Genomic DNA, 72089 nt, shown 5'->3' on the forward strand with positions numbered 1-72089 from the left:
GTGCAAGTGCAAACATCATAGTGAACAAGCCCACCTACAAGGGTAAGGGAAAGGGTAAGATGAACTATGGTGGAAAGCCTAAGAAAACCACTAACTTCAAGAAGAAACCTGAGAAGGATGATAAGGTCAGAGCATGTTATGTGTGTGGCAAAGAAGGGCATCTTGCGAAGAATTGCCGCTACCGCAAGGACCGAGATGATGACAAGCCTAAGAAGAAGGTGAACGTCACCATAGGCAACGGCGATGAGGCCGGTGGATCTCGGTATGGTAAATTTCCAGTTGTATTTTCGGCAATTCAATTTACAGATTGGTGGGTTGATACTGGTGCGAATATACATGTATGCTCTGACATATCCTTGTTTACTTCTTGCCATGGAGAGCGGACTTCCTCCGTCTTGATGGGAAACGGATCTGCTGCGTTTGTTCTTGGTGTTTGTACGGTCGAACTGAAACTGAGTTCAGAGAAGATTGTCCACTTGAAGAACGTGCATCACGCTCCGTCAATAAACAGAAACCTAATTAGTGGATCCTTGTTCTGTCGAGATGGTTTTAAGTTAGTGTTTGAATCCAATAAAGTTGTAATTTCTAAATTCGGGAACTTTGTTAGTAAAGGCTATGAGAGCGGAGGCTTGTTCCGCTTAAATACTGTTGATCCAAATTTCCATTTGAATATTGCATCCATGAATAAAATTTGTGAGTCCAATGTGTGGCACTCTCGTTTTTGTCATATCAATTTTGACACCATTGCTAGAATGTCCAGATTAGAGTTTATTCCGAAATTGGAAGTAGTCAAAGGATCAAAGTGCCAATCATGTGTGTAAGCAAAACAACCTCGAAAACCTTTCAAGGGTTTAGAGGAGAAGAGAGACTTGGCACCATTAGATCTTATTCATTCAGATCTATGCGAGATGAATAGATTGTTGACTAGAGGAGGCAAGAGATATTTCATGACCTTAATAGATGATGCTACACGTTACTGCTATGTTTACTTGCTGAAAACAAAAGATGAAGCTTTTCACTACTTTAAAATTTTTAAGGCTGAGGTTGACAACCAAATTGAGAGAAAGATCAAGCGTTTACGTGATGATCGTGGAGGAGAATATATCTCCAATGAGTTCTCTTAATTCTGTGCTGAACATGGTATAATCCATGAGATCACACCACCATATTCACCTCAACCAAATGGGGTGGCTGAGAGGAAAAATCGAACACTTACAGACTTGGTAAATGCCATGTTAGAGAGTTTTGGTATGTCCTATAAATGGTGGGGGAAGCTATTTTAACAGCAAACTTTGTCCTTAATTGAGTTATGATAAAGAATAAAGACATCACTCCTTATGAGGGATGGAAGGGGCGAAAGCCTAATGTCAATTTTCTGCGCACGTGGGGTTGTTTGGCGAAAGTCAATATACCAGCGCCGAAAAAGAGAAAGCTTGGACCCAAGACAGTTGATTGTGTGTTTTTGGGTTACGCACAAAACAACATGGCTTATAGATTTTTAGTTGTGAAATTAAATTCTCCTGATGTGAGCGCTTACACAATCATGGAGTCACGTGATGCTTCATTCTTTGAGGAAGTTTATCCAATGAGATCAGCAAGCAATAGTGAAACTCAAATTTACAATCAATCTGAAACAATTGCTCCACCTGAACCAAATAGTGAACCGGTTTCATTCGACGAAGATAATGATAAAGTCGATGATGCTCCACGCAGAAGTAAGAGACAAAGGGTTGCGAATCCTTTGGTGATGACTTTATTGTTTATCTTGTGGATGACGTGCCAAAAATACTTCCAGAGGCTTATGCATCTCCTGATGTAGAGTATTGGAAAGAGACAGTCCATAGTGAGATGGACTCCATTATGTCCAATGGGACTTGGGAGATCACTGATTGTCCAAGCGGATGCAAAACAGTTGGATGCAAGTGGATCTTTAAAAAGAAAATGAGGCCTGATGGTACTATTGAAAAGTACAAGGTAAGACTTGTGGCCAAGGGTTATACACAAAAGGAAGGAGAGGATTTCTTTGATACTTACTCTCCAGTAGCCCAGATTGCAACAATTAGAGCACTGCTTGCATTAGCAGCTTCCTATGGTTTATATGCCCATCAAATGAATGTAAAAACAACTTTTTTTATGGAGAGTTGGAGGAAGAAATATATATGGAGCAACCGGATGGCTTTGTTGTCTCTGGAGAGGAGAACAAAGTGTGCAGATTAATAAAATCCTTATATGGCCTAAAGCAAGCACCTAAACAGTGGCACGAAAAATTCGACACCACTTTAACATCTGCAGGATTCAGCGTGAACGAAGCAGATAAGTGTATGTACTACCATTATGGTGGGGGTGAAGGTGTTATATTGTGATTGTATGTCGATGACATACTTATATTTGGGACCAGCACTGCTGTCGTTGATGAGATCAAGTCTTTCCTATCTCGGTGTTTTGATATGAAAGACTTAGGTCCAGCAGATGTAATTCTGAATATTAAGTTAATTAAAAAGGATAACGGGATTACATTGAGTCAATTCCATTATACAAAGAAGGTCCTTAGCCTCTTTGGCTTTGCAGACTGTACGATTACTCCAACTCCCTACGACGCAAAGTGTGAAACTTCGAAAATTCGAAGGACAGGGAAGAGATCAATTGAGATATTCTCAAATAATTGGATCCCTTATGTATTTAGCTGGTGCGACCAGACCAGACATCTCCTATGCTGTGAGTAAACTGAGCCGGTTCACATCAAACCCAGGAGATGATCATTGGAAAGCACTCGAGCGAGTGTGTCGTTATCTGAGAGGTACTTCAGATTATGGAATTCACTATTCGAGATACCCACCTGTGTTAGAGGGGTATTGTGATTCCAATTGGATCTCAGATGCGGACGAGATCAAAGCTACTAGTGGCTATATATTCACTCTAGCGGGTGCTACAGTTGCGTGGAGGTCCTGCAAACAAACAGTCTTGACAAAATCAATGGCTGAAGCAGAACTTGTAGCACTAGAGACTGCCACTAATGAGGCTGAATAGCTTAGAGAGCTGCTTATGGACTTGCCTTTGCTTGAGAAGCCGGTACCACCCATCCTAATGTATTGCGATAACCAATCATATTAAGCGGAGGCTTAAAACTGTCAGAAAAATTAGAAACTCCGGAGTTATAGCTGTGAGCTATGTGAAAACTGAAAATAATCTGGCAGACCCTTTCACAAAGGGATTATCACGGAATGTGGTTTCTGTGATGTCTAAGGACATGGGTATGAGGCCCATTTGAGTATGTTACACCACAATGGTAACCTATCCTATGTCATCGGAGATCACGTGAAGTAGAAGATAGGAAAAACAAATTGATGATGCAACTCAAAGAGTACATTAAAATAATAAAAATGTACCCATCTCCAAATGACAACTATAGTACTCTTTACTGCTTGGAAGGATGACATTAAGCCTTAATGTTCCCCATTGAAAAGATATCAGCCAGCAGGATATTCTTGAAGGGGAACACCTACGTGAGTCTAACTGTAGGTCGCAGTTCTTGAGACAGGGTGCTCTCATTGAAAACTCACTAAAAGATATGGGAGCAGACCATTAACGCTTCGGTTAGGCGAGGTTGTTTTGGCAGCCCAGTATCAGTTGTGATTTCAGGTGAAATCTGACCACGTATGACTGAGATTTCAAGGCCTAGTCCATTCTTCAGTTGTGGGAAGATGAATCTTGTTATTCTAGGTATTAGTTCAACCAGTACGGGACTCATACCGAAAGATTGATATATTAACGATGATACAACACAGTGATACTTTTGTCCTTCATTTCTTACTTTGGAATTGGTGGGGGATTGTTGGAATTTGGTCCATTTATGGCCCATTTAGGAGACTTCCAAATCAACATGTGGCTGGTTGGTATTGTCTCATACTGCTAGTACAAGCAAGCGAACACCAATTTAAATATTGGAGCAATTTCCATGCGTTGAATGGAGCAGCCAAAAGATAGAGTGTGTAAGGCTTTGCTAAACACACACCAATGAACGCACGCACGTGCGCGCGTATCCACGTCTTTTTGCGTGTATATCCGCGTGACTTGTGACTTACGACGTTCGGTTGTGTGGCTGTAATTCAGCCAATATTTTGCCACTTGTGTCTCTCACATTTGAACCGTTGTGCACTAATTAGGTGCTAATCAATGCCTAGTTAATGCTATAGTTCCTAGTAAATTGTCATGATCATCCTGAATGTGTTTTAATGTCGTTTATGGGCGTCATCAAAGAGATAACAGCTCCTTGAGGGCAGCCGCGCCTATATGAGAGGACTGGAAACATTCAGGTCATACACTCTCAATTTTTCCTGCCATTTTCCACTTCCTGTTGTGCTGTGTCGTCGAGCTGCTAGATCTCGCCGGCCCTCCCCTTGGCATGCACTGAGGAGAAGGGTGAGCGGTATCTCCTATCCCTTGCTGTCGTGAAGCCTGCACGAGGGACGACAATAAGGTTTCTGGGCAGCGCAACTGTGCGACCGCTCGAGGCCGATCGACTATGTTTCTGCACTGCATTGTCTCTTCATGAGGACGGAGCACTGCTTGGTAAGAGTAATCGAATTTAACATGAGTATGTTTCGGTTCGATTTGCTCTTTCAGTTTTCAATTCTGTTTGAGATAGCAGTAGCGTTTTTATTTATATTTTGCCTCAAATTAAAATCTGGCATCTTTAAACACATATTTCCAACAGATTTCAAAGGGGGAAAAGAGAATCCGGTGGACTTCACAATAGAAATGGTTGAACCCAAGTCTTGTTTAGTGGGTAAATCCGACATAGGTTGTTTATGGCATCGCCGACTAACTCATGTTGGGATGAGGAATTTGACCAAACTTGAAAAGGGCGGGCATATATATTCTAGGACTAACAAAGGTTGTCTTTGAGAAAGATAGGTTGTGTAGCGCAAGCTAGAAAGCATGGTGGTGCTCCACACCCCGCGAAGAATGTCAAGACTTCGACAAGACCATTGAAGCTTCTACACATGGATTTATTTGGACCAATTGACTACATAAGCATTGGTGGTAATAAATACGGTCTTATCATTGTTGATGATTTTTCACGTTTCAATTGGGTATTCTTTTTGCAAGATAAAAGTGAGACCTAGGGAATAGTCAAGAAATTCATTAGCTCAAAATGAATATGAGTTCTAGATCAAGAATGTTAGAAGTGACAATGGTTCGGAGTTCTGAAATACCAATGTTGAAGAATTTCTTAATGAAGAAGGAATCAAGCATGAATTCTTCGCTCCATGCACTCCTCAACAAAATGGTATTGTGGAAAGGAAGAATAGAACTTTGATTGAAGCTGCAAGAACCATGCTTAATGAGTACAAGACCTCGAATAGATTTTGGGCCGAAGCAATCAACACCGCTTATCATGCAATCAATTGTCTCTACCTTCACAACCACTTGGGCAAGACCCTGCATACGAGCTAATCACCGGTAACAAGACTAAGGTGCATTACTTTAGATTTTTTGGAAGTAAGTGTTTCATATTTAACAAAAAAAATCTAAAAGCTCAAAGTTTGCACCAAAGATTGATGAAGGTTTTCTACCTGGTTATGGTACTAACAAACATGGCTATCATGCTTTCAATAAAACCACCAGTTATGGTGAGATCACGGTAGACATAACTTTTGATGAATCCAACGACTCTCAAGTAGAGCAAGTTGATAAAAACCTTGTAGAGGAGGTGGAACCACCAAGTGTATCAATCACTAAAATATTTTGCGCGCGTTGCGTGCCTATCATAACCAAAACTAATAACAGTAAAAAATCAATATACAAAGTATTTGAAAGGAGAAATGGATGCACTGCAGTGTCTTAATAAAAAAACTCTACAGAGTATTTCATGAGACCAATCAGTTAGTCCCTTGTAGCATGGACATTGACTGCATTGCCTCTATGGCCTGTTAGGTTGTGTCTAATCATATATTACAACTACCAACATCACAGCTGGTAGCTTGTAATATTGATCCAAGTAAGCATGCAAAGTACTAAAGTATGGTATGTTCAGGAATAATCTAAAGAGACTTACACAATTTGCAGCTATGAAATTTTAAAAATACATCTAGTCCTTTGATATAGACTCTGAACGGACCAAGTAGAAAGCAAGTGGCTGCATCTGATACACAAAAGGAGCATATCCTTTTCTTACGGTAAGCATCCTTATTTACTTGTTTGTACTGCATGGACAATAACCTTAGTACATAATAGTATTACAATGATCAGACTAAGAGATGCAATTCGTGGATACTTTAATTTTCTACCGAATAGAAAGCTAATGCAAATGAAATTGGACAAATCTTGTTAAATATCTACAAACATGAATGATGCTACTGCAACCAAACATGGTGTATCCTATTCGCGAGGAGGGATAGAACTCGCGAATACTTATCTACCAGACAGAAAGCTGATGTGAATGAAAAGCTGATGTGAATGAAATCGGGAAAATCTAGTGAAACGTATACAAACATGATGCTACTGCAATTAAACATGGTGTATCCCTATTCTTAAGAAATGGAAATAGAGAGCCTTCTATTTCTAAATGCATGGAGAACATAGTCTAAATGAGATCAATTCAATCTTGCCACTTTTTTTAGAGGAGGTCGAGCTTCAATTAGGAGAGAAGGTCAGCGCATCGATGCATCTCACTGCAATACCTGATGCTTTATCAAAATTTTCTAGCTTCGATGCATGCACATTCATGATTCATTGATGCTCCATGGATGAAAGTCTGTTGCAGCCCCATTGTCATACACATGTGTGTGTGAGAGAGAGAGAGAGAGGTAAATAGAGATATATTTATTGCTTATTCTTTATGTGGGTCATACTCGAGCCAACACTAATGTATGCGAGACTTCAACCAAGATGTGAGTGCGACTGATATGACTCAACTTTTCCCCAAACCTTGACATGGGCCGGGCGTGTCCTATGGCTTCTGTTTTCTGCGCTCGCGCCTAGCACTAGCACGCGCTTCGGCCGCATGGACGACGTGGCATTCTGCGGAAGGCTAAGCCAAGGAATGAAATGCGAGCGTGCGAGAGGGAGCTACCAGTCTTTAATTTACCCGATGAGGATGGGCTTAGGTGAAATAAGACCTCGTGAAGTAAGCACCCAAGCTCCGATCGAAGAAAAGCAGCAATGAGCCATCATCATCAACAATATTTGAACCACCAACCTCTCAAGTTCCTCAAAATCAAGGTCAAGTTCATAATGACAATCATGATCATAGCATTGATCAAGGGGAGAGTGCAAGGTGAATAAACTCAAGTTGATGCACCACAAGTTGAAAATGATGATGATGTGGCCTAATTCAACCTCAATCACAAGTGCATCATCTAAGAGTTCATCAAAGCATACAATGGGATCATCCCGTTGACAACATTCTTGGGAATATTCAAAGAGTGGTGTACTCATTCACGTTTTAGCAATTATTTGTGGACATTACTTGTCTCCTTTTTGTGGACATTACTCGTTTGTCTCCTCTTTAGAAACTCTTAAGGTAGAAGAAGCACTTGATGATCCAGATTGGGTAATGGCCATGCAAAAAGAACTGAACAACTTGACAAGAAATGAGGTATGAGAGTTGGTTGAGCGCCCCAAGCAAAATGTGATGGGCACCAAGTGGGTCTTTCGGAACAAACAAGATGAACATGATGCCGTCATAAGAAATAAGGCAAGATTAGTTATACATGGTTCCACCCAAATTGAAGGTTTGGATTTTGGTGAAATCTATGCACCTGTAGCTAGGATTAAGTCAATTCATATATTATTAGCCTATTTTTTAAGTTTGTCTATTCCCCCTCCTACTCTATAAGCATCACCAAGATTCTTTCATTGTTACCGGGGCAGCAGCCGGCTGCCATGGAGGTGCTTGTGCCTTCCCCAGCCTACGTCACATGGTGACCATCGGGGGGGGGGGGGGGGGGGCAGTCGCTCCACCTGGGATTTATCGTCCCTGATCTGGATGAGTATTGTTGTCGTGGTGGTTGTGGTCTATTCAGGCGGCGGACAATGTAAGATTCACTTGCCAACGACACAAGACGGACCAAACAAAAATTTTTGATAGAAACCTTACATGCTTTAGATGTATGCTTAGAATTTAGCCTGTGTGTTGCTACGGACAGAGTTGGTATAAGTATAAGTATCAGATATGTATAATGTCATCTACAGAGGGCTGATTCAACTCGCATACAGCATGGACTAAGGTCCACTTATCAATAACACGAGATAGATCAAATCAAACATTTAGGTGGAAACCTTACTCACTTTAGAAATAGGTATAGATAAGAGATTGAACCAGCCTACCAGGTGAATATATATACATCTAAAGCAAGTAAGGTTCCCACCTAAATTTTTTGCTTAGTTTGCTTAGTGTCATTGAAAGGTGGGTCTTAATCCATCTTGTATTCGAGTTGGATTGCATTTCGCCAATCAAAATCCTAATTGGAATCCAGACAAATCACTCGAAATCATAATCAGAACCCGAACAAATCAATCGTAATTCTAATTGGGTCCCGAATAATCAATGCCTCGCATGAGCACAACACGACCTGTACATGGAATGAAGGAGCATAAAGTTGGTGGAATTACTTTATGGTAGACCTGATCATGGGCCACCCGACCCGATAAACCTGACCCGACCCACCCGAAAAAAAACCCGACCCGACCCGACCAAGTGACGGGTCGGGTACGGGTCGAAATATTTGACCTGAAATTCAAAAAAATCCGATCCAATCCGAAAATTACACACAAAATTACGGGCCAACCCAACCCAACCTGACCACGTCATGGGCCGGGCATGGGCCAATATTTTTTGACCCGAAACCGGAAGTGACCCGACCCGGCAGATGATGATGCCTACTTTATGGAGCATGTTAACGCGCGACGAGTCGTACGGAAGTGCAAGTGTGCGACCGCCTTAAATCATATGCATGGATGAGTACGGAAGCAACATGTTGTATTGTCTGCAAGGAGGGTAATTCATGCAGCAGGCTCGATACAGAAAAAACGTGAGGTGACAGGTGACAAACTGGCAATATTACGATGTTATCATATTTTATTTTATCATGCAGTTTGTTTAAAAAAAATATTTTATCTCGATCTCCATCTTGAATACCGATTGCACCGTTTCTATATGATGAGACGAACAAAACTAGATCCAACTTGCATATATTTTGAAGACGTTTGGACGAGTAGTAACTTATATGTAAATTTGAGTTATGTTATTGAAGAAGTTGCTACAATATATATATATATATATATATATATATATATATATAATAAAGGTTGCCAAAAAATATTTATAAGTTTCCATAAAAAAGTTGCACGGAAACATAATTTTTTATAAACATAAGTTATCATTAGAATATGTCTTATGGCAACACATCAGGTGCAAACCAACCTCTCCGTGCAACCATGCAAACTTCTAATCTGGGCTCTGTGACTCAGATTAGAAGTTTCCACGGTTGCACGAAGTGATTAGTTGGCATCTGATACGTTGCCATGTAATATACATAAGTTGTACACATGAGTTACCACACATATAAAATATAAGTTACTATAAATAAGATCTATTTTACACTTATACATATAACATACATATAAATTGACACAAAACAAAAGTTGTTATGGACTTATTACAGTAAGCTGATCTACACATAAGTTGCTACAGAAAGAGAACAAATCATTATATAAGTTACTATTAGTTCACAAATATCGTGATGAGGACACCACCATGCTGGACACACTCAAGCCGGCCTCATCACTAAGCTACAAGTCGTCGCCAACTTAGACTGCACGTTCGGTTCGGATTCGGCCGACAATCCTGCACTCAAACGGCGATATCTCTCTCATACGGCATCTAAATAAGGTGTTCTCAGATGTGTTGAAAAATTGACGACGAGATACTTCTTTTGGTTCTTGTCCCAGCTCCAGAAGATTCGTGGATCATTCTATGTGTCAACGACAAGGTGCTGTGCCACCTATTTTGGGCGGAGCAGGCTTTTGTATCGTGTCGGGCCTTAAGTCCAAGTTGTGGGCGCCCCCTGGTCGTTCCCAACCCTAGGATATCCCTCTTCTAGTATAAACTTAGTTGCTGCCGCCACTTAAGGTTTGAGTTTTGTTTAGTGCTTATTTTCCATTGAGAAACAATCATCTTCATTGTAACTGTGATGTTGAGTCCTTTTGCTATAAATCAGGGTCATATTCTTGTTCTTCACCACTGTGGCGCTTAGTCCTTTTGTGATCAGAGTTTGAACCCCATCTTGATTTTTGCTTCATACACATCTGCAATTTCAGATTGTGTGTTTACCCATACTTGCTTGTGTTCTTCGATTCGCTGGTAGGAAAAGCCTTCTCGGCGAGGGCAATCAAGTTGTGCTTGATTGATAACCAACAGAGCAGCAGTGTAACGGTTGCAAGATTTCAAATCGTGTCTAATTAGAAGCAGGATCGCCAACGTCGAGTCTCCGCCAATTGAATTTACCATTACCTCTCAGAAGATCGGGCTAGTTTTTACATCATATCGTCAAAATGTATGCAAGTGGAGTCTAGTTTTTATTGGTCTCATCGCGTAAACATAATGTCACAATCGGTTCTCAAAACCGAGGTAATATGAAGAAGATAAACTATTTTTATGGATAAGCATCATTCAATAAGAAACAAGCAAATGCAAGGGAAGGGAGGGAGGATGCGAGGAGCTGGGGGTATGGAGGTGTGGCCACGTACACATCAAGTCTTGATCCGTCATCTAATAAAGAATTACTGTATCGAATAAATGAGAAAACAAGCCAACAACCTGTTGGGCATGCAAGTACGGGAACCGTAGTTGGACGCTCGTGGGCTGCGCCGGGTCGAGCAATGTGGCACGAGCGTGACTGCTCGCATCTTAACATTTTTCTTACTTTATTATGACATTTTTTACTTTCTTGATGATATTATGTAGATTTATGCAAATTTTATATTAAAAACAGTATCGTTTCCTTTTTCTCCGGTACATTTCTCAAGCAAGTGGAAATATGATCCTGCCCTAAAAGAAAAGCAGAAATATTGCCGAGAAAAAGAAACATAAGAGTAACTCCAACAATTTCTCTAATGGATTAGCTAAAAAAAATGAAAAAACTAGAAAAATGGACATCCAACAGCTTAGCCAAACAACTTGGTTATTCATCTTCATAGCCATATCACTCCTCCCGGAAGGCAAAAATGCAAAAGCCAACGATTCGGCATCCTTCCTATTCACGTGGGCCCCACTCCTTCGCCGAGTGCCCCGCCGCCGTGCGCCCCTCTGCGGAGCTCCTGCCGCGTGCCCCTCCGACGAGGCCTCCACCGTGCGCCCCTCCGCACCGCTCAACCCTCCGCAGTACACACCTCCACCAAGCTCGCCGCCGATTCGCGAAGCTCGACGCCGAGCGTGCCGCCGCCGCCTGACCCTCCGCGAAGCTCGACCGCCGCCTACTCCTCGCAGCCGGTCGTGCCCCGCCTGCTCGCCTTCCGGCCGCGCACGCTCGGCTTGTTCGCGGCGCACCCGCTCGCCCTCCGGCCGCTGCGCACCGCCCGCTCGCCGCGCACCCGCTCCTCCCTTCGCCGCCTCCACCCACTCCTCCTTCGGCCGCGCGCCCTTGGCCCACTCGCCCTCCGACCATCGACCTCCGGCCGCGCGTCCTCTAGCCGACCATGGCTGCCCTATCGCCGGGTGGAGAGGAGCCCACGATCGGGATCTCGCCGCCGGGGCGCTACAGCCGTCCCGCTCGTCGTCGCCTCCTCCCGTTGCGGCGTCGAGCTCTCCGTCGGGACCTCGCCGGGGGCGCCTACTCCCCGACATCCGCGGCGGTCGGTATGGGGGAGGGCGCGGCCGGTGGCGGGCTCGGCTCCCGGGCCGGCGGTGAGGGGAGATCCTCCTGCCGCGCGTGCCAGGTTCTCCCGGTAGCCCCCTCCGCGCGCCTCCCAGCGAGCTGAGCAGCGCGGCCGGCGTCCTCCTTGGCGAGGTCCGCCTCCGCAGTAGGCGGTGGGAGGCGTGGCGGTGGCGGCGGGAGGTGCGGGCTGCGCCTGTGACGGGAGGTGAGGCGGCGGTGGTAGGAGGCGCGGGCTGCACCCGCGGCGGTAGGAGTGCGAAGCTGCGGGCAGCGGCGGGAGGCACAGATCAGAGAAGGCAAGGGGAAGGAGAAAGAGAAAAGATAGTGGGACCGCATGTTAGTGTGTGTGGAAGGAAAAAATTGAATAAACAGATAGCTTGTCTGTTGGATTCTAACACAATATAAAGACTCTTGCAAAAAAACACAATACAAAAACTCAATTTTAGCTAAATGAAAATTTAGCTAATGTATTTCGAAGAATCTCTCGGATATGCTCTAAAATGGAAAGGAAGTATGGCGCCAAGTAGTCTCAAACCTCTCGAAAGCACAGAACCCTAGCTTCCCTTTCATCTCCCATCCGAGCTCACTCTGCCACCGCCGGTCCGCCGCTAGGCGCTAGTTCGATTCCCACATCCATGGTGCTCGGCCTGTATCTCTTCGCCGATATCGCCGCCGACGGCGCTCCCCGCCTCGACGCGGCCGCCGGGGAGGAGCTCGTCCGCGTCCAGCGCGCCTCTGCGCTCGCCCTTGGCTCCCGCGCGCCGGAGCCACCCGGGACCCTATTCCTCACAACCAGGAGAGTGATCTGGGTCGGTGAGGGTGGCATGGGCTACGCCGTGGACTTCATCGCCGTCTCGCTCCACGCCGTGTCGCGCGACCCTGAGGCGTACCCATCCCCCTGCATCTACACGCAGGTTAATTTCTCGACCTCCTTGTTAGTTGGTTTCTGATTTGAGCGCTAGTTTGGCTCATGTCTGTTAAGGAAGGTAGATTCCTTGTATTGAAGAAAAGTATAGTAGTTTTGTTAGTATTTTCTATATGGATAATGGGAATGCAAGCTTCAGTTGGGTTTATTGCGCATCTGACTCATTTGAGAGAGATGCTAGCCATGGGCTGGTTAAAAATAAATTCAATTGAGGCAAATATGGAGTTCATAGCTTCAAGATGGCAAAAGTAAATTAAGGTGATATTCACACTATGAGATTTAAAATACTGATCTAAGTTAGTGGGTAGCATGCATATTGGAATCATCTGAGTGGGGATAAGTGTGGATGTGATGCTCTTTGTCTACTAGCTTATCCTACATCAGAAATCATTAGTACTTAATTGAAACATCTTCTTGGCAGTTACAGTTGATTGATGACTGATTGGTGAGCACAATTGCTTCAGTCCTGATTTGGTGTTGTTGTTCAGTATGGTTGATAGATGTAATGTTTAGTTTCATTTGTTTCAGTATGGTTGATTTGATGTAATGTTTAGCATGCAGATTGGAATCATGCTTCAGTCCTGATTACCGGTTTCTGGTACTGTCTATCTGTATCAAATGTCTGAGTTTGTTAGTTGTTTCATTCTTTTGGCAAGATTTAAGAAGTATTACCAGGCATATTGTTTGGCATTATATTCAATAAGAATGATATAAAATTTAATCTTCCTATGTAAATGTGTTGGTGTGGGTGTTTGCAACTATTTTTCATCTTAACCACATCTAATTTTGTAGATTAGGCATATTGGCCTAGGTTATTTGCAGCATAAACAAATGTGCTTGATATTTTCTAAAATGCCCCATTATCTAGTATAGTTGTTGTGACAATTATTGTTTGTTCTAAATCCTGTCACACCTACAAGGAAACAATATTTTTCTGTGCTCCTATCGGCAGTTCAATAGACAACTCTATGCACTATCATTTTATAATTGTACATTTTTTTTGTATACTGCCCATGTTATAATTTTTGCAAGGACAATTGATTAAGAAAACAACAACAACAATAACAAGGCCTTTTGTCCCAAGCGAGTTGGGGTATGCTAGAGATGAAACCCAAAAGACACAAAGGTCATGGTTCAGGCACGTTGATAGCTAGTCTCTAAGCGCTCCTATCCAAAGCTAGCTCCTCAGAGATATTCCAATCTTTAAGGTCTCTCTTAACTGACTCGTCCCAAGTCAGCTTAGCTCTACCTCTATCCCTCTTTACTTTATCAACACGCTTTAGCACCCCACTACGCACCGGCGTCTCCGGAGGCCTCCGTTGGACATGTCTAAACCATCTCAACCGATGTTGGATAACTTTCTTCTCAATTGGTGCCACCCCTATCCTTTCCCGAATAGTTTCGTTCCGGACTCTATCCCTCCTTGTGTGCCCGCAAAACCACGGTAACATCCGCATCTCTGCTACACTCAGTTGCTGGACATGTCGCCTTTTTGTAGGCCAACATTCAGCACCGTATAACATCGCCGGGCGAATCGCTGTCCTATAGAACTTACCTTTTAGCTTTTGTGGCACCCTCCTGTCACAGAGGACACCAGAAGCTTGACGCCATTTCAACCAACCAGCTGAGATTCTATGCCTAATATCTTCATCAATGTCGCCATCCTTTTGTAGCATCGAACCTAAATACCGAAAAGTGTCCTTATGGGCCACCACTTGCCCATCGAGACTAACGTCACCACCCTCATGCCTAGATGCGCTGAAATCGCACATCATGTACTCGGTCTTGGTCCTACTAAGTCTGAACCCTTTTGACTCTAACGTGCGTCTCCACAACTCTAATTTCCTATTTACCCCTGCTCTACTCTCATCCACTAGCACCACATCATCAGCAAAGAGCATACACCAAGGGATATCACCTTGTATGTCTCTTGTGACCTCATCCATCACCAAAGCAAATAAATAAGGGCTCAATGCCGACCCCTGATGAAGAAAGCTTTGTGAAATTTGTATCTGTCATCCTTATATTGCATGAGTTTCTCTTTACATGTTAGAAACTAGTGCAGCCTCTCTACCATGACATTTTTTTTTGAAATAAGGACTTTGCTTTCTCTGTAGACAAATTCAGTAATGTTGATGTAAAAATTCTGATTAACATCACTGTCAAACATAAGTAATATTTGATGGGGATGCAACGAGAACAAAGCCTTTTTAGCCCAAGCAAGTTGGGGTAGGCTAGAGATAAGAAACCCACAAGAGTCTGTGAGTGGCTCTTGCTGGATTCATATCTAGCCTACCCAATGGCGAATCGCCGAAGCTACAGCTTGCCACTGGGGTCAGCCGACCTGGCGACTTCTGGCTAAGTCCAGGTGCATCCTTTCTCATTGCAGCTTTGATCCTGTTGGACAACCAATGTTGACCCAGCCAATCCAATCGTCAGAAGCTCAGTCTTTTGTTTTCCAATTTGCTGTAGCCCAAATAGAATCAGAGAAAGGAGAGAGATCCAATAACATGTGCCCATTTTAACACAACCAGCCTATGAGCCTACCACACTTCACCTAGATCCTCTAGAAAAAGGAGATAGGCTCAACCAGCAGCCCACACGCCTACACAGGCCAATAAGTTTCTGAGTTCTGACCGCTCCTCAAACCACTGCCCCCCCCCTGCCCCCTCCTTCCTCATCCTCATCCTCATCACCTGTGCATGCAAGCGGCAAGACACTCAGCGCCTCAACCCAAACTCACAATTCAATTTCTTGTTAAAGTTTATGACAATTAGTTCAAAAATCACAATTATCCATCCACTAGTGAGAGTGCACACCTGGTCCCTTACCTGAACAACCCATCTCAGGTTTGGATCTCTTCAGTTATGAGGGCATGACATGCTGTTTTAATTCTATCCTTCTAGGCAGAACGTTGCAAGAAACTAGTATTGATATTTTATGGTTATGCTTATTTGAAATGTACTTTATAATTTAAGTATGTCAAGTGGTTTAATACTCTCCGTCTAAGAGCATAGCTAGCTTTAGCATTCAATTTTGTCCTCCCACTATTTTTGAGCTGACGTTAGTTTCAGCCTTTGTTCAGTCCAAAAGAGCCCTTACAACAGGTTCCCCAAACAACACTCCTCTATCTGCACTAATGAATTGCTGCGTAATTAGCACTTCATTTTGTTTTTTTAATCGCACACATGCCAGCAAACTTGGTGGCAATGCTGGCTACCAGAGATGCATGCAAACAAATATGGCAGGCATACAGGCCCACTATGGGCACCAGTGTCACATACCTTCTGTAGCAGAACATGTTCCTAAAGGTCAATAATCTTAATTTTTTCCCTTAGTCTCCCTAGAAAAAGAAAATGCCTAAATCTAGCTATTAGATTGATATTGTTGTATATGTCTTGTATTGTGCCTACTTGTACTCCAAGCCATACGGCAATATATATATGAAAGGTCACCCCCTCCAAGGGCGTGAGCTGTTTGCCTATCTCTCTACATGGTATCACAGACCGGGCGCTCCCTCCCTGTGCCCTAGCTGTGCGCCTCCCCACCCCCCTCTTCCGCTGCCCTAGCCTCCGTCGATCGGGATCCCCCATCGGCGCCTCCCCTCATCACGCCTTCCCTATAGGCGTGAAACCCTCCCCTCTGCGCCCTCTCCCAGGCTGTAGAACCTCTCCCCAGAAGATCCCATCTGCTCCAGTCGGTGCCTCCCCTCCATGGCGACCAGCAGTACCCTGTCCTCCACCACCAGCGCCTCCTTGGCAAGTTTAGGTGGTTCGGCGCCTCTCCCTAGTGATGCTCTCTTCGCCAACCCCTACGTCACCGTCAACGTCAAGGCCCATGTTCCCATGACCCTCGAGCTGTAGCGCTCCAACTACTCCAAGTGGTCGTCCTTCCATGCGATGTGCGGCAAGTTTGGCTTGATGCGGCACATCGACGGCACCCTCCCTCCTTCCTCCACTGATCCACTTCGGTCGGCGTGGGAACAGATGGACTGCTGCGTTCGTAGTTGGATCTACGGCTCTGTCTCCGAAGCCGTCCTCGACTTCACCATGGGCGACGATGATCAGATTGCTCTCGCCCTTTGGGTGGCGATCTCCAAGAACTTCCAGTCCAACAAGGCGCCGCGAGCGATCTACCTGAGTCACGCCTTTCACTCTATGACTCAGGGAGACCGCTCCATCTCTGACTACGGTCAGGAGATGAAGAAGGCTGCAGATGCCCTTCGGGATGTCGACGAGCCTGTCTCGGAGTCCACCCTCGTCCTCAATTTGCTCCGAGGGCTCAATCATCGATTCGTCAACACCGCGGACTATATCGCCGGCATGAACCTCGACTTCGCCGGCGCCCTCGACCAACTCGCCCTCAAGGAGCTGCGCCTCGCCAACGCCAACCAGGTGGCTGCGTCCACTGGCCTCATCGCCAACAGCGCCTCCTACGGTTCTTCGACCTGCCGCCCCTCCACATCGGCGCCCCTGCAGCAAACTGGCAGCTAGCAGAACCAATCTGGCGGCCAGTAGTAGCAGCAGCGTCGCCGCAAGGGCAAGAGCAAGGCCGGCGTCGGCAGACAGCAGCAGCACTGAGGTCCTGTCCCTGCTGGCCCGTGGGTCTGCTTCAACCCTTGGGCGCAGCAGCAGGGAAACCAGGGCAGCCGCGGCTTCCAGGGAGGCGCGCAGGGCTGGCCAGGCGCTGGCGGTGGCCAGTGGCGTGGACAGGGCCTCCTTGGGTCCTGCGCCCCAGGCCCATGCCGCCTACAGCCCCTACACCACCTACGCTCCACTGCAAGTCTCCTCGCCATCACCATCATGGGATCAGCCAGGCCTGGTGGCTGCCTTGCAGCAGCTCTCGCCGCAGGGCAACTAATGGGCGATGGACAGTGGCGCTTCGACACACATGCATAATTCAGAGGGTATACTCCTTTCTCGCTCTCCAGCTGCTCCTTCAAATATAGTAGGCAATGGTGCACATATCCCTGTCACGTCTCGCGGTTCATCCACTTTAGCAATCACTTCGTCTAATTTCACTTTGAACAACATACTTATCGTTCCCTCCATTGTTCATAACCTGCTTTCTGTTCGCCAATTTACTCGCGATAATAGTTGTTCAGTCGAGTTTGACGCCTTTGGTTTCTCTGTCAAGGATGCGTGATTCTTCGCTGCAATAGTGCTGGCGACCTCTACACCATATCTCTTGTCACCCCAGCCACTGCCCAAGCCCTAGTTGCAGCTTCTTTGTCCCTGTGGCACCGTCGCCTTGGTCATCCTTCTCCAGCAGCCATTACTAGTCTTCGGAAGCGTAGTTTAATTTCATGTAATAAATCAGATCGCTCTCTTCATCATGCTTGTCAGCTTGGCAAACATGTGCGTCTGCCCTTTAGTGCATCTACCTCAAAAACTACTACTCCTTTTGAGTTTATTCATTGTTACGGTTGGACCTCTCTAGTGGCTAGTATTTCTGGTTGTTCTTATTACCTGGCTGTCTTGGGTGATTTTATGCACTTTTGCTGGACTTTTCCCCTCAAGCACAAGTCCAAGGTTCATCAGCACATAGTTGACTTTATTAGCTATGCTCGCACTCAGTTCGGCCTTCCTGTAAAATCCATTCAGGCGGATAATGGGGCTGAATTTGTCAATCGCGCCATGCACTCCTCGCTAGCTGCGGATGGCATAGTCCTTCGCCTCTCGTGCCCCTACACCTCTCCCCAAAATGGCAATGCCGAATGTCTGCTTCGTACTCTTAACAACTGTGTGCGCACCCTCATCCAAGCATCCATGCCTTCATCCTACTGGGCCGAGGCCCTTGGAGCTGCGACTTACCTCCTAAATCGACGCCCTTCATCTTCCGTTGGTCACGAGGTCCCCTACACACGCCTCTTTCAGACGCCTCCCTCCTACGTGCACTTGCGTGTCTTCGGGTGCCTTTGCTACCCGAATCTCCATGCAACCTCCAAGCATAAGCTTGCTCCTCGCTCGGCTGCCTGCGTTTTCTTGGGATATCCCTCGTCTCATAAAGGGTACCGTTGTCTCGACCTCTCTTCGCATAAGATCATCATCTCTCGTCACGTTATTTTCGATGAGACCAGTTTTCCTTTTGCTAGAGAGCCTATCGTTACCACTAGTTCCTTTGATTTCTTGCTTGACGACGACTCAGATAGTGTGCCTTGTCTTACTAACCCTGCAGCTGGTGGCGATGTTCCTTCTGCGGCCGCTGTCCTCCATAGACGTCGAGCGACCACTCCCTACATCTGGTGGGCGTGATCCCGTGCCCTCACTAGAACCGTCGGCTTCTCCTAGTCCGGGCATGTGTGGTCTCGTGCCCCCACCGAGATTCGCCCGTGCAGCAGCTTCTACTCAAGTCGTCAATCCTCCTGGACGATTTGGACGGGTCTACAGCCGTCGGCCTGCACCTATTCAGCCTGATCCGGGTCGGTTTGGTCAGGTCTACACGCGCAGCTTCCTAGATCCACCTGCCGGGCGCCAGTATTATGGCCCTCTTTCCGTGAGGCGATTTGGCAGGTCTAGTGGTTCTGTTCAGGATCTTCGGCCTCCTGCTCCGCCTCCACGGCCAATGAGCGGTTCACCTCCGCCTCCTACACTTCGCCGCATCACCCACCTTTAGACCGGTACCATTCAGCCTGTCAGTTACAAGAATTTGTCTGCTGAACACTCTGTTGCTTCTCCAGTTCCAGCCAAATATCACAGTGCTCTTGCTGATCCTAATTGGCGGGCAGCCATGGCAGATGAGTTTCAAGCACTGACCGATAATGGTACTTGGCGCCTTATTCCTCGGCCTCCTGGTGCTAATGTGGTGACAGGGAAGTGGATTTATAAGCATAAGTTTCATTCAGATGGTTCTCTTGCACGTCAAAAGGCTCGATGGGTTGTTTGTGGTTTCTCACAGCAGCATGGTATTGATTATGATGAGACTTTCAGTTCGGTTGTCAAACCGGCCACTATTAGGACTGTTTTGAGCATTGCTGCTTCTCGCCACTGGCCGATTCGTCAGCTTGATGTCAAGAATGCCTTCCTCCATGGAAATCTTGATGAGACAGTTTACTGCCAACAGCTTCCTGGGTTTGTCGATCCCTCTCATCCAGATTATGTCTGTCTTCTGCAAAAGTTGCTATATGGTTTGAAACAGGCTCCTCGTGCATGGCACCATCGGTTTGCTACTTTCATTAGAAATTTGGGATTTGTTCCTTCAGTCTCAGATACATCCTTGTTTGTCTACAAATCTGGATCCAGTACTGCCTATCTGCTCCTTTATGTTGATGATATTGTTCTCACTGCTTCATCGACAAAGCTGCTTCAAACTATTATTGGTCGTCTTCATTCGGAGTTTGCTATGATTGATCTGGGGGATCTTCATCACTTCCTTGGGATTTCTTCCACGCGATCCTTGGATGGCCTGTTTCTATCTCAGTGTCAGTATGCTATGGATTTGCTTCAGCACGCCGGTATGAGCGAATGCCACTCTACCTCGATGCCTGTTGATAGCAAGTCTAAGCTATCAGCCGTGGATCCTTACTGAGTACAGAAGCATTGCGGGTGCCTTGCAGTATCTTACTCTGACTCGACTTGATCTAGCCTATGCTGTTTAGCAAGTCTGTCTGTTCATGCATGATCCTTGAGAGCCACATCTTGCGCTTGTCAAGCGTATTCTGCGCTATGTGAAGGGTACGTTGTCGTCTGGACTTCACATTGGCACTGGTTGTGTGGATTCTCTCACCGCATATTCAGATGCAGACTGGGCTGGCTGTCCTCCAGACGTTCTACCTCTGGCTATTGTGTATACCTTGGTGACAATCTTGTGTCTTGGTCGTCCAAACGCCAGACCACCGTCTCTCGCTCTAGTGCTGAAGCTGAGTACAGAGCTGTTGCACATGCTGTGGCAGAATGTTGTTGGCTGCGCCAGTTGCTTCAGGAGCTTCAGGTGCCACTCTCTAGTGCTACCATTATCTATTGTGATGATGTTAGTGCAGTTTACATGACAACGAATCCTGTCCATCACAATCGCACCAAACATATTGAGATTGATATCCACTTTGTTCGTGAGAAGGTGGCCTTGGGACAGATTCGAGTGCTGCATGCACCCTCCTCTCTTTAGTATGCTGATATTATGACCAAGGGTCTCCCTGTACAATTATTTACTGATTTTAGGGACAGTCTTGGTGTCCGCTTAGCTCCCTCTGCGACTGCGGGCGGGTATTAGATAGATATTGCTGTATATGTCTTGTATTGTGCTTACTTGTACTCCAAGCCATACGACAATATATATATGAAAGGTCACCCTCCCTCCAAGAGCGCGAGGTGTTTGCTTATCTCTCTACACTAGCGACATTCTAAATGAGTAACTTTTAGCGACTTTAGTAAGACAACATTTCATTCGTTACATGTTTCTATATTTGCTGACACCGGGGACCAATTTTTGTGGCTTCGCCCCTGATCTACCCAACTTTCTGGGATGAAGGGCTCTGTTGTTTCCCCATCAAGCATCACTAATCTGCATATCCTGTGAATCTATTTACAGTCTCTGATTCACAGGAGATAATTTCCATCATGTTCTTGTACTAACATTTTGTCTTGGACTTTGCAGATTGAGACAGAAGCTGGCTCCGATGAGGAGTTTGATGAATCAGATTCTGAAGTAAATGGAGAAATAGAGCTCTCAAAAGTCAATGAGATGCGCATCATACCATCGGATCCTGGTCAATGTATCCTTTTTGTGTTAGAGTGTCTAATCAAGGTGTTTGTTTCTTTTAGGACAATGTCTTTTATGTCCGATGCTCCTATATTGGTTTTCATAGTTGCTGCATTTTTTTTTGCTGAGAATTATATGTATTCATTTTCGTTTATGTACAACAACAACATAGTCTTTTATCCCAAGCGAGTTGGGGTAGGCTAGAGACGAAACCCACAAGACACAACAACTATTTTTCATCTTAACCGCATCTAATTTTGTAGATTAGGCATATTGGCCTAGGTTATTTGCAGCATAAACAAATGTGCTTGATATTTTCTAAAATGCCCCATTATCTAGTATAGTTGTTGTGACAATTATTGTTTGTTCTAAATCCTGTCACACCTACAAGGAAACAATATTTTTCTGTGCTCCTATCGGCAGTTCAATAGACAACTCTATGCACTATCATTTTATAATTGTACATTTTTTTGTATACTGTCCATGTTATAATTTTTGCAAGGACAATTGATTAAGAAAACAACAACAACAACAAAGCCTTTTGTCCCAAGTGAGTTGGGGTAGGCTAGAGATGAAACCCAAAAGACACAAAGGTCATGGTTCAGGCACGTTGATAGCTAGTTTCCAAGCGCTCCTATCCAAAACTACATCCTCAGAGATATTCCAATCTTTAAGGCCTCTCTTAACCGACTCGTCCCAAGTCAGTTTAGGTCTATCTTTATCCCTCTTTACCTTATTGACACGCTTAAACACCCTACTACGCACCGGCGCCTCCGGAGGTCTCCGTTGGACATGTCCAAACTATCTTAAACCCTAAAAGACACAAAGGTCATATGTTGGGTAAGTTTCTTCTCAATTGGTGCCACCCCTACTCTTTCCTGAATAACTTCGTTCTGGACTCTATCCCTCCTTGTGTTCCCGCAAAACCACCGCAACATCCGCATCTCTGCTACACTCAGTTGCTGGACGAAGACTCGCTCACCCACCGCATTCAATGCGGGTGGTTGAGGCGTGCTCTGCCGCCGCGGTACGCGGGGCAGGTTTTGTCAGGCCTCACTGTAGACCGCATATTACCGAGGGACACAGTGCAGCCGCATGCACCGCATCCGCGCAGAGCCCGTCTGCCGCATTAAATAGATACGACGGCCCGGCACCCTTTAATCATACCGCATACGCCGCAAGCTACACGGTCCGTTCAGCTACGCGGCAGGCTACGGCAAGCTACGCCGCAGGCTACGCCCTGGCGCCGTTTCGACAAAACAGGGCATGACTATGCCAGACGGAAGATTCCCACGGGCAAAGCAAGGAAATCTAGGAATAAGGTCTCCGTCGCCTGCAACGCCATAATGTCTGTACAGTATGTTATTTTATACTACGTCGCTGGGCCCATCTGTCGGGGACCCAACGGCTATGTACACTCCTCCCTTGAGATATAAAAGGGTAGAGTACGTGAAGCCAAGAAAAGGCGAAGCCAGACACAACACAAACTCGGATTCACTCCGAATAATCCCGTTTTCAACCTCTTGAGAGCACAAGCAATACAACACACAGTGGACGTAGGGTATTACGCTCCGGCGGCCCGAACCACTCTAAACCTGCTGTGTTCATCGTGTTCTTGCATCTAGATTGGACTAATCCTAGCTACCCCCGAGTACTCACCCTCTGGGTTTAGGCGGGTGCACTACGCCACCTGGCTGTGGGTTTGCACACCACGACATTTGGCGCGCCAGGTAGGGGAGCTTTAACTAGTTTTAGTTCATCTCTTGTTCATCTCCATGGTTCGGGTGGTTGAGCACTCTCCACACCTCAATGGGGATACCATCAGGGCCCATCGCTTTACCGCCCTTCAGCCTCTTCAAAGCCTCCCCGATCTCTACCTCCTGAAATCTCCTCACAAAGTGTCTGTTGGTATCGTCAAAAGAGTCATCTAGCTCAAAGGTAGTGCCCTCATTCTCCCCGTTAAACAGCTTGTCGAAGTACTCTCGCCATCTGCTCTTGATCTCGTCATCCTTCACTCTGTTGATCAGTTCCATCCTTGATGCATTTGATTTGGTTGATGTCCCGTGTCTTCCGCTCGCGGATTCTAGCCATCCTATAAATGTCATTCTCCCCTTCATTCGTGCCTAGTCGCTGATACAGGTTATCATACGCCTTACCTTTTGCTACACTCACAGCTCGCTTTGCAGCCCTTTTCGCTAATTTATAGCCCTCGATGTTGGCTGCACTCTTGTCAACTCTTGTCAATGTGGAGGCGCTTGAAACATTCCTTCTTCTCCTTAATAGCCCTTTACACATCGTCATTCCACCACCAGGTGTCTTTCCTTTCCTGTTTGCCTCCCCTACTCACGCCAAGTACCTCTAAGGCAACCTTCTGGACACATGTCATCATTTTCGTTTATGTATTATTCACATAAGTTTTTGTGCATTCTTGTCAAGTTGTCATTGTAATTACTAGTGCTTGAGGTTTACCTTCTTAAAGAATACCTAATTAGGTTATATTTGTTGTTGTGCTGTAAATGCTTTGTTCAACTTGACAGAGGGATTCTATCCTGCAATGGTAATGAATTCGGTTCAATCATGTTTATATGATTCATTTACAAATATATATTGGTTGGCATCAACAGTCTGTGAGGAATGAACATATTTGCCTAATCTAGGAAGGTCATATTAATTTTCCCTATTGATGCCTACCATGAGTAGTTCCAAGTACTCAGTAAAATGCCATATATAAAATATCAGTGTACTGTATCTTAGTAACGAATGAGCATTAGGCAACTTTTGTCAGTGCCAGTTTTACCATGCGAACTACTATGGTCGTTGGTGCAGATATTTATTTGCATTTCGACCTGAATGATTATTCGTATTGGCAACTATGTCAATAAAATGACTTCTGTATAATTTCGTGATCATTCTATGTTGTCTAAATGTCTTGGATCCTTGACATACTTTTCAGTGGACAGACTCTTTGAAGCGTTCTCCCATTGTGCTGAGTTGAACCCTGATCCTAATGCTGGTACATTTTGTATGCCTTTGGGAATAGATGACTATATTCATCGACGATGGTGCACAGGCACCACCCTAGAAAAGTTTTCACTAGTAATCAGCTAAGTTTGACCACTTTAAATAGCTAGTAATGGTAAAGATATAAATGTGTGCACTACCATATATTTCCATCTAGCTTTGCCTCTGTTTGAAAATGTGCTCTTTTCATGTTTTTTTTTCAATTGTCAGCGGGTGATGAAGAGAATGGCTGGGTTCATGGTGATGAAGGTGATGAAGATATGACAGATGGTAAACATTCTTTCTGCATTTCTGCTGCAGGTTTTCTGCCAAATCTTGAGCATAACATTTATGTATTTTTTCTGGCATTCAGGAAGCGATGCAGAGTTTTCAGATGTCAACCCAATAGGTCAAACTGATGACCACAACATTACTCATGTTGTAGTTGAGGTAAGTATTGTTTTTAAATACTGTTGGACTTTCCGTTCCTCCTTTTCATGATTAGCTTCAATATGCAATATAATTCTTCATTCGGTGGAGATCTTCGTTCGGTGGAGATAGCAGTTTTGTTTAATCTTTTCTTTTATGAGACAGCACTTCTGTTTAGACTGAGTTGTAATTTCTTTTTTGATGTGGCAACATTAACTAGTCTTTATCTTCCTCTTTGTGACCTATGTCGTTCTTATAAATTTTCCAGCCTTTAATTTGTTTAATGTTTCTTTAGCCTTTGCATTTTCTGCTACCTTATATAGCTTGGGGTTACTGTGACAGAACTGGAGAACAATTTAGCTGTGATATGGTATAGAAAGTTGTGGCACCATTTAACTCAATCACGATCCTATAACCAAAATCGAGTACCCTGGAGGATTTGTTAATTCAACCAGAGCACATCATGTCAAGCCATTTGCAAGTCATGTTTACTGCCATGAAACATGTGAAGGAATATGCCATCCATGAATTTGACCTAAATAATTATCCTAACTGTCAGTTAACTTTTGAAGTTGAAAAACAGACTACAAATTCACACTACTTGATCCGTTAAATCCAGATCCATCTTTCTTTTATTACCCTATATTTGACACGTTCACACAAATGATTTTTGATCTCTATACGTGCAGCTCCAGATAGACGACCAACGTTTTCAGGATGCAGAGGAAGCAGACGAGGAGAGCCACAGAAACGGGCACTAGAAATCATCTTATTACCTCTCAAGGGAACCATGTAATTGGTTCATTGTACATCACCTTCCCCCTGATGCAGCATGGCATGCCATATAGACTTCACTTCTTTTTTACCATTCTCTTTTCCTGATGCGGTGAAATCTTGTGGGCCACCTTGTAAACATGCATCAATGGCAACATATTTGTGAAAAGGTCTTGCTACTGGTCAAGAAACATTTTAGTCGTAGTCTTTGAAGGGCATGCTGAAGGAGATATATAATGGAGACGAAAGAGCTACTCTTGTTTGTTGTACGTGTGGTGTTCCGCAGTACATGCATGATCATCTAGTAACACGGACGATGTTAGAAGTACTATGGTTGATGTGAAATGGGACGCGCAAGATTGTTTATATTGTTAAGCAGCCATTGTTTTGTGTCGTTGACTCATTGTGTCTGAAAATTGTGGTAAGTTTTCTATTGGAGTGTAAATAAACAAAAGCCAATAATAAAAGCTTTTACATATTCTAGGATAATTGTAAGGTGCATGTAGGGCTATGTTGTTGTTGATGTAGGGCTATGTTCAACGGTCTACACCCATTGAACATATTATCACTCCCCAAACTTGGCATGACTCATTGCGGTATACACCCATGGAACATATTATCGTAGAATTCAACATTATTGCGGTGATGCTCCTATTGTGCAAAGGTTATTCCGCATTTGTGTTAAAAGATGAAATTGAAATCGCATTCTTGTTAGGAATTGTGTCAAATCTTACTAGAATTTTTAGATAAAGGCGCAATAAAGACTAGAGTCGTCAGAAGCAAATGTCATGTATAAGAAGGCGGGGGCATTTTTTTTGCGGTGCAAGGGACTTGTGTTCAGTCCGTTCTTCTCGAGCAACAGAAAGACCTCACGTATTATGATAAGTAGTTTCATTATTTATTTGTGACTTAAGGGTAGATATTGCTAGTTGTCAAGATGTGAAACATATTATATCAGATGATATGCTTATGTTTTGGAGGCAAGCACATGATCGAAAGGATCTGTGCATATGGGGTTCATAGAGATCTTTCTGATCTCAAGATTTAACAACTACACATGTATTTGTCAGCGGTGCTTTTTTTTTAATTTTTTTTTGAGCCAGGCACTTCATAGGAGAGTCTAATAGAATGTTAATGTGTTGAAAACTTGCGATGGAAATGCAGATGGACTGCCATTTGGTGTCTGTTCTTGTCACCTAAAATTAATTTCACAGAATGATTCATTTGGATCACACGGCATGTAATGGTGCAACAGTTGATTTTGGCAGCTATAGCGTTTTTTTTTTGACACCTCTCATCTGGCTACAGCTGTAGCATCTGTTCATACACGCACACACGCACCCCCTACACACGCACACCACACTCACACCACACATGTACAAACAGACCTACAACTACACACAGATATGAAGACCGCGTCCTTCTAGAGATCACTGGAAACCTCCAAGGCTCCGTGTGCGACGGGCGCGTCGCAGTCCCTTTGTGGCACCACGCGTGAGAGGCAATGGAGATTATTAAAGGTACTGAGAACAGTACCTGGTGAGGCACGCGAGTTGCGATTCCCAGGAATCGAACCCGCGCCCGGCCGCTCGCGCACCTGCGAGCGAACCAACTGAGCTATCGCTCGTCCTCGGCAGCTATAGCGTTTAGTTATTCTTATCGAACACGCAGGGGATCTATGTATCCTTGTAGGGATAGAAAAGAAAGAACCGGTCCTCGACCCCCCAAAAGGCAAAATCCAAACACAGGAACACACTGATATGCACACACACCACGCTCAATAGGAAGAGCTTGCCACTCAAACAAGAGAATCTACCAGAAATTTCGCACTCCACTCCTGAAATAGATCTGACTATAGTGTTGAATAGTTGTAGTGATTTAGTCATGCTAATGTTGCACTGATACTGTTGTCATAATAAGTCCGTCTTCCAAATTTGTAACTCGTGATGAGTCATGATGTCTGTAGATTTTATTGTTCAGGAACACTGAAATAAAACAGTTGACAAAAGGATAAATGTTTGAGCATAGCTAATATAATTTTTTATTATGTGAAATCGTGGACTACTTGGTTGCTTGTCCTGTTTGACTTTTGTTGGAATACTTTTTGACTAGCATTCTGTCGATGAGTATCACGAATCATGGAGTGCTGTTGGGACTGTTTTAGTTGATGTTACTTTTTATTATCTTATTCTTTTTTGTATACTGTCTTTAGCACAGTTTGGCAATGGAGGTTTTACTTCTAATAGATGAACCCAGGAAAAATTACTGATTAGGACGTCCTTTGGTTCGAAAAGTAATATGGGTATCTTCTCCTATTTGAAATATGAACTTCATATGGTAATTTAATGAAATCTGTTCTGCTCTTTTTGTTGATCAGGAACAAACACATGGGATTGGTTTGAGTCCCGCATCCACAAGCGGGTGATTGATCTCATCAGCTCCCCTGATGTGGTGAAGATTACCTCCATCACGATCGAGCCTGGCGTTGAGGTCGAGGTGAATATTGTGTTGAAATATTAGGCAATTGCATGATTAAATTCCGAAATAAATAAATCATGAGCATGATAAGATCTAGCATAAACAACTCTATCATACTAGTGATAAGACACAACATAATCATGATCTCAAAAAACATGATTAAAACTAAATAAAATAAGAACACATTTACCGAGATTTTGCCTTCGGGAAGACGAACGGCGCTGACGGGACGAAAATTGTCCGGCAAACGGAGTGCAGCAGACGGTGTCGCAGACGACGATTTGTCGCAGCGCCTGACTTGGACGGAGGACGAGCCGTGATGAAGATTTTTGTTGATCAGTCGCGCAGAGCGCTTCCCAAAAATCTTATTCGCCCTCTCCCGGTGCGGGATCACAATATCGAAGGGTTCCGGAGACCTGCTCTCCCGTTCGCCGGTGCATGCCAACGCTCGGGATGGATTAGGCTACGGTGGCGGCGCAGCAGCGAGAAGAGGAAAAAACTCTAGATTTTGTAACCCTAGCTTGGTTTTGTAACCTTAGCTTGAGCTGATATATCCTCTGGTGGCAGCCTAAGGGTTGGATATGTAGGAGAGCCATAGGATCTTCTCAACTTCTCCTAACAATGTGGGATTAAAGGTTTGCACCACTCGACCACTTCCTCATGCCCACATAGGCTTTTGAGATTTATTTGGAATAGCTGAAATATTTAATGGGCCAAGCCTAAATTCCAACAATCCCCCACCAGATCTCAAATGCCCATTTAGAGATTTGCCTATTTCTCACTACTGTTTAATATACCGGTGTTTCGATGATGACTGTTAAGTTGAACTCTCATCTAGAACTTCAAGCTACACTTATCCACAACTTGAACAATGGACTATGCCTTGAATTGCAAGTTTGGTGCAGACAAGTTTCACTCAAAGTCATAACCGGTATACGGCTGCCAGTAGCCTACTCCGCGGGTGGAGCATATACGTCATACTCCCCGGTCTCTTCATGAGCTTGTTAGAGATTACGCAAATCTCATAGACTGGGACGTTTAACAGTCGAACTCATATAGGTGTATTTCTTTCAAGAATGCTCTGTAGGGCAACATCTTTGCTTATCAAAACCAATAGAAACACATTAAGGCGTATAGCCAACCTGCCTTACAACATTTGAGAGTGTTGCATCTTCACTTAGAGAGGGTTTACAAGGAATTACTCTTCTCAGTTCACCAATAGCTTGTTCTTCCCACATCCTAATTCACGGGATCTCCGATCACATAGGTTGGGTTACTACTATGGCAACTTACACGGGTCTCATACCCATCTCCCTTGATGCACCTCCTATCACATTCCGTGATAGCCCTTTTATAAAGGGATCTGCCAGGTTCTTCTCTGTTGAAATATAAGTCACACTTATCACTACGGAGTTTCTCAACTTCCTGACAGACTTCAGTCGTCTCTTGACATGTCTTGATGACTTCGCATTATCCTTAGCACTGTTAACTTTGACTATCACTGTTTGATTGTCGCAGTTCATAAGGATAGTCGGCACTAGTTTTTCAACCACAGGCAAGTCAATTAAGAGCTCACGAAGCCACTCTGCCTCAACAGTGGTTGTGTCCAAAGCAGTGAGTTCTGCTCCCATGGTTGACCGTGTCAAAATGGTCTATTTGCAAGACCTCCATGATATCACACCACCTCCAAGGGTAAACACATACCCACTTGTGGCATAAAGCTCATCAGCATCAGATATCCAATTCGAATCACTATATCCTTCAAGCATAGTGGGGTGCCCAGAATAGTGAATCCCATAACTCATAGTACCAACAAGATAGCGCATAACCCTTTCAAGTGCATGCCAATAATCAGTACCGGGGTTGGACATGAACCTGCTCAATTTGCTCACTGCAAATGATATATCGGGCCTCGTTACGCTAGCTAAGTACATGAGTGAACCAATTATCTGAGAATATCTTAGCTGATCTTTAGCAATTTTTTTGTTCTTTCGGAGTATCACACTAGGATCATAAGGGGTCGGAGAAGGCTTGCTATTCACATAGCCAAAGCGGCTCAATATCTTCTCCACATAATGAGATTGCGAAAGTGTAATCCCATTCTCATCCTTAATCAGCTTGATGTTCAGAATCACATCAGCTTCACCCAGATCTTTCATATAAAAACTCCTTGATAGAAAAGACTTGCATCATTGATCACCTCAATGTTCGTACCAAAATTCAGTATGTCATCCACATACAAGCATAATATGACTCCTGAACCCCCACCATAGCGATAGTACACACATCTATCAATCTCCTTTATGACAAATCCCACAGAAGTTAAAGTTCTGTCAAACTTCTCATGCCATTGCTTAGTCGCTTGTTTCAGACCATACATAGACTTTAACAATTTGCACACCTTGCTCTCTTGACCCTTCACTACAAACCCATCAGGCTGATCCATATAGATCTCATCCAACTCTCCATTTTGGAAAGTTGTCTTAATGTCCATCTAATGAACGATAAGACCATATGATGCAGCCAGGGAAAGGAGTGCTCGAATAGTAGTCAATCTAGCAATAGGTGAGTACGTGTCAAAGAAGTCTTCGCCTTCCTTTTGTGTGTAACCTTTGGCCAGAAGCCTAGCCTTGTACTTCTCAATAGTACCATAAGGCCTAAGCTGCTTCTTGAACACCCATTTACCACCCACAGGTTTGCAACCGTAGGGTCATTCAGTGAGTTCCCATGTACCATTGGATAGAATCGAGTCCATCTCACTTTGGACAGCTTCTTTCCAATCATGTGCATCTGGAGATGCATATGCCTCAGCAATAGTAGTAGGTGTGCCTGTTGACAGTCGTTAAGTGCAAAATATGACCGTCAACTATACTCATTAAAGAAGGAAAACTATACCTCATACTCGCATATTTGTATCACTAACCTAGCTCCATAGTTGTTTTCAAGAATTCATGTTTTCAGGAGTACAAGTCCGGAATAAGACAAAAACACAATGAATACGCAGACAGAAGACACAGACGATCGTGTCCTGCGTAACTTGAGCAAAGGAGGCCCACAAACTAGACCAAACTGACCAACCAAGCCCCGGCACCGACCATCTGACATCAGGACCCACCAGACAGTGTACCAGAGAAGGTCGGTGGAGCTAGGCTAGTACTTCATCTCCTTAGCGAATTCAGTTGTCCTCGGGGTCGGCGAGCAATCCTCGGCCTCTGATATGGCTTTGTATCCCGACTTTCTTTATGCTATTCATATTGAGTTCGTTCTTGGTTATCTTGCTATGTTCGTAGCTTGCTTAGCCTTAATCAGTGCTTTACCAAGTTATTCTAGTTGCATGTTTAGACCAGATGGTCTGGGTAAGGATATCGGTTCGTTGTGCTTTCGGGCTTGCCTTAGCATCTTACCTATCCATCCGAAGGGTGGGGGACCCAGGGGTGCTAGGGTAGTGACCTCATATGCGGGCAAGGTGCCCGGGTATGCGGGATCCTTCGGATATGACGGTGCTCCACGGTGTGACTGGGGTAGACCGCAGGTGGTGATAGCCCTGTCGGTCCGCCGGGAAGCTGCTTCTCGGTTAGCATACTCCCCGACGTTCGGGTACTGTATAGGAGTTCATGCAAAGATAAAACGGGACTAGATGTTCTCCAGTGCGGGTCATTCTCCCCAATGTCCCTAATTTCCCGGCACCTGCAGTTCTAAGCAATGTGGCTAACGTAACTTATCTGCTAACATGAATAGTTACTAAAAATCTTTGCCTATGCTCCCACTAACCTCAGGATTGCTTGTTTATTCTTTATTCATGAGAGTTGGCTGTTCTGTGTGTGCCACATTACCCTAATTATCATTCATTTATCACTTACCCCTGTATAGTCAGTGGTCTTCATCTTGCTTCATACGTGTCATGGTTATGCAACTAAGTAAATACACTTTACACAACCTAGCCATCCCTTGGGAAAATATAAATAACGATACCCTGAATACTTCCGGGTGAAATGCTACAACGGTATATCCGTACGCTTGCGGATCTTTCTGTAAACGTTAAGACATACCAACACCAGCATTTATGGCGGCATTGCTAGGAACTAACCACTCCTAGTGGCGACGCTAAGAAATGCTAACAAGCATTTCTGGCGCCATTGCCGGGGATGGCACTAGGTGTAAAGTATATTTACTAAAGTACATAAACATGGCAATATAAGTAAGAGGTAGCTACTATTTATACAGGCTAATGTTTTTATCTTTTTGTTTTCTCCTAATTGGATAAAAACAGGGTAGTGTATGTCTGGTTTCTCCTTGTCGACAAATTTTGTTGAAAATCCCGAGAAGTTCGTGAGAAGGGTCCGACCTCGCGTCGTCCCTCCTCCGATCTCGCAGTCGACAAGAGAGCCAGCTTCCCAAGCACCATCAATCACCGAACTCATGGCTGAGAAGACTCTCCGCGACTTCTCCGTCCCCTCAGCTGCCAATGTGGCAACTGGACCCAACGTTGATGTTGGGGACGTGAATTTTGAGCTGAAGTCCAGCCTCATAAACATGGTGCAAGCTAGCCCATTCTGTGGCAAGCTGAATGAGGACGCTAACGCCCATCTCCAGAACTTCCTGGAGCTCTGCAAGACCGTAACTATACAGGGCGTTACGGCTGACGCCATCAGGCTGCGCCTGTTTCCTTTCTCCCTCCCGGGGAAGGCGAAATAGTGGTTTTATCAGAACAAGGAAGCCGTCAGCACGTGGGACAAGTGTTCCACGGCATTCCTCGCTAAATTCTTCCCGTTGGGCAAAACCAATGCCCTGCGCGGACGAATTTCAAGTTTCCAGCAGACGGGGATTGAATCCATCCCAGAAGCTTGGGAGAGGTTGCAAGAATACATACTCGCCTGTCCTCATCATGGTATGGACGAGTGGCTCATGCTCCAAAGCTTCTACAACGGGCTAACGACTACATCCAGAGCCCACCTTGATGCTACTGCTGGAGGAGCCTATCTTGACCTTACAATTGCCAAGGCTACGGCATTGATTGAAAGGATGGTCTCCAACTAGGGCTGGAACGAGGAGCGTTCCCAGCCCAGAACCAAGGGCGGAATGCATACCGTCAAGAAAACGGACATGCTTGCCGCCAAGCTGGACCTCCTACTGAAGAAAATTGATGAAGGGAATCGGCCACAGATGCCTGTTCCCGTCCATGCCACGAACTCATACTTTACGTGCGAGGCTTGTGGTGACGGTGGACACTCGGTGAATGACTGCCCTGAGACCCGTGAAGACGCAGCCTACATCAACAACAATACTGGGTTCCGTCCACAAGGAGGCCAGGGGTGGGGACAAGCACGCCCACCATTCCAAGGAGGAGGTAACAATTTTAACTCAAATTTCAATTCAAACCAACCCTCCTTGAGAGACTTAGTCTTTGGCCAAGCTAAAATAAATGAATCTTTAAACAAAAAGCTTGTTGCCAATGATAAAATTTTGGAAAGCATACATGCCAAAGTTGAAACTCTTTCTTCTGCTCATAAAAACCAATTAAGTTTCAACAAAATGATAGAAAGTCAACTTGTGCAAATAGCTGCTGTTGTCCCATTTTTAGAAAAGATAAATGCGGTGACCACGAGGGGTGGTAAGTCCACTCGTTATCCACCGCATCCTAACCATGCAGAGAAAGTAGCAAGGCCACAAGTAGAGGAGGGAGCCATAGAACAAGATGACCCTGAAGAACCCAAGGAAGAAAATCCACGGAAAACTTTCGACACAAGCTTTCTCCCGTTTGCTTCCCGGAAACAAAAGATCACCGTGGATGAGCAGTTTGCTCGTTTTGTTGAGATGATCCAGAAGATACATGTCAACGTCCCATTGTTGGACGTGATGCATGTACCAACTTACGCCTGCTACATCAAGGACATCATCAACAACAAGCGACCGCTGCCCGCAGTGGAGGTTGTTAAACTCACGGAGGAATGTAGCGCTGCTATACTCAACCAACCTCCAAAGAGGAAAGAAGACCCGGGATGCCCAACAATCAATTGCTCGATTGGCACTCAACACTTCGGCAATGCCTTGTGTGACCTTGGGGCTAGCGTCAGCATAATGCCCAAGGTCGTCTTCGACAAACTCAACTTCACGCATCTGACGCCGACACCGATGCACCTCCAGCTAGCAGACTCTTCAGTCCGCTATCCAGAGGGAATCGCTGAAGACGTTCCAGTCAGAGTTCGAGACTACTTCATCCAAGTTGACTTCGTAGTGCTCGACATGGAAATATCAAAAGAGACGCCCCTCATCCTTGGGCGGCCATTCCAGAGCACTGCCGGAGCATACATCGATGTGGGAGTTGGAGAAATCCGCTTCAACATCAATGGGAAAGAAGAAAAATTCCAGTTACGGCCCAAGAAGGAACAATGCTCAATGGTCAACATCAAATCCGGGCCAAGCACACAAGAAAAAGCCGAAGTAACATCTCCCAATCAAGATCCTACGACCACACAATTAAAAAGAAGATGTGCAAAGAAGGTGTGGCGTAAGATCACAAGCTCATCCTTGTCCAATTCTCCAGGACGAGCCAAGCAGTGGTAAACACAGCAGGAGAAAAGGTCCCGCTCGTCAGACTCTAAATGATGTGCCCTTGCCGAAGGTAAATCAGAACGTATCTCATATTCACTTTCCACCATTTTATTCCTCTCGATTTTTTCGATTTTCCCACTGCATATTTGAATTTTCAAAACACCCTTGCATGCTAGAAACTTCTCTAGCACTTTTCTGTTTTTTTCAAAAAAAAACCAAAAATATTTCCCAGCGTGAAAATCCTTTGAAAAATAAATTTGAACATCTTTTCGAAGCAAAGTTTGTCCGGCACCAAAGTTTAAAAAGTTTTTGACCGTTAGAAGGGTAGTGGGCCCTGGCTGTCAGCAGGGGGCCCCACCTAGGGTTCAGCCAAACCCTAGGGTCGGCCGGCCCCCTGCCAATGGCTAGTGGGCCCAGCTTTTTCCAACGGTCACTAGCCGTTGAGCCTGTTCTCTCCCAACGGTGCCCGGCCATTCTCTCTTTAAATAGAGGCCGAGGAGTGAGTTTTGAGCTCTCACACTCAACTCTCATTCACTCACTCTCTCTCAAACTCTCTCAAACTTTGCTCTCGGGTTTTTATTGGATTTTTGCTCAATATTTGAATTCAAGAGACCTCTCTCTCTCTCTCATTTATTTGCTGCAAGAAAGAAGGAGCAACTCATGGGTAAGAACATTCAATTCGGTTTCACTAACGTAACCTGTTTTGAGTTGCACGTGTTTTTGTTCCATAATGAAAGGATTAGGGCAGAAGGTCTCCGGTGCATTCAAGAAGATGACGGGTGGAAGTTCATCCCATTCTTGGGGTGGCTCAAGCTCGTACACACCCGAACCTACGCCTACACCAAGCACGATGGACTATGAGGAAGAAGAACAATATGAAGAGATGCAAGCCGAATCGCAAGCCGAGATGATAGAGATTGATGCGGAAGATGCACCGTACCTCGACTTGCGAGATGATCGTGAACGACAAGGCTACACCATTCTCAAGAACCGAAGCTTCGTCCACACCCGAGCATTCGATCCGGACCTCCTCATCTAAATAGGTATGTACGAAGACTTTTCTAACGTTTGGCATGAAATTGGATGGGATAACTTCGTTCCCGTTGAGGAGTATGGTTCTCGACTCCTCACTACCCAATTTCTTTGCACTCTTCGGGAGGTGCAAAACGGGGTTTACTTTCGACTTTCTGGGAAAGAATATTTGCTTTCATGGAAAACTTTTGCCGGCCACCTCGATTTCAACAAACACTAGCCGATTTCTCTCGACCAAGCTTGCCGAGGTTTTAATCGTCATGAATTTTTGGGCCGGATTTCGGGTCAAGTTGTCCATGGCAAGTTCGCACCTTAGTGCGACGACATTCATAATCCAACTCTTCAGTTGATGCACAAGTGGTTGACCATCACTTTCTTTCCAAGAGATGGTGTCCGACCCGTGCGCAATGATGAGTTGCTCATTCTTTATGCCATGGTCAACAAGATCAAAATCTTCCCCGCGCAAGCTTTGGTTAGACAATGGCTTATGGATTTTAAGATGATGGGTCCTATTGAGTGCACTTCTTTGATTACTTGTATCGCTACACGTATTGGTGCCTTATTGGGGAATTCTATTCCTTTCATTGAGGGCGACCGTGCGTATGTCGACGAGGCTTATTTGATCCAAGGTCACACACTCAAGAAAGGCCCGAATGACTCTTTGATTTTCTTTTACTTAGGCTGTACAAATGAGATTCTGCTGCCCAATGCGGAGTTCCATTTGTATAATTGCCATTCGCTAACCATCCCTCTCGTTCCACGAGAAGGAGGTCGTAGGCATAGATCTTCTAGTTTGCCTGGCAGGATTACAAGAAGCAGGACCAGAAGGGAGGCAGAGCCGACACCACCGCCTCAGCAGCCACATCACCCATATCAGCATGAGGTCGGTGGTTCGTCAAGGCGCAGTGCCAGCACTAAGGATTGGACACGGTAGGCACTAGGCCGCCGGTCCACCAGTTCCAGCTCTGGTGGAGCCCCGAACCTCATCAGACGGACGTCTTCGTCCCAAGGTTTTGGTGCCATCACCCATCAGCTAGGTGAGCTGCGGGTGCAGGTTGACAACATACAAGAGACGCTGAACCAACACATCGACAATACCCAAGCATGGCAGCGTCACACTGGCGAAAGAATCCACAACATGGAGCAGTTGCAGTTGCAGCAACAGGCGGAGTGGAGGGCATACTGCCATTGGACGGGTTTCAACCCCGATCAGCCGTAGTAAATCTGAAGCTAGCTTGGGGGAGGACCCCCATGTGAGGTAACTTGTATCATTTCTCTTTACTGCTTTCATAACCTTGCATGAAACCCATAAAAATTTGCAAAATCAGAAAATCCATAAAAATTTGCATAACTAAAAACAAATAAAAATTTGCAAAACTTAAGAAAACATCAAATTTTTTTTTCTCTTTAATATGTGTAGTAAGCATGGTGTAAGTTTTCCTTATTGAGATGATGAATAGTTGCTCTGTTAATTTTCTTCATATGCTTAGTTACAACTTTATGCTCTACCTAGTTTTGGGTTTATTGGCTTCAAATGTTCAAACTTTAAGCTTGAAACTTGTGGGTAGCAAAAAGCAAGATCCGAAAATAGGTTGTTGTGAGCTATGTTATGGTTAAGTAGAGTTGCTATGATCCTCTCTTATGTGATACTTGACATCCGGAGTATTTAATCTTTGAAAATACAAAAATATAATAAAGTTTCTCGATGATATGAAATTCCTATCCAAAGCCATATGTTGTTTTTCATTGCAAAACCTTCCACATATGCAACTTGCTATCTCATTGAGCTTTGTCAAATTATTGTGACCCTTAGTGAGATTCATTTCAAACTCCCATGATTGAGATCACGTACACATTTCTACCACATGCTATACTTCTACACTAGAAGTAAGCAAATATCCATCCACAAAATAAAACTCCAAGTCCATGTATGACACCTCTCTCTCAAAAATACATCAAAGATATGGGGCTATGCAAAAAAAATATGCATACCCAAAGAAGGTATGCCACATGCTTCGGCATTCAAAAAAAAAAGAGAATAAAATATGCATACCCAAAGAAGGTATGCCACATGCTTAGGCATGTCAAAAAAAAATATGAAGAGATAGCCCCTTATCCAAAAAGAAAAAAAAGAGAGATGGTGCATACAAAGGAGTTCATACACCATCCACCAAAAATATCCACACACTTGCACATCTTGATCAAGGTTTATGACTTGTTTCTCCTTTGGATCCAATCTTTGACTTAGCAAAATATGAAGAAGCATGTATGCTTTCAAATCCTCCATACCTATAGCTCCACAAAAACAGCCATTAGAGATAGGTTGAGGAAGAAAGGCAGAATAAAAAGCCTTGGTGAGGAATTATACACATTGAGCGATCCGAGAGATCATCCGAGGAACTTTATAAACTTCTTTTGAAAAACTTTACAAAACCTCCGGATTGACGGTTAGCACAACTCACAAAGAGTATTGGGGAGAGCTAGCTGGTCAAGAAAATGGCTTTGGGAAGCTCAGGAATGCCAAGGAACCAGCAACCCTGAAAGGAGAGGGCTGAGGGGTATAAATACCCCACTTCCAAAAACTAGCTGTTGCTCTGTCAGTATAGACCGGTCCCCCAGACCGTTCAGACCGATCCCCCAGACCGGTTAGACCGGTCTGTTCAAATAAACTAGCCGTTGGACCCTGGACCGGTCAGACCGGTCAGGGCCAGAGAACTCCAAACCCCTGTATATAAGACCCTACTTGATCCATCAAGTCAAGACTTGATCATACAAGTATTTCTATGTTAGCTCTCAGAGGTTTTCTCTTAGGATTCTCTCATGGGTTATCTATGAGCACTTTCGACCGAGTCAAATAATCAATGTTGCATCCCTCTTGATAGTACGACATACCTATACTCAAGATTAAGTTTGAAAAACATTTCATCCACATGAGTCTTGAATCACTTCATATTTGCCATACTTTGATTTTCTCGAACTTGGGATTCCAACATAGCACAATCTTCTCTTTTGAGCAAATCCATACTTGAGCTTGTGACTTAGAGTCCCAATACCTTTGCAATCTATCCTTGGATCCTCAAGTCACTCCAATAAGATATTTGATGCATTACATCGCTTCTCACAACAAGGCTTGGATATGATTCTTCGAACACCCCACGGATACTAGCACTTCACGTTAGCAATTCGCACACATGGTGAGCAGTCGCTCCACCAAAGCTTACTTAGTCCCTCGCACTAGTCATCTCGGTTGGTTTCTTCATCACTTACCCTTGCTATGTTGAGTTAAGCTTTGCACACCAACAATGAGTTCCATATTCCATTCTCATATCTTCATTTCTTTGTCTTGCGTTGTAATCATGAATGATAACCATATTTCACGCATTGCACGCTTCCATAAATAAGACCAATATAACTAGCTCACAAGTGTATGCCTCTTTTTATTTTTATTACTCATGAAGCCTTGCAATAATACATTCAATAATTTGTACTTCAAATGTGCCAAGCCATGAATAGAGACCATTTGATAATAGTTCAAGAATATTTGTCTCTTGCTTTCCTTCACAATATGCTTGACTTTCAACGATAAGCTTCTCTTTTATTTGATTCTTTTTCACATGAGTCAATGCATAAATGATATGCCAATATGTCCATGCTCATGATATATCAAATTAAGCATTAGTCCTTTTGTGGCAGAACCACCCAAACAAACTAGGCCCGGGTGCACTGATCTTCATTGCTAGGCAACTCTGATCCAATCGGAATGCACCGGTAGTTCCTCGAGTGAAGCCTCGATAAAAGCCACGCTCTTCCAGGATCGCACAGACAACACTCACACGAAGGTGAGCCCAGAAATTACAACACAGAACACTTCATACATCTCAGAGTGATTGCAGCGGAAGATAAATTTATTACAAACCAAGTTCAGAAAGGTAAAGTACTACAGAGTTCCATCTACTCAAATTATTTAAGTCTCATTGTTCAGCGGAAGTAGTAAAAGACGACTAGCGAAAAGAAATGACGCATCAATAAAGCCTGTACGAAAGCGTCACTCAGCGGGAGGGTGGTCAGCACCTGCTGAAGGACCATCCCACTCAACAGACCAGCCCGGAGGCAAAGTACAAGGCCAAGTAAGACTCGCAATCAGAACGTTGAAGTTAGTACCTGAAAAACAGTGCCACAAGCAAGGCTGAGTATACTAATACTTAGCAAGACTTACCCGTCACCGGATAAAACTTAGTCCGATAGCTAGACATGCAAGGATTTTTGGTTTGTGGGGTTTGTTTTACCAAAAATGCCACTAAGTGTTGATCCTTACTTTCATATTTTATTTTTGCCACTTTCTAGTTGGATTAACCATTCTAGATTTGCAACTATCTCTACTCAAAGATGGTAGAGCAAAACATTTAATCATACAGCAGTATTATCAATATTTGTTCCACTTGTTACTCTATGTGACCGAAATCAGTAAGCAATCTCATGCCGTGAGAGGCGGACGATTCTGAATCGAATTTCAACCTGACCAGGGGAACCTAGACCACACACAGGGGATCGACTTCGCTCCCGCCCACGCTACTATTCCCCTTTCTTTCCAGCCTGCGGATCCGGAACACCCCCCTGACTACAGAGTCCGACCACTCTGCACCCGTACGTCCGGACAAAAATAAACCTACTGCTACCAAGGGGGTGCGAGATCGTTCCACTCCCTGGTCCAATCAGGTACTTAAGCTTACCGATTACCATATTTCTCGGTATGTGGCTAGTACTTTCAAACGCCTAACGAAATGAGCCACACACTGCGACCTTAGCAAATTTTGACTACACCAGCGGGATATCACAACTACACAACCCCGCCCATTGTCCTTATATTTCAGCAGGAATTTAAAGTCAGTAAATTCCTATAACTCGCAAGAGGCAGGAAACCCCTCGACTTCTACCGTTCCTAATTAGCGGGGCAACTAGTCGACAAAAAGATCCAGATATCAAACATAGGTACCTAGGGATCATGCATCTAAGGTTTTCGATCAACGCCTAGAAAACTTAAATGCAGGAAATAAAATTATTACAACACATTGTGAAAAGTTAGATGAATAATAACTCTGAAAATAATGGGATTATGCACCAGAGCTTGCCTTCTTGAACACTGTCAAGCAATGAAACTTCTGGGGCTTGGCCCAAGTCTTGAGTTAAGTTAGTGCAGTTCAAATTAACCTCCTGATCAACACGAGAGTCCGCGGGCACCAGTTCGTATTCTCCGTCGGCAAGATTAACCGTTTCTATATGCAGTGCAAGATGATGAGTTACAACATGATACTGATTTCTTTCCTTCACGATAAAGTTATAGTCCAACAAAATAATTTAGAAATGATCTTTGTGAGATTATTTACTAGGCAGTCATTTATGGAGTAGTGCTTATTATTATGTTTCTTCATAATGTGTGTAGGGGTTGATTTTCATTTCTTAACATTAAAACATAGTATGGTTTCATAATTTTATAACACCAATTATACTCATAAATTATAGGTGAACAATTAATGTAGGACAGAACTTGTAATCATGCATATACTGAGTAAATTTCAGCATCTAACCATGGAGCATTAATTCATGAAAAATTAATTAAGCAGATTACTCTAATTAATTCATGATTTGTCACAGCAAGTTTTACATGGGTTCTGGTTCTACCAATTTTACTGAAGCATTTATATAGCATCAAATCAGCACTGTAAAATTTACAGATTTTATTTCCTTAAGCATCAGAGGTTATGAAATAGACAAAACAGCAAGCTATTAAATAAGATTAATTTTACAGAGAGTTATACTAGGGATACGGTTCTCAAATTTTTACCAGAGACTAGCCATGATCTGTACATATTTCAGAAAAATTCTCAAGCATTATATTTATCAGAAGAATTAATGAGGCATTTAACTCTATATAAAATGGATTATTAATTTGAGGTTCAAGATGATCAGTAATGCAAGTGAAAACTTTATCCTAGTGATAATATACCAGAACTAAGAACATGTCCAAAAATCATGATCAAATATGGCTTAGTTTACTCATAACAAAAATAACAAACTTAGTCATGACATACCAAGCATGATTTTTAACTGAAGCAATACTCTGTGACTATAGCTAAAACTTTCTAGGAATGATTGCAGAACCAAAATGAGACTTCAGAAATAAATATAGATTTTTCGGAGCATAACAACTATATAAGATGAATTAAGTTGATTAAACAATCATTAATCATGGTATATAGCAAATGAACTCTAACAAACCTGAAATTTTTGGATTAACATGGATTCAGTTGCACATGCATGTAGGAAAAATTTCAGAGCATGTTCATGTATATGTTTTCCATCATTAAATCATGAAATTCATCAACAGATTTAAGAATCTTGATTGTTCTAACAAGGTAACAGTTTTAGTTGGGTGCCATATTTTTATCATGAGCCTAACATTCCATCAGAAACAACATACCTAAAAATCATGGTCATTTGTTGAGTAGAACTTCCTGAACATGCATTGGGTGGTTTTCTTATTATTTTTCATAGATTAAATTTGGTAGGGCTTCTGCAGATTTCGTTGTTACAAAACTTGTAGATATTGTTACCAGGATTCCAGATCAGTTGAGTTTGCATTTTTACAATTTTTCTGTAATTTGTTATGCTTTTTAGAAGTTCACTGCTTAACCCTAGAAAACTTGCAAACAGACCCTTCTCCGCTGTTGCATCTTGCCGGTGGTGTTCTACTAGGTAGGGCTTACCGGGGCTGCAACGGGGAGGCGCGTGAGAGAGAGGAGTTCGAGAACCACCTACCCAGGTCGATGTTCGGGTGAATGGTGATCGGAATCGAGCTCGTCGGCGTCGATGGCGGCGGTGGCGTTCGGGTCACCGGCGGTGTAGGCGAAGGAGGGCTCGGGGTAGAGGAACGTCGCGCCCACGATGTAAGGATTACCGGGGTGTCCGACCCTAGAGGGGGAGGGGGTGAATAGGGTCGCTAATCGCTTTCTATCCTAGGGCTCAATCTATTTGCATAAGATAAACCTAACACGTCCTACACATGCTAGTTGTGACTAAGGTTTATCTATGCTACTCTCTACTTACCCCTAAAAGACTTGCAACCTAGCCAATCCTAATCAAACTAACGCAAGATAGAGTAAATGCGGAAATGTAATATGGTAAGTAAAGAGGTAAGGGAGAGAATATGCAAACTCCTGTGAAGACACCAAGACACATGATTTAACGTGGTTCGGTTAGGACACCAAGTCCCTCCCTACGTCCACGGCCACTTGTCCAACACGAACAAGTGTGATGCCGAGTCTCTTCGCTTGATCACCGTCTTGCGTTCACCACCAAGGCTCCCGGCAAGCAAAGGCTAAGTGACCCCAAATCACCAAGACAAGGCCACCGCTACCGTCTCTCTCGAAGCGTCACCCACAACACTGTCTTCACTATCAGAGCTTCTCACCAAGAGGGGTCTCCTTCCCCGCACAAAGTATCATTGCCACTCCACACCAAGGCGGAGGGTCACATGATGAGTACAATGATTGCTTGCCGCAGCAAGGCTTCTCTCAAGGGAGCTCTCGCAAGAACTAATCCCTATTACAAGCACTAAGCACTCTCACAAGTGTGCTTAAGCCTATATGATGTACAATGATGCTCTATGGTGGTTGGAGATGTTCTTCAAGTGTAGTAAGCTTTCAGCAACTCCAGCACTAGCAAATGACCCGGCCATGGGGGTATATATAGGCCACACACCCCAAAAGAGCCGTTGGGAAAAGGCTGACGAAATCCCTTAACGCCGGTTGATCCGACGCTCAGTTTTTGTCATCACCGGTTTAACCGGTGAGTGTATTTCCCAGCAACTAGCCGTTACTGCTCCAACGGCTACTTGATTAATTGCACCGACGCTCTTGAAATCATCGTCGGTTTAACCGGTGTGTGCAAGCTCAGAAACCCCCCCGAAAAATGGAGTCTCTGGACAATTGCACCGATGCTCACTTTGCCTTGATCGTCAGTTTAACCGGTGCCTGTAAAACCTCTGCTGTTTCTTCGGCCTCCAAGTCAATTACACCGGTGAGTGTAAAACACCCAACGCTGGTTAATCCGGTGCCATACCCTAGCTCGCAGCTTCTATGTTCATTGCACCGATGAGTGCAATTTGCTCATCATCGGTTTAACCGGTGATAGCAAATTGTCTGCGTCTTGATCTTTTCGACTTGGATTTCTTCACGGTCTCTTCAATTCTTGTCCTTTGGACCGAAGCGGAACCACTGTAGGGATAGCCCTTCGGGCCTAGCTATGCCTATATTGTCTTTGTCATCACTTGAACCTAAAAGCCTGAGAATGATCATCTTAACAATCATATTAGTCCAAGTGTTGTGTTGTCTATATCAATCACCAAAACATTATATTGAAATATGGCATGAGAGGCCATTTGCGCTACACACGAGCACCGCGAGAGAATAAGGAAGCTCCTGGGGTAGCTGTCGTGCTCGGACTCCCTCAGATTTGGCCGGTCTGCGGTGAGCCCCGAGCTCGCCGGCGGCGGCACAGAAGGGGGAATGGTGATTGGGGTGGTTTTGGTGGGATTTTGCATGCGTGTGAGCTTCACTGGAGTGTTGCGAAGCTGCTGGGGTGGTTGGATGGGGCAATGTGGGTCTGGGGTGGCCTGCCCACGCGAGCTAGATCTCGCCGGCCATGGCGGATGGCGGAGGAAGGGAAGGAGAGAGGGGGTCACGCGACGGTAGGGTCTCTAGTCCTATTTATAGGCTGGAGGGCTCCTGGACGAGGCTAATGGCGCCTGGGGGAGGTCGGTCTGGCCCGGGACGGCTCAACGGCGAGGTGGCAGAGGGAGTAGCGGCGGATTGCATGGCGGGGCGGCGTGGCGGCTCGGGGAGGCGTCGGGGACGCGTGCCTGCACAAGGAAGGGCTAAGGGGCAGGCCAGGTGGCCTTGGAGGGCTCCCTCGGGTCCACTTGGCCGCGAACGCGCCGTGGACGAGGTCCACCGGTGGCGTACGGGCGAGCGGCGGCGAAGCAGAGAGGGAATTAGGGACTCGTTTGCAAATTTCAAAAGTTCAGGGACCTCCCGGTAAACTAAAATTATCTCCTTCTTAGAGGGCTCAAATAAAAAAGTGTTGAATACAAAATTTGCATAAATTTTCAAGATCTACAACTTTTGTTTTATGCAAATTTTCATTTGATCCCTACAATTTGAACTATTTTGAATTGCCTAATTTACACAAAAGGGATTTGATTTTCATTCAGCTTTTGGATGGTTTTGGCTGAAAGTTCAATTGGGCACATGTCATTTAAAGTACCTGTTATGAGCCAAACTTATTTTTGTGCACATTTTTGAATTGGATTTTGAGTAATTTTTCACCCCTTTTTCTTTCTCCTTTTAATTTCTTTTGTGTAGTTTGACTTTTATTTGACCTTTCCTTTTTGAATTAATTTCCCACATTCTTCTTTTAAGTTTTATTTGGGTACAGTGATCTGTATTTAAGTGTACAGACACATGAGATGTCACAGCCTACCCCCCTTAAAAAGAATCTCGACTCAAGATTGGATCATTGAATTGAGGTAGGGAAATTGGATACCTGAGGTGAACCTAAGAAAACCCGGATAATGTCGATTGAGATAATCTTCCGTCTCCCAAGTGGCCTCTTCTTCAGTGTGATGTGACAACTGAATTTTATACATTTTTACCACTTTTCGACGGGTGTCTCTTTCTTTTTGATCCAGAATTCTGAGTGGATATTCAGTATAAGAGAGGTCGGGTTCCACTAATAATTCTTGTCGATCGATGATTTCAGTAGGAACTCGAATACATTTCTTGAGTTGAGATATGTGGAAAACATCATGGATGGCTGCGAGTCGTGAAGGAAGTCGCAGTCGATAAGCCACGGGTCCACATTCTTCAATGATTTCATATGGCCCGACATAGCGAGGTGCTAGCTTGCCTTTGACTCCGAAACGTTGAACGCCCCGAGTTGGTGAAACTCGTAAATAAACGTGATCACCAATGCTGAATTTCAAAGGTTCCCTCCGCTTGTCAAAGTAACTCTTTTGTTGGGATTGTGCTGCTCAGAGATTTGCTTGTATGACCTTTACTTTCTCCTCAGCCTCGACCACTAGTTCGGGTTCGAATATTTTATGCTCTCCGGTCTGGGACCAACTCAAAGGAGTTCGACATCATCGACCATATAAGGCTTCAAATGGTGCCATCTTCAAACTGGCCTGATAGCTGTTGTTATAAGAAAACTCAGCTAAAGCCAAGCATTTATCCCAATTCTTGTCATAATGAATGACACATGCTCGAAGCATGTCTTCCAAAATTTGATTTACCCTTTCAGTTTGCCTGTCAGTTTGTGGATGGTAAGCTGAGCTTCGAATTAATTTAGTTCCGAGAGCTTCTTGTAGTTGCTCCCAAAACCGTGCCACAAACTGAGTACCACGATCTGCGATAATGGTTTTCGGTACCCCGTGTAGGCAGATAATTCGATCAATATAAATTTCAGCATACTTCTTGGCTCGATATTCTGTATGCACTGGAATAAAATGAGCGGTCTTTGTGAGCATATCATTACCCAGATGGAATCATGGTGTTGAGAGGTGTTGGGTAAGCCCACAATTAAATCCATGCTGATATCTTCCCACTTCCAGGATGGAATTGACAGAGGTTGGAGAGTTCTAGCAACTTTCAAATGACTAGCCTTTACTCTCTGACATGTGTCACACTTTGCAACATATTTAGCAATTTCTCTCTTCATTCGAGTCCACCAAAATTTTTGCCTGAGTTCCTGGTACATTTTGGTGCTTCCCGGATGAATGGAAAACTTAGAGAGATGTGCTTCATCCAAAATTTGTTTCCGCAGCTCATGATTTTTAGGAACGACTAGGCGATCCTCGAACCACAAAATTCCTTTATGGTCCACACGAAAACACTTGTATTTATTTTCGCCCTCTAGCACTTTCTGTTTGATAATTCCAACACTCTTATCATGCAGTTGTGCCATGATGACTTGGTCATGAAGTATCGATTCCACAGAAATGTGAGTTAGTGAACCTTGAGGAATGATTTCCTAATTCAGCCTTTGCATTTCAGCACACAATGACTGGTTGTACGTCTCTGCTGAAAGGCAGTTGTAGTGAACCTTGAGACTAAGCGCATCAGTGACGACATTGGCCTTGCCTGGATGATAGTGATCCTCCAGGTCATAATATTTGATTAATTCCAGCCATCTTCGTTGCCTCATATTCAGTTCACTTTGAGTGAAGATATATTTGAGACTCTTATGGTCAGTGAAAATGTTGCAATGAGTGCCCATAAGATAATGTCTCCAAATCTTGAGAGCATGGATGACTGCTACTAGCTCAAGATCATGGGTGGGATAACTGAGCTCGTGTGGTTGAAGAGCTCGGGACGCATATGCAATAACTCGATTATCTTGCATGAGAACACAACCAAGACCAGTACCCGATGCATCACAATAAACATCGTAGGACTTGCTATTGTCTGGTTGAGCCAAGACTGGTGCTGTGGTAAGATGTGCTCTCAGTGTATGAAATGCTTCATCGCACTTCGCATCCCACTTAAATATAACATCCTTCTTCAGCAGTTCCGTCATTGGTTTAGCTATTCTGGAGAAGTCCAGAATAAACCTGCAGTAATATCCCGCCAATCTGAGGAAACTGCGAATCTGATGAACAGAAGTAGGAGGCTTCCAGTCCATCATCCCTTGAAATTTGCTGGGGTCAACTGAAATACCTTCACTGGATATGGTGTGACCCAAAAATTTGACTGTGTTTATCCAAAATTCACATTTAGAGAATTTTGCATATAGCTTATGGTCACGGTGGCGTTGGAGAACAATGCGCAAGTGTTCCTCATGCTCCTCCTCATTTTTGGAATAGATTAGGATGTCGTCGATGAAAACCACGATGAACTTATCAAGTTCTGGCATGAATACTAAGTTCATAAGGTATATGAAGTAAGCGGGAGCATTGGTGAGACCGAAGGACATAACCAAATACTCATAAAGACCATATCTAGTTGAGAAGGCTGTCTTGGGAATATCACAAGGTCTGATTTTTATTTGATGATATCCCGAACGAAGATCGATCTTAGAGAATATCTTTGCTCCAGCTAACTGATCAAATAGTACATCAATGCGGGGAAGTGGATACTTATTTTTGATGGTTACCGCATTGAGAGGCCGGTAGTCAACACACAACCTCAGACTGTCATCTTTCTTCTTTACGAACAATGCGAGACAGCCCCAAGGTGAAGCACTTGGGCGGATAAAACCTTTGTCCAGTAGTTCTTGCAATTGGATTTTCAGCTCCGCCAACTCTTTAGGTGGCATTCGGTACGGCCTTTTCGAGATAGGTGCGGTACCGAGCTGTAGTTCAATGACAAATTCGATATCCCGGTCCTGTGGCATACCCGGTAAATCATCCGGAAAAACATCTGCATATTCACGGACTATGGGAATATCTTCAAGGCGAATATCTTTCATAGCATAGGCACATGAATTGACATGCTCCGAATGAGGCAGATATAAAACCAAGTGGCCATGGGTGGGTGAATCAATTTCAACTGCTCGGGAAGAGATATCTAATAGTACCCCATGTCTTTTCATCCAATCCATTCCTAGAATAATATCCATCCCCTCAAGTGGTAATAGGATTAAAGTGGTAGGAATAGTTTTACTACCCATCTTAAGTGGTGCATTATGAACGATTTGGTTTGATGCGACTTTCCCACCGGGAGTAGATATCATAAATGAACCTTTAGTGTGACAAAAATCTAACCCAACCCTTGCTCCAAATTTAGAACTAATGAAGCTATGGGATGCACCAGAATCGAATAAGATGATTGCGGGGTGATGGTTTATAGAGAATGTACCCGACATAATCGGTGCTCCTTCGGGAAGTTCAGCATGGTTGGTGAAGTTAAGTCGGCCCTGCCTGACTTGAACAGTTTGCTTCTAGCCCTTATTCTGATCATTTCTGCGAGAAGCCTGCCCCTGATTTTGTCCCACTTGTGGGCACATTTTGGCAAAATGATTTGGACTCCCACACTTGAAGCAACGGTTGTTGTTGTCGGGGCGAGCGGCTTGCTGAAAATTTGGCCTAGGGCCGGTCGGCTGCAGCTGCTGCGGTGGAGCATAGCGATTTTGCTGCTATTGAGGAGGTCGAATAACCCATCGCCCTAGCTGAGGGACCTTCTGAAAGGGTGCAGCTGGAGTATTCTGCACAATGCGATACCTCGGTGCAGAGGCACTCGAGGGTCCAGCAGGTGCCTTGCGCTTCTTTTCAGCGCAGTGTGCAGAGATAAGATCCTCCTGAGTGATAGCCAAATTCACCAAATCATTGAAACAGTCCGCACGGATAAGATTCTTCCTTTCTTGTAACTTGGTACTAAGGCCTCGACGGAAGCATTCACGCTTCTTAGCGTCGGTATCCGCGTGATGTCCAGTATATTGGCACAGATGATTGAAAGCCTGTGCATACTGTAACACAGTCCGAGTGCCTTGAGTTAACGCCAAGAACTCATTGAGCTTACGGTCAAGAAGTCCAGCTGGAATATGATGAGCCCGAAAAATTGTTTTGAACTCATTCCAATTCACCACATGATCAGCCAGTAACATTTCGTGGTAATGATCCCTCCACATACGAGCTGATCCACGAAGCTGCTGCGCGGCATAGTGAGTCTTGTTCGCTTCTGAACAAGGAGTAGTTAATAGAGAAAACTTGGACTCGATTGTGCAAATCCAAGCATCCGCGTCCAGAGGCTCATCCGCTTTAGTGAACAATGGAGGCTGAGTACTGAGGAAATCTTAGTAGCTCGCTTCTTGTGCTTGATGAGCATGATGCCCACCCCGCGGTTGCTGCTGAGCTTGAACCAATTGCCGCAAAATTTCAGTCTGGGCGGCAAGAACCTCAGCAATACCCACTGGTGGAGGAGGTGGAGGTGGATCGCCATTCCCTCCGGCTCCAAAACCACTAGGGGTGCCTCGAGTTGATCCCACCATCTGAAACGTGAGTAATTTTTGCATTAAGCTCATCATTATCATAATTTCAAATGGAATATACAACTCAAGATAATATGGAAGTGATAGGAATTGCTTAAATCATGTTGTGCAGAAAAACCGGTGATACGAAAAAGCGCATAACTGGAGTTCTGTACATGATATAAACTTGAAATTTTGACAGGAGATAGATAATTTCATGATATACAACTTTGGTAGTCGTCACAAAGTCATATTCCCAGATTAGGTTAGTCAAAAAATTCATTTACTCCTCCTCTGATTTTCTGCTTTTACAGAAAACAGAGCTTCTGTAATTTCCCATTATCTCCTGCTATACAAGTCTTTTTGAGATGAAATTTTGTGAGCATTTCAAGGATGAAATTTGGAACAAGTTTGTATTCAACTTAGGAGCTAATTAGGAAAGTAAATGAGGATAAAAATTCAAACTAGCTGCTGCGTTCAACTTTTCACAAATCACCGATATTTCACATGAGTAGCATTAAGGGTTCATTACATCCACCACCTTCCCTTTTCTACTTGAGTCTCCCTAATATCAGTACTAAGAGTTACTCAACTCTAAGTTAGCCTAGTAGCCATGATCCAAAAGTAGGCTACACTAAGAGGAGTCTACAAAAGCTAAGAAAATAGCGCCTTGGTCTACATATTGACCGATGCCTCACTCGCCACGGGAGTGTAAACCTCAACCGGTGCGGGCTGCGGCGCCTGGTCCTCAAATTCCATCTCCAAAACACTCTGAGTCTCCTGAGGCTCCTCCTCCTCACCATCCACCTGCATCGGGCCGGGTAGTGCGGGCTGATCGACCTGCATCTGGTGGAGCTGAGCCTGAGCGTCGTCCAAGTCAAGCTGAAGGTCGTGAAAACTAGTCCTCCAGGAAGATGATCGTAGTGTCACAATCCATCAGCTGACTGAGCAAGCATACCTCCGCGGCGACGATGTAGTTACTGAATTTAAATTCTGAATTTAAATACTGAAATGTAATGTGCTGGAAGTTAGCCATACAATATAAGCCACCTGATTATACCCATAAGATCCCCTAGGGCTTTACGTTGTAGACTTGTCCTTGGAGATCCTAGACTTTTCAAAAACTTTAGTAGTTTTGAAGTCAAGTTTTAGTTTGTTGTTTTGAAAACAAGGGTTGCCATCTCTGGTAGGCTGTCGGCGAGCTCTGATGCCAGCTGTGGCGGAACCACCCAAACAAACTGGGCCCGGGTGCACTTATCTTCGTTGCTAGGCAACTCTGACCCAATCGGCACACACCTGTAGTTCCTCGAGTGAAGCCTCGATAAAAGCCACGCTCTTCTAGGATCTCACAGACAACACTCACACGAAGGTGAGCCCAGAGATTACAACACAAAACACTTCATACATCTCAGAGTGATTGCAGCGGAAGATAAATTTATTACAAACCAAGTTCAGAAAAGTAAAGTACTACAGAGTTCCATCTACTCAAATTATTCAAGTCTCATTGTTCAGCGGAAGCAGTAAAAGACGACTAGCGAAAAGAAATGACGAATCGATAAAGCCCGTACGAAAGCGTCACTTAGCGGGAGGGTGGTCAGCACCTGCTGAAGGACCATCCCACTCAAGAGACCAGCCCGGAGGCAAAATACAAGGTCAAGTAAGACTCGCAATCAAAACCTCGAAGTTAGTACCTGAAAAACAGTGCCACAAGCAAGGCTGAGTATACTAATACTCAGCAAGACTTACCTGTCACCGGATATAACTTAGTCCGATAGCTAGACATGCAAGGCTTTTTGGTTTGTGGGGTTTGTTTTGCCAAAAATGCCACTAAGTGTTGATCCTTACTTTCAGATTTTATTTTTGCCACTTTCTAGTTGGATTAACCATTCTAGGTTTGCAACTATCTCTACTCAAACATGGTAGAGCAAAACATTTAATCATACAGCAGTATTATCAATATTTGTTCCACTTATTACTCTGTTTGACCGAAATCAGTAAGCAATCTCATGCCATGAGAGGCGGACGATTCTGAATCAAATTTCAACATGGCCAGGGCAACCTAGACCACACGCATGGGGATCGACTTCGCTCCCGCCCATGCTACTGTTCCCCTTTCTTTCCAGCATGTGGATCCGGAACACCCCCCGACTACAGAGTCCTACCACTCTGCACCCGTACGTACGGACAAAAATAAACCTACTGCTACCAAGGGGGAGCGAGATCGTTCCACTCACTGGTCCAATCAGGTACTTAAGCTTACCGATTACCATATTTCTCGGTATGTGGCTAATACTTTCAAACGCTTAACGAAATGAGCCACACACCACGACCTTAGCAAATTTTGACTACACCAGCGGGGTATCACAACTAGACAACCCCGTCCGTTGTCCTTATATTTTAGCAGGAATTTAAAGTCAGTAAATTCCTATAACTCGCGAGAGGCAGGAAACCCCTCGACTTCTACCGTTCCTAATTAGCGGGGCAACTAGTCGACAAAAAGATCCGGATATTAAACATAGGTACCTAGGAATCATGCATCTAAGGTTTTCGATCAACGCCTAGAAAACTTAAATGCAGGAAATAAAATTATTACAACACATTATGAATAGTTAGATGAATAATAACTATGAAAATAATGGGATTATGCACCGGAGCTTGCCTTCTTGGGCACTGTCATGCAAAGAAACTTCTGGGGCTTGTGCAGTTCAAATTAACCTCCTAATAAACACGAGAGTCCGCGAGCACCAGTTCGTATTCTCCGTCAGCAAGATTAACCGTTTCTATATGCAGTGTAAGATGATGAGTTACAACATGATACTGATTTCTTTCCTTCACGATAAAGTTGTCGTCCAACAAAATAATTTAGAAATGATCTTTGTGAGATTATTTACTGGGCAGTCATTTATGGAGTAGTACTTGTTATTATGTTTCTTCATAATGAGTTTAGGGGTTGATTTTCATTTTTTAACATTAAAATATAGTATGGTTTCATAATTTTATAACAGCAATTCTATTCATAAATTATTGGTGAAAAATTAATGTAGGATAGAACTTGTAATCATGCATATACTGAGTAAATTTCAGCATCTAACCATGGAGCATTAATTCATGAAAAATTAATTAAGCAGATTACTCTAATTAATTCACGATTTATCATAGCAAGTTTTACATGGGTTCTGGTGCTACAAATTTTACAGAAGAATCTATATAGCATCTACTTAGCACTGTAAAATTTGCAGATTTTATTTCCTTAAGCATCAGAGGTTATGAAATGGACAAAAACAACAAGCTATTAACTAAGATTAATTTTACAGAGAGTTATACTAGGGATATGGTTCTCAAATTTTTACCAGAGCCTAGCATGAGCTACACATGTTTCAGAAAAATTCTCAAGCATTATATTTGTCAGAAGAATTAATGAGGCATTTAACTCTATATAAAATGGCTTATTAATTTGAGGTTCAAGATTATCAGTACTGCAAGTGAAAACTTTATCCTAGTAAGAACATACCAGAACTAAGAACATGTGCAAAACTCATGATCAAATATGGTCTAGTTTACTCAGAACAAAAATAACAAAATTAGTCATGACATACCAAGCATGATTTTTAACTGAAGCAATATTCTGTGACTATAGCTGAAACTTTCTAGACATGATTGAAGAACCAAACTGAGTCTTCAAAAATAAATATAGATTTTTCGGAGCATAACAACTATATAAGATGAATTAAGTTGATTAAAAAATCATTAATCATGGTATATAGCAACTGAACTCTAAATGTCCTAAAATTTATGGATTAACATGTATTCAGTTGCACATGCATGTAGGAAAAATTTCAGAGCAAGTTCATGTATATGTTTTCCATCATTAAATCATGAAAGTCATCAACAGATTTAAGAATCTTGATTGTTCTAACAAGGTAACAGTTTTAATTGGGTGTCATATTTTTATCATGAGCCTAACATTCCATCAGAAAGAACATACCCAAAAATCATGGTCATTTGTTGAGTAGAACTTCCTGAACATGCATTGGGTGCTTTTCTTATTCTTTTTCATAGATTAAATATGGTAGGGTTTCTGCAGATTTGGTTGTTACAAAACTTGTAGATCTTGTTATCAGGATTCCAGATCAATTGAGTTTGCATTTTTATGATTTTTTGTGATTTGTTATGCATTTTAGAATTTCACTGCTTAACCTTAGAAAACTTGCAAACACACCCTCGAACGAAAAAAGTAATTACAACCGGGTCCTTCGCCGGCCTTCTCCGCCATTGCACCTTGCCGGTGGTGTTCTGCTAGGCAGGGCTTTCTGGGGCTGCAACGGGGAGGCGCGTGATAGAGAGGAGTTCGAGAACCACCTACCCAGGTCGATGTTCGGGTGAATGGTGACTGGAATCGAGCTCGTCGGCGTCGATGGCGGCGGTGGCGTTCGGGTCGCCGGCGGTGTAGGCGACGGAGGGCTCGAGGTAGAGGAACATCGCACACATGAGCACCGCGAGAGCGTGAGGAAGCTCCTTGGGTAGCTGTCATGCTCGGACTCCCTCGGATTTGGCCGGTCCGCGGTGAGCCCCGAGCTCGCCGGCGGCGGCGCGGATGGGGGAACAGCGATTGGGGTGGTTTTGGTGGGATTTCGCGCACGTGTGAGCTTCATTGGAGTGTTGCGAGGCTGCTGGGGTGGATGGATGGGGCAATGTGGGTCTGGGATGGCCTGCCCGTGCGAGCTAGATCTCGCTGGCCATGGCGGATGATGGAAGAAGGGGAAGGAGAGATGGGTCGCGCGACGGCGGGGTCTCTAGTCCTATTTATAGGCTGGAGGGCTCCTGGACGAGGCTAATGGCGCCTGGGGGAGGTCGGTCTGGCCCGGGAATGCTCGACGGCGAGGTGGCGGAGGGAGCAGCGGCGGATTGCGTGGCGGGGCGGTGTGGCGGCTCGGGGAGGCGTCGGGGAAGCGTGCCTGCGCGAGGAAGGGCCAAAGGGCAGGCCAGGTGGCCTTGGAGGGCTCCCTTGGGTCCACTTGGCCGCGGGCGTGCCATGGACGAGGTCCACCGGCGGCGTATGGGCGAGCGGCGGCGAAGTAGAGAGGGGAGAGGGAAACAGGGAGTTGTTTGCATATTTCAAAAGTTCAAGGACCTCCCGATAAACTAAAATTATCTCCTTCTTAGGGGGCTCAAATGAAAAAGTGTTGAATACGAAATTTGCATAAGTTTTCAAGATCTACAACTTTTGTTTTATGAAAATTTTCATTTGAAGCCCACAATTTTATCTATTTTTAATTGCCTAATTTGCACAAAAGGGCTTCGATTTTCATTCAGCTTTTGGATGGTTTTGGCTGAAAGTTCAATTGAGCACATGTCATTTAAAGTACCTCTTATGAGCCAAACTTATTTTTGTGCACATTTTTGAATTGGATTTTGAGTAGTTTTGCACGCCTTTTTTCTTTCTCCTTTTAATTTTTTTTGTGTAGTTTGACTTTTATTTGACCTTTCCTTTTTGAATTAATTTCCCACATTCTTCTTTTAAGTTTTATTTGGGTACAGTGATATGTATTTAAGTGTTTTATTTGGGTACAGTGATATGTATTTAAGTGTACAGACACCTGAGGTGTCACACCTTTAATCTTGTTTGCCATTTAATTCACCAAAACCCATTAGGGGCCTAGATGCACTTTCAATCTCCCCTTTTTTGGTGATTGATGACAACCCTGATTAAAGTTTACAAATGAATCAAATAAAAGCTTTTAAATTCTCAGATATATCATGAGCTCCCCTTAAATATGTGCTTTGAATTGAATTCAACAACAAAGGCCTCAAATGCCAATTTGCACATATTTAAAATAAATAGGAGCTCCCCCTATATCTCAGAATTCATGGGGTGCAAAGGGTGCAAGTTTGTCTACTAAAGATACACGTGATGCATATGACAAGAGTATTCACTTCATTTCATAAGTCTACTTTGATAATTTGGTTCTGTCAGGGCTGACCGGTCAGGCCGGTCCAACAGACCGGTCAGACCGGTCTGTCCTGGTAGACACCCAAAAACAACATTTCATCATTCAAATGAGCGTCACACTAGCACAAGTCTACTTAGATAATTTTAAAAAGATTTATGGCACAAAGTAGCACACATTACAATCCTCAAGTCCACAAATGGAATAAGGTACGAATTATTACAGTTTCATAGTTTACACAACCGGTCAGACCTGTCCATCAGACCGGTCAGACCAGTCTGTCACAAATAGATACACCACTCTGAACTGAAAACCTCTCTCTTCTCCTTCTCTCCTTTGCCAAGCTCACACTTTGATGAAGCTTTAATCCAAGTTCACACTCTGATGAAGCTTTAATCCATGTTCTTCTCCCCCTTTGTAATCTATCACCATAAAGGTCTTGAGAGAAGCAGCTTGGCGCCAATCACTGCTCATTTCCCCTATTGCTAGTGGCATCGGAGGGAGTCCGATCACCCCAATCATGCATACCTATCCAGAGGTTTGAGGTCAAATAAGCATTTTCAGGTAGAGTTGTGGTCTCAAGTGAAGTGGTAGCGGTGTCAAGTAAAGAATTTAAGAAAGTTGTAATGCTTGACATACCAGGATGAGATCCAAAAATGGAGGCAGCTGTGGATTGAGAAAAGATCTCTGCTGCTGAGGGATGAGAGGCTTCTGACTGAGATGTGTGCAGTGGTGCCATAGTGGAAGTCCCTGGAGCTCCAAGTGTGTCAAAGCCAAAAGCTGGACAAGGAGGGAATGGAGCTGATCCGGAGGGTCCTGCTGCTCCATAAGACATGAATGACCCAAAAACCCCTTCTCCTCAAAATATCCAGCATCCATATAGCCCCAAGTGTAGGGGAAGAAGATGTGGCACCACTATCTGGATAGAAGAAGTGCCCATACTCCTCAAAATATCTAGCGTCCATATAGCCTTGCATCCTTGCATCTACTGAGGGAATCTCAACCTCAGGAGGTGAAGGAGAAATGGGTGAGCGAGGCGGATGAAGATTCATCGCATTGTGCATCATCTTGATTGAGTCTCTTTCTTTCTTGCCAGCTCTCCACTACCTCTGCTCCTCAACCTCTATGACTCTCTAGCTCTCGCACATGCCAACAAACAGATTGATGAGCTTCTTGATTGGAGAAGAGGGCTTCTGCCTGCTGCTGTACTGTCCAGGCCTAGACCGGTCAGACCGGTCCTGGTGACCGGTCAGACCGGTCTCTCCTTGAGCAGCACCATGATGCTGAGTGTGCTGCTGCTCTGCTCCCTCTTCCTCAATCTCATGCTCTTATTGTTCTGGTGGTTCTGGAGATGGCGTTCTGGGGTTTTTGCTCACTGGAGGCCTCAGTGGTTTGTGTTTCACATCATTTGGGAATCTAGTTCCAGTCACCTTCTTGATCATATACATTATGTAGGGGCTGTAGATGCAGATCTTCTGAGGATTCTCAGAAAGGATCATGATCTCTTGCCTAATGAAATCACCCACACTAAACTGTGGTGCCCCCAGGCCTCATGGCTGCCATCAAATTGCTCCGATAGAGTGTCACATCTAACGTGTTGCCATCTCTAGGTGTCAAGGTCTTTCTAAACAATCTGTTCAGCACTGCATAATATGTGTACAGACCAGACACCTTGCCCCAACTACGTCTCATATTCCTAGGATACATGAAATGCATCTCCTTTGTCTCTAGAACACCAACACCATGAAGCTTTGGAAGATCTGCATCTGCATTCCCCAAGCAAAAAAGACTAACAAAGTCTGGAAAGGATATCTGATATCTCTCTTCCTCTGTCATCCAGAACATAGTCCTCTCACCATCATGGTGTCCAAAGAAGACTGTGGCATAGAACTGGGCAATGATTTCTTTGTTCCAACTGTGCTTGAAACCCATGAGTGCCTTTATCCTCTTGTTTGCACACTCGGCCATCACTTCATTGAATATGGCATTGTTCTTCCTGGCCATATATTCCCAATCTACATATTGTGCCTCATGAGTGATTTTGGACTTCTTTAAAATAATAGTGGTATAAAAGTCCTGCTGAAATATGCTCCAAAATCTGTGATCTCTGGCACTCCTAGCCTTAGCCTAAGGATTCTCACCTCTCAGCCTCTTCACTGTCCCTGTCATGCTATGCCCAAAATAATTTGTCGGTGCACGACCAAAGGGATATCGTGGCCTAGTGATGACAGGTGCATCACCACCTGCTTCATCATCATCTTCCTCACTTTCTTCCTCCTCATCCTCAGCATCCTCACTGCTATCCTGTTGTACTAGGCCTTTCCTTGCCCTGTGCTCCACCCCATAGATCTCATCTTCGACTTCATCATCACTTGAGGAACTCCCATCACTCTCCTCAATTATATCATCGGTTGCTGACCTTTTCCTTGACCTCAATTACCTGCCACTGACCACATTTAGATGGTTGAGCCACCCTCATCATCATCAGCCATGAGAACATCTGATGGATCATGCTGACGCTTGCTTCTTTTCTCACGGTGCCCATACATTTTGCTCCTGATCCTGGGTCCAAAAGATGTGCAACAGATGTATAAGGACACAGGAAAAAGATTGTGTTTGGTTAAGAATTCATAGAAGCAACACATGAAGCAATTGGATCTGTTCTGGGCAGACCGGTCAGACCGGTTGCCTCTAGAATATAGCCAATGGCTCCAAGTACCAATCTGAGCAGCTAGATGAATAAATGATGATTTTATGTGTGTATAGATAATTCTAGGATAAGATGTATCAACTTATTTTGCACAAATCCATTATTTAGGGTTCCACTGGGCAGACCGGTCAGATCAGTCTTGCCAGTCCAACCCTAGATCGTGGGATCAGCCAAAATAACCAACAAAAATGTTTGATCTCCTAGAGATAGGTTCTATAGGATTGCAGAAGATGTTCTACCAAGGGAAATTTGAATCTATGGCCTAGAAAAGTAGATCGGGGCAAAACAAGCCATAGAGTACCTTTAGAGCGTGATTTTGACGGAGAGGAAGAAGGACCGGGTTGGGAACACGGTCAGGCCGGTGATGAGGTCCAAATCCCACAAAGGGATCTCCTTTTCCTTTGTTGAAACTCCAAATCGCCAATGGGGCGCCTTGTGCGCGTGAGGGAGAGAGGAAGATGAAAGGGCATCGGTGGATAGGTGAAAGAGATAAGATTTTTACTGTGTGGCCCATGAAGGGGTAAAAAGAATAACTGTCAGGCATGACCGGTCAGACCGGTCGCCCCCTGGCAGCTGAGAGTTGAAGTCCAAGGGCTATTTCTCTTAGAAGAATTTTAGGGATAAAATTTGGGCTATGAAACTTGATAGATGTAGATAATAAATCCAAGATTCCAAGCTTTTCTTGATACTTCCAAGAGAATAGAAGAGATATATTTGGATTTTATGGACTTGAGTTAATTTTACCACTTGTGACTAGCCAACAATCAAACAAGGAAAAACTATAGTCACAAATGGCTCAATTGGGTCACAAAGATAAAAAAACCAAATTCTATCCTATACACTCACACTTCCTGTCATGCTAGTGGAATTTTGAAAGACAACTATCCTGTGTCACACGAGACATGAAAATGCACACACTAGCAAGATGAAGTGGCCTAGATGCACAAAGGTAAAGACTTGAGTTATAGAGAACATACCTTTGCCATTTAGATAAGCATTGTGCAATATTTATCATTAGTTCTAATTTCCTTTGCTCTGAATGGATTTTTATAATTAATGCATCAAGAAAGTAGACAAAGTTAATTGCACATGCTTCTAGTTTCACTTTAGTGATCCTTTGAGTGTGGAAGGGTTTTGGATCAACAAAGATGAAACCTCACAATATAGGCTAAATTCCTTAATTATTAGTGCACATGTGAAGGTATGTGGAAGGCAAGTTCATATGCACTAACTTGGTCACAAAAGTCCAACTCAAGGAATTTAAACTATATTATGGAGAGTAGCTATGCAAGAGTTAGTAACAAACCAAATAACAAATATAGGAAAGTTACCACTTTTCATATTGGGCACAAGATAGCATACTCCTTCTTGAGAGTTTTCTATCTATCTTCAATGAGACTACAAATTCACTAGAAGAAAGTATGAGTACCAAGAGTGACACAAATTTGAGAATGAGCTCCCCCTTAATCAGTGCCTAAGATTTTGAATATCTTAGCTAGGAGGCACTTTATTCAATAAAGAATATGAGGATACTCATTTACAAATTTGGTCAAAGCACACAAATAATTTACAGGTATTGAAATTGTGCTTGCAATACTTACTGTCACTTTTATGTACCCATACTTGTGCTTTAAATGAGAGAGTTCTTCAAATAATAATCCATAGCATCAGTTCTCACTTTGGAATGTGCAGGTAAACAGCTCTGGGCCAGACCGGTCCCCCAGACCTATCAGACCGGTCTGGGTCTAGATCATCCGTTGTAGGGCCAGATCATCCGAACTTGCTTAGTGCTGAAAATCACTGTTTGCTCGGATCATCCGGGGTAACTCAGGATGATCCGACCCTGTACAGAAGGATAGTGCTAAAGGCGTGCCTCTCACGTATGTCATCTTAAATGAAGCATTGCTTCTGAGATTTTGTGTTGTTGAAAGCAAATGATATGTCCTTTGTTTTCTGCATTTCATCATAAAACAAACTCTCTTCTAGAGAGATGATAAAAGCATCATATGTCACAAAGTAAAGGATAGCTAGGAATTGAAATAAGGTTACTTCCAAGTGTTTCACAACTACAATAATTGTGACACACTTTTGTTCACAAAGAACTGAAAGTAACAGGGATGTGACAGTTTACTCTTATTGATGAGATGTCATTGAAGTGAATGTTTCTCCAATGTTGACTTGCACTTGGTTGCATCTTGAGATATAAAATTTCTCCTAGGAAACCAAGCCTCCAATGCATCTCCATGGTCCTACAAGTTCAGCAAGTACCTTTCGGTACCCAAACCTTGTTGGGTCCATACAAGTTAGACACAAGATGCTTAGGAACCCAAATGGCCCTTATGCTAGTTTGAGGAAAGTTAATTACTCTAACAGCACAAGTACCAGCTTTGTCTTTCCTAAGCCTAGTAAAATCATAATGAACAAAGTTTGAGTTGGGTGATTTACCTTTGGGACAATCCTTACCCAAATGTCCCTTTTCTCTACATGTGTAGCAAGTGCGATGTTTGCCTTTGCTTGACTCAGAATTATCCTTAACATTCTGCACTTGCTTCACTTTGGGCTTCACCCATGAGTTACAATCTTGATTGCACTTGTAGGAGTGAGATTGGGCTTTCTGGGACCCAACCGGTCTGACCGGTCTAGGGTGACTGGTCTGACCGGTCGGGTCAGACCTAACCTCACTTTGTTGAATGGGGCATGCTGCAATGAGGTGACCCTTTTCTTTGCATCTGAAGCACACCCTAGTTCTTGCACGTTGCTTTTCTTTTCTTGAAAGCTTTGTCTTGTTCTTGGATTCCATGTTTGACCTTTTTACTTGAACAAGATTTTCTTCTTTTGCATGATCTTGTTGAGGAGCAAAGATAGTGGAATTTGAGCCCTTCTCAAGCTTCTTCACCATGTTATCATAGTTATCTTGAGAAGGTTGCCCTTTACCCTTGCTCTTCAACTTGATCATTTCAATTTTGAGCTCTTTGACCTCTCGCTTGAGTTCATCATTTTCTTCCGCGATGAGGTCATCACATGACTCTGCAACAACATGCTCACCACAAGAATTTGTTGCTTGGGAGCAACACGGTTTATCACAAGATAACATAATTTGAACTTGTGAGCATGTGCATGTGTGTGTGAGAGGTTGATAGGATTTTACCGAAGTTATCACAACCTCATGAGCAATACCTAGCATAGCATGTGATTCAGCAAGCTTCTCATAGGAGTGTTCAAGTTCCTTATGAGTGCCTTGCAAAGCCACGTGCTTGCTAGTGAGACTCTCAACTTGAGCCTTGAGCATTTGATTTTCTTTCTCCATTGACGCTACATAAATAGATGAATTAGTAGCATTAGCATAATTATCGGACAATTCATGATACCTCTGTGCCAAAGAAGCTTGTTCTTGTTTGATCATTTCAAGTTTTTGAGTTAAAGCCTTGATAACTTTAACTTGAAATTCATCTTCCTTGGTCATTTCTTTGATTTTGTCCATCAAGCAATTGTTATCAACATCACTGGAAGATGCTGACATTTTTGAAGCTTGTGCTTGTCTTGATCGCCTTCGGGAGCATTTCTTGCTCTTCTTCTTCTGGTTCCTGGTCAGACCGGTCTGACTGGTCACACGGATCGGTCTGACCGGTTCCAACTGGGAACCAGTAGACTCTGTTGATTCTGCTCCTTGTTCTTCGAAAGGAGTCACAAGAGGATGAGTGTGTGTTGCTGTTGTAGTACACTCCTCTAGTGACTCCTCTTCTTCTTCTTGATCTTCATCGTCACCATCTTCTTCACATATTGACTCAATGAACTTCTAAAGATGATGGGCATCAAATCTTGTCTCCTTTAACTTATCATCCTTGTGTATAAGATCTGATAGTTCTCTGTCCATGTTCTTAAACAAGAGGTTAACGACATGACGATTGTTGATTAAGCATTTCATCTCCTCATTTGACAATTTGAACAAATTGTCATAGTCATTAGGAAGAATGCTTTCTTCAACAATTTGCTCAAAGGAAGGACCCATGGTCCTTAAGACATTAAGTATGTGAGCTGACCAAGAAGAGTAGTTTGATCCATCTAGTGATAGCAGCTCAAACGATACCTCACAAGTAGTCGACATCGCGATTCTCCAAGCGGTGAAGCTTTAATCCGGAGACCGAAGCTCCGATACCAATTGAAAGGATCTTGGATGTCGCCTACAGGGGAGATGTGAATAGGCATTCTAAAATTTCTGCAAAATTCAACACTTAAAAGCAATGTCAGCACACAGACCAGTCAGACCGGTTAGACCGGTCCAAGACTTAACTGCAGAAAATAGAAAGCAACCGGTCAGACCAGTTGTGTAGACCGGTCAGACCGGTCTTGTGCAGAACCTGCCCACAATTAGAGTTTCGCCCCTCTTTGACTCTAGCACAAATGTAACTTGGTGTAGTGTCTTTGTAGATGATATCAAGTATATTTCTAGTCCCTGCACACACAAAAACAACACCACCAAGTGGATCGAAGCGGAAGCACAAAGTAATAGCTAGAAAAATGAGTAGTGAGGCAAACCATAAAGGAGACACAAGGATTTGTTCCCCGAAGTTCAGATTCACCAATGTGAATCCTATGTCTCCGTTGATGAACTCGTTGGGCTTGAGTCTCTTGCAACTCGATCCCTTGAGTTGGGTCTTTTTCAACCACTCCTCCTTTCCACTAAGGGGGCAAGATCACGCCCGCACAAACTTGTCGCTGCTCACCACACCGTAGGGAGCTAGCCAGCGACACCTAGCCGTCTAGGAGGCTCACCTCCAAGAGTAACAAATGCAAATCGAATCTTTGATGGAACCAAGAGTGCTCAAGCTATGGATGCTCTCAGCTGCTCGAAATGGAGCTCTCACAATGGTGACATTGCTCACACACACTCAATCTCTCAACCCAATCCAATGATATGTAATCTAGTTAGCACAACTCGCAAAGAGTGTTGGGGAGAGCTAGCTGGTCAAGAAAATGGCTTTGGGAAGCTCAAGAATGCCAAGGAACCAACAACCCTCAAAGGAGAGGGCTGAGGAGTATAAATACCCCACTTCCAAAAACTAGCCGTTGCTTTGTCAGTACAGACCGGTCCCCCAGACCGGTCAGACCGGTCTGTTCAAATAAACTAGCCATTGGACCCTGGACCGGTCAGACCGGTCAGGGCCAGAGAACTCCAAACCCCCGTATATAAGACCCTACTTGATCATTCAAGTATTTCTATGTTAGCTCTCAGAGGTTTTTTCTCAGGATCCTCTCATGGGTTATCTATGAGCACTTTCGACCGAGTCAAATAATTAATGTTGCATCCCTCTTGATAGTACGGCATACCTATACTCAAGATTAAGTTTGAAACACATTTCATCCACTTGAGTCTTGAATCACTTCATATTTGCCATACTTTGATTTTCTCGAATTTGGGATTCCAACATAGCACAATCTTCTGTTTTGAGCAAATCCATACTTGAGCTAGTGACTTAGAGTCCCAATACCTTTGCAAATCTATCCTTGGATCTTCAAGTCACTCCAATAAGATATTTGATGCATTGCATCACTTCTCACAACAAGGCTTGGATATGATTCTTCGAACACCCCACGGATACTAGCACTTCACCTTAGCAATTCGCACACATGGTGAGCCGTCGCTCCACCAAAGCTTGCTTAGTCCCTCGCACTAGTCATCTCAGTTTGTTTCTTCATCACTTACCCTTGCTATGTTGAGTTAAGCTTTGCACACCAACAATGAGTTCCATATTCCATTCTCATATCTTCATTTCTTTGTCTTGCGTTGTAATCATGAATGATAACCATATTTCACACATTGCACGCTTCCATAAATAAGACCAATATATCTAGCTCACAAGTGTATGTCTCTTTTCATTTTTATTACCCATGAAGCCTTGCAATAATACTTTCAACAATTTGTACTTCAAATGTGCCAAGCCATGAATAGAGACCATTTGATAATAGTTCAAGAATATTTGTCTCTTGCTTTCCTTCACAATATGCTTGACTTTCAATGATAAGCTTCTCTTTTACTTGATTCTTTTTCACATAAGTCAATGCATAAATGATATGCTTATAAGTCCCTGCTCATGATATCTCAAATAAAGCATTAGTCCTTTAATCATGTTTACCATTCAATTCACCAAAACCCATTAGGGGCCTAGATGCACTTTCAGTCTCCCCCCGCGCAATCTCAACAATGAATTCAACAACATTGCGGATCCAGTCTTCACTACTCCTATCGCCGTGATGATAGAAGCAACCCTGCGACTCATGCAGATGCCACAAAACCCGTAGATGGAGCGTGTCATACACCTTGCCAAACATGCTGTCGAGCAACTCGAGAGGCAAAACCCCTTGTCCTCACTTCATGTCACCTCAAGCAAGCCGTACCCCCGAAGGCCATCATCGTCAACAACAGCTAGAGTAGCAAAACCAAATAAACCAAGAAGATCAGGAATTTGCATGCATTCATCGCCCAGGGGTGGTCAACCACCAGCAAACCAAGCTCCTGGGCCTCAACCGAATCGCAACAACAATCGCGGCCAAAACAGGGAGGAAGTAGCCGATTCGATAATGGATGCACGGGACGTCATCAACGCAAGACGCGGTTGTAGACAATTTCGATCGCTTCCCAGCCCTTAACAGCGTCTTCGACAACGTCGAGTACCCGAAGGATTTCAAACCCACAAATATCCAGAAGTACGATGGTAAGCAAGACCCTGCTCAATGGTTACGTTTATACTCGACCATTGTTAGTGTTGCAGGAGGAGACACCAACACCAAGGTCCTCTACTTCCCGATGGCCCTGGAGCCCGCACTCCTCATGTGGCTCGAGAGCTTGGCGCGCGAGTCCATACACTCGTGGGAAGATTTCAAGAAGGCCTTCATCGACAACTTCCAGGGGTCCCTACATCGAGTAGCCACTCGACATGCCCTGTCTATGTGCAAGCAGGAGCAAGGCGAATCCATCAGATCCTACATCAAGCACTTCTTCGACACAAGAGCCACCATCCCCAATGTCGCGGATGATGACTTCATCGACTACGTCCAGAGTGGCATTACTGTCTAATCCCTCTACTGTGACTTTGGGCGTAATCGCCCCAAAACAGTAGTGGAACTGCGTGACATGATGCAGCACTGGGCAGACAAAGAGGAGCAAGAGCGCAGCTGTTTCCCGCGCTGTAACAACGACAACAATGGGAAGAGTCACAATGATCGTGGAGGGCCTAGCAACCTGCGGGATCCTACGCGCAAGCGCAAGCCTGACGATACTGTCGGTACTATAGATCGCACCCCACATGGTAAGAAGAATGAAAAGCCGCATGATCAATTTGACAAGATCCTTCACAATAAAAGGTGCCCAATCCACCACAAGGGCAACCAATCAATGTGGGAGTGCACGATCCTACGCAAATCCTTCCAGTCGGCACCGCCAGAGACTCCTAAGAAGAAGCAGAACAAGGATGACGAGGATGACAAGAAAGACCCTGACGGGTTCCAACAGCAACAAAATGTCGTCAACGTCATATTTGGAGGAGATCCTAGCTTCTCCAAGCGGGCCCAGAAGCTACTACTCAGAGAAATTCTTTCAGTTGAGCCAGCAATTCAGAGGCCATTAAAATACAGCGAGGTCCCCATCACCTTTTCTAGGGAGGATCAATGGACCAGCTTCTCTGAACCAGGAAAGTTCCCGCTAGTACTCGATCCAGTTGTCCAAGGATCAAAGCTTACTCGAGTACTCATCGACAGCAGAAGCGGGATCAATCTGATCTTCGCAAGCACACTGGCGAAAATGGGCCTCAACTATATGAGTCTGCTTACCCCAAGTACTCTCGGAGGAAGGCCACGCTTACGGCGTCCAGAGACCAGTATACTTTATCAGTGAAGTACTCTCTGAATCAAAGGTTAGATACCCATCAATTCAGAAAGTTCTGTATGGGATTATAATCACCTCCAGGAAGCTTAAACATTATTTTGATGAGTACAAGATCTCCGTGATTACTGACTTCCCATTGGCGGATATACTCAACAATCGGGATGTCACTGGACGAATATCAAAGTGGGCAGTTGAATTAGGAGCCTTGGAAATCAACTTCAAGTCAAGAACAACAAGCAATCAAGTCGCAAGCACAAGTCGTCTTCCTAGCTGAGTGGTGTGAAAATCAATTCCTAGCACCTCACAACGTCCCAGAGCATTGGGTAATGTACTTTGACGGCTCACTCAAGCTCGACGGAGGCGGCGCGAGAGTTCTATTTATGAGCACATAGCTCCTCAAATTATTCAGCTTGGGTCATTCATATTTGATGCAAATAAAAATATTATTATGAAAGAGGGAGTTCTAGCTAATACTGTAACTATGTAGACCAAGCTTATTTTTCAATGAAATAACCTGCACAACAAGATTGAAGAAAAGAAAGAACCAGGAAAAGAAGCCATGGTAATTTCTTATTCAGATGGATTGCATCAGCGTGCAAATCAAGGGGGAGGTTAATAAGTATTCACATGCAGCTGAAATATTATAATATTTCAAGACCTATAAGTTATATTAGGTGAGCGTGATGCACTTGCAAGGTTGCCGATTATTTTAATATTTCCATATTGGTTAGCTAGTCTTGGGTTGGTTCGTGTTAATTATCGTGTCACGTATTCCTGTTGGAGTCGGAGGTCCAAGTGACTGCGTGCACTTTAAATAGGGCAGCGTCCCTTGTAAACGAGATTAGATTGGATTTTATTTGTGTCTCTTGTCTAGGGTTTCTCCTACGAACAGCGAGACGCCGTCCAATCTCATCTACCTTGCCGATTCTTCTGGATTGTGATTGGGAGCGTGATCAGAATTGTTTCCTAGGTTCGCTGCGCCGGATTCTTCAGTGGATCCCCATCTTCTGATCGTGGCTCATCGTGGCTCATCGTGGCCGCGGGTGGAAGAATTATCTAAGGTTTGGATTGCACCTCTCATTGTAAGCCGATCCCTCTATATCAATATTATTGCTACAGTTGGAGTTTGATTAGTTGGAAGATCACCGGGAATTGATTCAATTATTATCTGTGCCATTTACTGCTTGTCTTGGCGGAATGATTGAACGGAATTATTTCATCGATCTGGATTATCTTATTTGGCCGAATCCATCATTATAATATATATCCTATTGTGAGATTTGGAACTGCTAGTGTGAGCAGACCGACATTGTTTTATGTGTCGATTGGTGCCTATTGCGGACCATCCCTGCTGCTATCTTTTTGAGGCTGTTTCTATTGCTAATTAATCTTGACATTACAGAATTAGAGAACAACTACTTTGTGGCGATAAGAAAATAATCAGAGAAGCTAATTTTTGTGATCTTGTACCGTGAAAGATTTGGGCTAAATTCTTGGACAGCGTAGGCGTGTCCTTATCAGTTGGTATTCAGAGACAGGTTGTTCACGGTACTTTTGAAATTGTTGCTATTGATCTGTGATGGATCAACTTTATTTGCTCGATGAGATGAAATTTATGCCACAGCTATCTCTCGCAACAAGTCCTAGTGAATATTTTGCTTGGCAAGATGCCATGGAGAATTTCTTTGCGGGCCGTAGATTTAGCTCAGTTGTCAAGATGTATTATGCCAAAGAGACATTTGTTAAAGATGTTTTGCATTGGTGGCTTGATGTGGATGACCCTTGTCGGACATGGGAAGATATGAAGTTTTTGCTCCGACAACGATTTGTTTATTCATCTGATGCCATTAAAAAGGTTGCTGCAGCTGTTACCCAAAAAGCTTTTGCTACCATATCACTTGTTAGCTCGAAAGCAATACAAAATGAAGATTCTCAGTTGTTGCACAAGGTTGAAGTGCCTGTGGTCGAAGGGCCAGTTGTATATGAGAGTGATGATTTTTCTTTAGTGTCCGGGCTGGATTCTAGTGCTTCTCCTTGTGAAACTAAATCTGAAATTAAAACTGATGATACTAATGATGTCTCAGATGGTTTGTCTATGATGTCACAGGAGGTTCAGTGTGATGGCACAATTGCTAATGTGAAAGGGCAGCGCTCTAGTATATTTGAGACAGAATGCTCTATTAAGGATGAGGTATGCAAACTCATTATTGATGGTGGCAGTTTCACTAATGTAGTTAGCTCAGATGTTGTTCAAGCCTTATCTTTACCTACATGGCGCCTTTCTACGCCTCGTTACATGCAATGGATGAATCAAAGCGGCACGCTGAAAATTACTCAGAGAACTAGAGTAAATTTTTCAGTGGGAAATTATGTTGACTCTGTGGACTGCAATGTGGTGCTGATGAGTGCATGTCATCTACCTTGCCGATTCTTCTGGATCGTGATTGGGAGCGTGATCAGGATTGTTTCCTAGGTGCGCTGCGCTGGATTCTTCAGTGGATCCCCATCTTCTGATCGTGGCTCGTCGTGGCCGCGAGTGGAAGAATTATCTAGGGTTTGGATTGCACCTCTCACTGTAAACCGATCCCTCTATATCAATATTATTGCTACAGTTGGAGTTTGATTAGTTGGAAGATCATCGGGAATTGATTCAATTATTATATGTGCCATTTACTGCTTGTCTTGGCGGATTGATTGAACGGAATTACTTCATCGATCTGGATTATCTTATTTTGCCAAATCCATCATTATAATATATATCCTATTTTGAGATTTGGAACTGCTACGTTGAATGCCTAGTGTGAGCAGACCGACATTGTTTTGTGTGTCGATTGGTGCCTGTTGTGGACCATCCCTGCTGCTATCTTTTTTAGGCTGTTTCTATTGCTAATTAATCTTGACATTACAGAATTAGAGAACAGCTACTTTGTGGCGATAAGAAAATAATTAGAGAAGCTAATTTTTGTGATCTTGTACCGTGAAAGATTTGGGCTAAATTCTTGGACAGTGTAGGCGTGTCCTTATCATCTGTTCATCTCCCCAAAGGAGAACAGTTGAAGTATGTGTTCCAGATTCTGTTTAAAGTCTCCAACAATGAAGCAGAATATGAGGCACTGTTACACGGGCTTCGCCTAGCAGCTTCTCTCGGCATCAAGCGACTACTTGTCTACGGCGATTCTCTACTCGTCGTCCAGCAAGTAAATAAAGAATGGGACATCAACAAGGATACAATGGATGCATACGTCGAAGAAATCAGAAAACTCGAGAACAAGTTTTCGGGATTGGAAATCCACCACGTAGAACGCGACAACAACTTGGGAGCCAATGTCAAGTCCAAACTTGGATCTACTCGAGCAGCTGTCCCACCGGGAGTCTTTGTTCATGAGCTATATCATCCATCAGTCAAGGTACATAGCCAATAGGCTACTGACACGGAGGCGGCCACAGTCAGAGAAGTGCTGATGATTGAAGAAGACTGGTGGATTCAGTTCATTGACTTCATCAAGGAGTTCAAGCTTCCACCACACGTTGATGCCAAGAGCGCTGAAGCTACCCGTATTATCAGGCGAAGCAAGGGTTTCGTTCTTGTCGGCGACAACCTATACAAGCGCTCTGCCTCCAGCATCCTCATGAAATGTGTTACCCTTGAAGAAGGCAAAGACATCCTCAGGGAGATACACGAATGAGTCTGCGGCAACTATGCCGCATCACGGACACTAGTCGGCAAGGCCTACAGGTCTGGATTTTTCTGGCCAACGATTGTATCAGATGCAGAAGACCATATCAGACGATGTCCTGGCTGCCAATTCTTTGACAAGAAGACTCATGTGCCAGCACACAACCTGATAACAAACCCTCTATCATGGCCGTTTGCCTGTTGGAGTCAGGACATGATCGAACCCTTAACCGTAGCTCTAGGAGGATTTAATCATGTGCTGGTAGCCGTCGACAAGTTTACCAAGTGGATCGAGTATAAGCCCATTGTCAAAATGTCATCAGATAGAGCAGTAGATTTCATCTCCGATATTATACACCGGTTTGGATTTCCCCATACTATCATTACAGATATGGGCTCTAATTTTACAATGCAATCTTTTTGGGATTTCTGCGACAATTCTTACATAGGGGTCAAATATGCCTCAGTGGCTCATCCTCGAGCAAATGGTCAAGTGGAACGTATCAATGGCTTAGTACTCGATGGCTTGAAAAGGAGACTCTACGACACCAACTCCAAGAAAGGTGGCAAGTGGATCCAAGAACTACCCCATGTGGTCTGGGGGCTGCGAACACAGCCCAGCATAGCAAAGCGACTGGACAATCTCCTTTCTTCAACACCTATGGGTCAGAGGCTATACTACCCGTAGATATCATGTGGAAATCTCCAAGAGTAGAAGCCTATCAAGAAGGAGAAGCAGATGAAGCTCGACAACTTGAGTTAGATTTAGTCGATGAAGTCAGGATCAATGCTTTGACCCAATCGGCTAGATATCTTTTAGGAGTCAGATGCTATCATGATCGCAATGTTCAGCAAAGATCTTTCAGTATAGGACATCTAGTCCTACAAAGGATTCAAGATGAAACAGGATTGCACAAGTTAAATTCCAGATGGGAGGGACCTTTCATCGTATATAAGGTTACAAGACCCGGATGATACAGAATTACCGATGCAGACGGTAATGAGGTACCCAATTCCTAGAACATCGAGCACTTGCGCAGATTTTATCCTTGATCCAAGTTACATGGTGATGTCAGTTGATCTCTTTAATAAAATCAAGGGTTTACATTAACCGTTCGACTACATTAAAGCCAGTTTTCTACCTGGCAGCATCGTATTGGACTATTCTCTAAATAGGTTTTTCTAACCAGGGTAATCTCCACAGATTCATACCGACCTGGATAACTTGACCTGGATAGCTTACACAGTTCTTCCACCAGGATAACTATACAAGCCACATCCTTGTCCTTAGTATAAGGACACAACCTACTTGCTGGCTCAATAAGGTCTATGGATACCTTTACTAGTTTGTCCAACTTGGGTAACTCGACGGAGTTCATCCTAATATGTCAACTATAAGGAACTCCAGCCTTGTGTGAAAGGTGCAACTACTCGCTTGCTCGAGTATGTTTTGGATACTACTAAAATTTGTCCTACTGGGGTAACTCGACGGGGTTCATTCTAACTGGTCAATCTTAATAGTTACTCCAGTCTACATGTTAGACACCCTACTCACTGGCTCGAGTAGGTCTTGGATATTTTTAAGATGGTTTCATCTTGGGTAAGTGTTGACATTTCTAAGCGCAATCACTAGGAACGGGGTTGTTAAGCTCATCCCCGACAATGGCGCCAGAAATGCTTATTGACATTTCTAAGCGCAATCACTAGGAACGGGGTTGTTAAGCTCGTCCCCGACAACGGCGCTAGAAATGCTTGTTGGCATTTCTTAGCGTCGCCACTATGAGGGGTTAGTTCCTAGCAACTGTAACACCCGGTTTACAAAAGGACATAAACCGAGCAATCATATACGTGCCAGGATCAAGTCACATGTATATACAACAGAATGAAAAGTATATCACATCACATATCACATAAAGAGATATAATAAAGCGAGTACGAATGTTATTTATTACATTAATGACAAAATATCTGATACAGAGTATGCGGAAGCGTAAATACATATACGGAACTCTCGAAAGCTGGGCGCCACAGGGACGTCGACTAGGAGACGAATGCCTAGAAGTCCTCGTACTCCTGGTAGCTCCGGGT

The 72089-nt window shown here is 43.9% G+C and overlaps 2 protein-coding genes and 1 non-coding gene across 3 annotated transcripts; 2 read left to right on the plus strand and 1 right to left on the minus strand.

Annotated features, from left to right (window-relative positions):
- The first annotated feature begins 12346 nt into the window (after nucleotides 1-12346).
- On the plus strand, nucleotides 12347-26094 carry LOC120690688 (chloride conductance regulatory protein ICln-like). Its single transcript, XM_039973433.1, has 6 exons — nucleotides 12347-12793; nucleotides 21397-21514; nucleotides 24455-24514; nucleotides 24733-24792; nucleotides 24875-24951; nucleotides 25620-26094. Exons 1-6 carry the CDS (start codon nucleotides 12515-12517, stop codon nucleotides 25689-25691), a joined length of 666 nt encoding a protein of 221 aa, XP_039829367.1. The 5' UTR covers nucleotides 12347-12514; the 3' UTR covers nucleotides 25692-26094.
- A 6873-nt stretch (nucleotides 26095-32967) lies between these two features.
- On the minus strand, nucleotides 32968-33074 carry LOC120693729. The gene has a single exon (XR_005683183.1). It is a non-coding gene; the product is annotated as a small nucleolar RNA R71 (small nucleolar RNA).
- A 640-nt stretch (nucleotides 33075-33714) lies between these two features.
- Nucleotides 33715-34746, plus strand: LOC120689017. The gene has a single exon (XM_039971369.1). It carries the CDS (start codon nucleotides 33715-33717, stop codon nucleotides 34744-34746), a length of 1032 nt encoding a protein of 343 aa, XP_039827303.1.
- Nucleotides 34747-72089: the final 37343 nt, after the last annotated feature.

The sequence above is a fragment of the Panicum virgatum genome, chromosome 9N (assembly GCF_016808335.1).
Source record: "Panicum virgatum strain AP13 chromosome 9N, P.virgatum_v5, whole genome shotgun sequence".
NCBI classification, from domain to species: Eukaryota; Viridiplantae; Streptophyta; class Magnoliopsida; order Poales; family Poaceae; genus Panicum; species Panicum virgatum.

Bases quoted from the DNA above. Each gene is read 5' to 3' on its own strand.
- LOC120690688 (XM_039973433.1), top strand. From the start codon at position 12,515: ATGGTGCTCGGCCTGTATCTCTTCGCCGATATCGCCGCCGACGGCGCT. The intron at 24,515-24,732 runs GTACATTTTGTA...TTCAATTGTCAG, and splicing joins GAACCCTGATCCTAATGCTG to CGGGTGATGAAGAGAATGGC. The intron at 24,793-24,874 runs GTAAACATTCTT...TCTGGCATTCAG, and splicing joins TGATGAAGATATGACAGATG to GAAGCGATGCAGAGTTTTCA.
- LOC120689017 (XM_039971369.1), top strand. From the start codon at position 33,715: ATGATAGAAAGTCAACTTGTGCAAATAGCTGCTGTTGTCCCATTTTTA.